The sequence below is a fragment of the Molossus molossus genome, unplaced genomic scaffold (genome assembly GCF_014108415.1).
Source record: "Molossus molossus isolate mMolMol1 unplaced genomic scaffold, mMolMol1.p scaffold_m16_p_1, whole genome shotgun sequence".
Classification (NCBI taxonomy): domain Eukaryota; kingdom Metazoa; phylum Chordata; class Mammalia; order Chiroptera; family Molossidae; genus Molossus; species Molossus molossus.
In genome coordinates this window covers 211,838,416-211,910,504 of record NW_023425344.1, presented here as the reverse complement: position 1 = coordinate 211,910,504, position 72,089 = coordinate 211,838,416, and the positions used below count along the sequence as shown (strand labels likewise).

The 72,089-nt window shown below is 45.6% G+C and overlaps 1 pseudogene; it reads right to left on the bottom strand.

The window, feature by feature from the left end:
• Positions 1 to 35,676: 35,676 nt before the first annotated feature.
• On the bottom strand, positions 35,677 to 53,084 carry LOC118623424 (annotated as a pseudogene).
• Positions 53,085 to 72,089: the final 19,005 nt, after the last annotated feature.

Here is a 72,089-nt window from a genome sequence, read left to right as displayed (position 1 = left end):
CTCACTCATCTTAAATGCTCATCCTCCAGGAACAAGATTTCAGATAATGTTAGATAATGACAACCACACATCAAGCTTCCACCCGTGCTGGGGGGAAACCATTTGCACAGCTATTGGCCACAGGGAGAAACAAGTGAGGAGAAACAATGCAGAAGAATGTCTGATCTGAGTGACATTTTTAGTAGGCTCACTTAATTTCAAAAGTGATCATGGAAGACTGGAAAATTTCCCAGTTCAAGAAAGGAGAAGGAAGACTTACCCCAAGGAGAACGTGTTGGCACATAAATTCTTGTCTGTTTCTTTAAGCTACTATGCTTTCTTTCTCAGGACCATTGCACAAACATCTAAAATCTTAAAGTAACAGTCAAGTGAAATAAAGCATATAGGGGACCTTGTTCGTGTAGTAGACGTATACCTAAAAAAAAAAAAAAAGAAAGAAAGAACTTCAAATAGCTATCATGGTAAAGCATGGCAGATATTAGCCTAAGAATCAAGTCTACTATTTAAGAAACTTTTTGAAGTTTGTATTTAGAAGGGATTATAAGCTATAAGAGAAGAGTCTTATTTATATGATGACACATCTATTTAGATTAGTTATTATATAATCTTAATTATATGTTTGATTTTTTTTTTCCCTAGTAAGGCTTCAGATGTGTGCTTCAGTTAGATTTTCATGATTTTTAAAACATTTCTTATGAGTATTTAAGGGAATCTAAATTATTTTCTGAATCCTTATTTTTTCTCTGTTCTATAGAATCGTGTGCAGAATTGAGCTTTGCAATACAGTGCTAATGTCTTTCTTCCATCCTGGGGCTAATTATTACCATAGGTCATTATAAGATAAGAAGCCACAAAAACATTAGTAATGGAAAAGATCTAAGCAGCTAATATAGTGTACATGCTTGGATGGTGAAATATTCTTGCAAAGATATCTTTACATTTCAGTAATTAAGTGTGTCATATTAATTGCACAGCCCTTTCACAAAACCTTGCCAAAAAAAAAAAAAAAAAAAAAACCACCACCAAGAACTTTCTCTCTTGATATCAGATTAAAACTGATTGCATAATTACATTACCTGGATAATTAAATACAAATTTAGTAGCCTCAGAACTGTACAATATTATGGTTTCATTTTCTAATAGAATTAGCCTGCCTTTGGTGTAGAATTCTTGCTAAGCAATGGAGATCTAATTACTTAGTGACACGATATTAACTCCTCAGGGACCTTTCCTCGGAGAAAAGGCTCAGATTAAAAATGATTCAGGGAACTTCTTTCATGTCATTACTGGCATCCAAATCAGGGGAAGTAGAGACCTGAGAGACCTACTAGCCTGTCTTCTCTCTCACCGAGGGGGCAGGAGAAGTGTCCACCAGACATTGACCTGAATGGGTTAGGTCCAGTTTACATAAGGAGGAACCATTTCTGAATGTAAGATATTGTTTAGATGAGTCCCTGAAAGACACAACATTCCTGTCACCTCACAGGCCCTATAATGATGATCTGAGGACACACTTGTTTGCTAAGGTACAGGGTGGTAACTGGCTGTGTTCCCGACAGAATGATAATTACCTCATGTCGAAAATGATTTTAGGCAGAACTAAAATAGGAATGTCCTCAAGTGAGGGGCATCTTTGAATAACTGAAAAGAACTCTATGTAGGATTTGTGCCCATCATGGTCTGATTTGACAGGCAGACCTTGAAGCCATCTTTGCAGGTCAGAGCCCAGATGTTTCCACAGTTTGCACATCTACCAGCTTCAGCTGTCTGCGAGGTCTTTAATCAGGTGTACAAAGCAACATCATCTGTTGCCTCTACCAATGGGAATGACCAGTCAGAGTGCATAGGTTGCCCATGTTTGTAGTCTGTGGCAGCTCATGTTTGTAGATCACACATCTGTGGCCATCTGGGAGTCAGCTAAGCAGCCCTGGAGTTAGACTGGCTACAGGTTGACCTAGGCTGGCGTGACTGGGTGAGGCGGCCCCTGTCCTGCAGCAGGTGAGCCTCGGCACCTCCCCATGGTGATGGCAGAGCAAACCAATGCACAGGCCCATGTCAGGCCTCTGCTTGCATCCTGTCTACTAACAGCATTGACCAAATCACGTCACATGGCTGAGTTCAGCGTGAAGGTCCAGGGTGTTAACATCCAGGCTATCCTGCCCTTGTGAAGGGCAAACATACTTCACAGGGAGGGATAAAAAATTGGGGTCATTATTGCTGTTTACCACATAGTTCCATCAACAACTCTAAGATTTCTCTCTTAATCTGGAAAAGATCCTTCTCTCTTGTTAAACTGTCCTTTAGACGACGTTCAGTCCTGGAGTCGGTTTAGAGATGACCTATGAAATGGGACATTGCAGAAAAGAGCATGCAGTGTCTTCATTATCGCTGAGTCATTTAGTCATTACTGAAATTGCTAGTTTGACCAGCCTTGAATGCCAATGATATCTTACTTTTTTGTCTGTTAATCAGAAGCAATATGCCTTAGATAAACTGACTTAGTTTGTTCAGACGAACTCTCCTGGTGTCTCCTCTTAGGACAGTAATCCCATCATGAAGGCCCCACCCTCATGGCCTCATCAAACTCGAATCACCTTCCAAAGGTCCCATCTTCAGATACTCTCAGTTGGGGGTTAGGTCTTCAACATTAGGGTTTGAGGGTGAGACAACCCAGCCCACAGCAGTAGCGACTACCAACATAGATTCCTCAGTATGGAGGGAGCTCCATGAGACGGTGTGCCTTCTGCTGAATGTGAGGTGCGGACTGTGATGGAACTGGGGGCAGGAGGGAGCTGGGAGGGGATTGTGAATAATGTCAGAAGGAGGGAGGCTGGGGTGCATTGCTTGTGAGGGCTTATTCTTATGAGCCAGGCTTCAGACTTCACATTACTCTCTCTGTGATACAGCATCCATCCCGAGGGGAGTTGTCTCATCTCTAGGTGATTGCCTAGGGTTTGGCGAGACAAGGCCTCCATTTCTGTGATGACTCCAGTGAGCCCACTCCAGTGGTAGTGACAGTGCAGGGGCCTCGTCTACTTTACTCCTAATAGGCAGCATCTCTACATGTCCACAGCGCCCCCCAGCACTGTTATCTTACAGGTTCATCAGAAAAGTGAGACATATTGCAATTGCAGAGATGACTAAGATAACAAGTATTCATGTGTTTTCATTTGAAATGATATAATAAAAGCATTCTTATTTTATACATAGTGAGTTTCTTGTTGCTTTTGAAAGGTTTTTTGAGTGCAAAAGATAACTTTAGTTTAAACCAATAATATTGGATATGCTAAGGAATTGCAAATTCAAAAACCGAGCTCTTCCATAAACTTCTGGTTTTAGCTTACAATTTTTATTCTACTTATTGGCCTAGTAATTTGAACAATCCCTTTTTAAGGTGGTCTTTGAATACACTTGTTTAATTTATAAACCTAATTATCTTAGAATACCTTCAATTACATTTAAAGTATATACTTGATTTCTTCCTAAAGTCCTTTAATCATCTGATTGACCAACCATCCCAAGTACTCAAATTATTCTTATAAATTCAAAAATGAAACTTATATATGGTGATTCTTAAGCTCTCTTAGACAGTCTAATGTAATCTATAACCTTAGTTAGATTTCAACTTTAAATCAAAAGTCTAAATCAATTACTGAACCACACGTGTTAACACTGGCATTACAAAACTGATCAATTATTCTAATGTGACATTTAAGAGAATTTGTCCTAAGTAGTAATATATATCAAATATGCACAGATTCCTTTCCATTCAAATATATTGAAACTACAAGTTTGAGTCTCTTAACACTTACACATTTCATTCTACTTGACCGCAGTTGAAAGATTTGCGTTATCTCAAACCACGTTGGGAATGAGATTACTTGATGACCAGAAGTCCCAGGCAGGACAGAGACTGCATTCTTGTCAGCAAACTTGCTGCATATGCTGCTCTTGCTACATAATTTAAGCCCCTCCAAATGGGTGCATCCAGATAGGCCATTGCCTTGGGTTCAAGTTGTATATTACCCAGGAAAAATCACTACATTATATTTTACGTAGTTCTGGTTCTTTGTAACTTTTTCTCCCTAATGCTAAAGACCTTTGAACTTACCAGAAGTGTGTAGTCTTTCCCGATAGTTGTCTCTTATGACCACATGACTTTTGTGGATATAAAATAATACCCAATTCAGCTGTGGCAATTTATCATGGTTTTAATGATTTTGATCACAACTCTCAAGATTACTCTAAAGACACAGGTGTATTTTCAGAAAGTCAAAGTCTAAACGTTACCAGCTTTCTTCAGTTTAAACCGTTGTTGGCATCTTCTCCAGGCTGCATTTTTTGCTGCACACAGCTCACAGTGTGATTTGAAGTTTTATGAATTATTCAAATATAAATGACAATGTTTCCAAAACCTAAGTCAAACCTTATGTGTTGATAGAGAAATGTCGATGTTTTGTAAGCAAACTTTGAATACTTTCAAATATAAAAATTGTGTCTTATCTTCTCAAGTAGATTAGAAGCTCCTTAAGGGGAAGCACCTGGTCTTACATTTATTAGCTGGAAAATATGAATTGGCTAGATAAAGAAGACTAGTTATTTGATTAGGACCTGGACTCCTGCCTCATCGTAAAGGAGGAATCTTTGTTATTTAACTCAGATGCTCAATCCTGTGGCAAGAGAATAAATTCTTGGGCCAAAGACACTGCTTAGCCTATAAAATTTATTTAGAATCCTTAAATTGAGGACATATTTTCAGGGGCCATTATACTCTATAAAAAGCTGTTGACTTTACATAGAAGACGGTTTTTAAAAAAAAACCACATAACATAGTCATATTCTGGGTCATCTGGCTGACAACATATAACGGAGTCCTGCCATGCAATTTCAGCTCCAAAACCTGTGGTTATCTGTAGTACTACTGGAGCCCAAGAAATACTTTTCCTATTTTAGGCTAATGAGTCAAGAACATAGGCAAACTCAAGACAAAATCACACATGAGATTTTCACAATGCTATCAGGAAAATGAAACGGAGCATATGTTACAGTTGAGAAGATCATTATGACAATAATTACTCAAGAAATAATAACAATATAAGGGGCAATGATGTCACGGATTTGGTTTGGAAGGTGCTCTCCAGGAGCTGATCATCGGCATGTCCAATTCAAAGGAATGTGGAAGAGCAGGCAGCACCACAATCTTGTTATAAATAAATGATAATTTCAAGAAAACATTGTCAGAGACTTCCGGTCAGGATGGCGGCGTAGGTAAACGCGGTATCGCGTCCTCCCACAACCACATCAAAGTTGCAACTAAACTACAGAACAACCATCATTCAGAACCAACTGAAATCAAGCTGAATGGAAGTCCTACAACTACGGAATTTAAAAAAGCAGCTACATCCAGACTGGTAGGAGGGGCGGTGGCGGCGGTGTCGGCGGCGAGACGGGCTGGTCCCACACCCACGTGTGGCGGATAAAAATCAGGAGGCTCCCACGGCTAGGAAGGTCCTTCCTGAGGACTGAGGGGTCCCCGTCCCACACCAGGTGCCCCGCTCAGGGTTCCAGTGCCAGGAAGAGAATCCCCATAACTTCTGGCTGGAAAAACCAGCGGGAACTGAGGCTCAGGGAGGCTGAGGCGGCTGGAGCCCCAGGCAGCTCCCTAAAGGGCCCGCGCACGGACTTATCGGACTCTCTCCCTCTAAGCTCGGAGGGGAGGCAGCTCGAGGGGCGCCAGAGACATACAGGGAAGAACTGAGCTGTTTGGCACTGGAGTGAGGGCTGGAGAGGGGGCTTCCTCGGGGACAAACGTGGTGTCAGAGGCCTTTGTTCCTTTGGTGAGCCCTTCCCGGGGGCGGCAGACAGTCGCCATATCTGGGACTCCAGCAACCTGGCTCACACTGGTAGCCCCGCCCTGCTGACTCCCTGAGGCCCCGCCCCGCCCCACCCAACTTTCAGGCCCATCCAAGCTGTTGGCACTTGCTTAACCATAGGATTGGCCGGTCTTGGATCCTGCTTCAGGTTTTCCCTAAATTCTTTCAAACGAGCAACATCGGGTCTCAGCGAGCCCCATACCTCTCATTAAGTAATACACAGAAACAAACACAGAGAGGCAGCCAAAATGAGGAGACAAAGAAACAGGTCCCAAATGAAAGAACAGAACAAAACCCCAATAAAAGAACTAAGCGAAAGGGAGATAAGCAACCTAACAGATACTGAGTTCAAAATACTGCTTATAACGATGCTCAATGAACTTAGTGAGAACCTCAGTGAACTTAAGGAGGGCCTCAAGAGCATAAAAAAGGACCAGTTAGAAATCATGGATACACAGTTAGAATTGAAGGAGGCATTAACTGAAATAAAGAATAATTTACACAGCTTCAATAATAGAGTATGTAAATCCAAGGAGCAAACCATCGATTTGTAATATAAGGAAGCAAAAAATGCCCAATCAGAACAGCAAAAAGAAAAAAGAATCCAAAAAAATGAGGATAGTGTAAGGAGCCTCTGGGACAACTTCAAGCGTGCCAACATTCGCATCTTGGGGGTGCCGGAAGGAGAACAGAGAGAACAAGAAATCGAAAACCTGTTTGAAACAATAATGGCAGAAAACTTTCCTAACTTGGTGAAGGAAACAGACATACAAGTCCAAGAAGCACAGAGAGTCCCAAACAAGATGAACCCCAAGAGGCCCACACCAAGACACATCATCATCAAAATGCAGAAGGTTCAAGACAAAGAGAGAATCTTAAAAGCAGCAAGAGAAAGGCAGCTAGTTACCTACAAGGGAGTTCCCATTAGGCTGTCAGCTGATTTCTCAGAAACTTTGCAGGCCAGAAGGGAGTGGCAAGAAATATTCAGAGTGATGAAAACCAAGAACCTACAACCAAAATTACTCTATCCTGCAAAGCTGTCATTTAGAATCGATGGACATATAAAAACTTTCCCAGACAAGAAAAAGTTAAAGGAGTTCATCACTACCAAACCGTTATTATATGAAATGATGAAGGGTCTTTTTGAAGAAAAAGATAAAATGTATGAACAAACAAAATGGCAATGAATACATATCTATCAACAATGGAATCTACAAACAAAATGAACAGGAAGAACAGAAACATTCTCATAGATACAGAGAACATTTTGTTGGTTGCCAGTTGGGAAGGGGGTTGGGGGAATGGGTGAAAAAGGTGAAGGGCTTAAGAAGCACAAATTCATTGCTAGACTGACAAACCTCAAAGGGAAAGGGGTTGGGGGGGTGGGAAGAAATAAACCAAAGAACTTATATGCATAACCAATGGACACAGACAATAGTGTGGGAAAAGGTGGGAGGGGGGCGGGAGTGAGGAGGAAGCGGTCAATGGGGGGAAAATGTGGAACATCTGTAATACATTTTACATCCAACAATAAAGATTTGAAAAAAAAAAAAAAGGAAAACATTGTCACATGAATTTAATATTGTTAATTTGAATTATATTGATTTTGAAATTTGTCATTAATGCACTTTAGTTTTATAATTGAATAAGAACTGTAACATAAGGAGTTCATAACTAATTGTATGTTTACACTTGTTTAATACTATTATAAACATAATTGAAGTCAATATCTGGGCATGAGAGGGAGTGTTTCCATTTTATTTTTGTTTTTGTTTTTTGTTTTTTTTTTTGATATGTGCCCCTAGCAGGAACTGAACCCAGGACTCTCTGGTCCACAGGCCGACACTCCAACCACTGAGCCAAACTGGCCAAGGCAGGAGTGTTTCCCTTTTAAAGGGATTTGTATAGCATTCAAGTTGGAGAAACTGTGATACAACCTTTCCATAGCGCCCTGGCCGGTTTGGCTCAGCGGTTAGAGCGTCCACCTGCGGTCCTGAGAGACCCGGGTTCGGTTCCCGCTAAGGGCATGTACCTCGGTTGCAGTTTGTCCCCGGCCTTGGTTGGTCGTGCGGGTGGCAGCCACTCGATGTGTCCCTTTCACGTCGATGTTTCCCTCTCTCCCTCTTCCTCTCTCTCCCTCCCACTCTGTCTGTACAAAAAATGGAAAAATGTCCTCGAATGAGGATAAAAAAAAACAAAAAAAAAAAACACAACCTTTCCATAGCAACATTTATGTAGTACTATTTCTATGTCCATGCTGGAGAAATTAGATATTTTACAGGTAATTTGAGTACAATAATTGATACACATATTGATTATATATACATATGTATGGAAATATATATGCACGTATTTCTTACCAGAAACTACAAAATACTTTGAACTCCCAGGAGATAAGCTATGTTTACATATGTGCTATTACAATAAGTTATTGTAACATTGCATCAGGGTGTTAAGAATAAAGCACAATGTGGCTGGCTAATCCAGGCACAGGACTGTAAGTCTATGCGCTGAGCTGTGGTAACTCCTCTCCTGGAGTGGAGGTCTCTAACTCCTTAGGATACCCTGCTTCTTGTTTGCATTTCTCTCTGGGATTTTCATGCCAAATGCAAGCAGGAAAACGCAGAGTTCAGGCTGTCTGCTCTGCTGGAAGGACCTGGACAGCACTTCCCTTTCACCTGCCCGTTGTCACTGCTGCATGTCTGAGCAATGGGGAGCTAGGAGGTGCCCGGACACGAGTGTCATTTGATCAGGGCCTGTGCCTGGTCTTTAAAAACAAACAAAATAAAATCATTTTCCATCTGATCCTCTTAACCTGAAGTTCTTACCCCGGGGAGGATTCCAGGAGCCAGGGGGAGAAAAGAGGAGGCTAAAAAAGCTGCCTGTACAGAGGAGAGCAAATTGAAAGTCACAGAGGGGTGTTCCTCAAGGCAGTTTGCAAATCCACTTTCTTTGTCATAACAAGAACAAATCCCACCTTTGAAGTTTTTCCTTCTTGTTACAAGGGGAATGTCTTTTGTTTAATCCATTTAGCCCTTAATACCTGACCTGGATCAATCTTGTTGGTTAGATTACACAGCATTCATGCTGATTTTGAACTGGCCTGGTCAGGGGAGGGTGCCAGGTTCTGCCTCCTTGGTTTGAGAATCTCAAGAGTAATCAACCTCCATACCCAGACCATCTTTCTCTTGAAAAACAAAACAAACAAACAAAAAAAGAGTGCTCGGTCATAGTGAGCGTTGTTCAGCAGATTTTGGTGTGTCTTCAGTGGCCCTTAAAAACTTCCTTATTCACAGTGGCATAAGACTGTGACACTCATCACATAGGACATAATGTCTTCAATTAAAACTCAAGGACCACCTTTTATCCCAGTCCCCACATCAACTGTGGGGTGCAATTTTGAACAGCAGGGGACACAACTTCTCAATCCCTAGCCCAATGTCATCTCCTTTTCCCAGGGATCTGATTATTGAATAAGAAAGAGGGAAGAAGGAAGAACGCCTGTCTATAAAGTGCACCCCAATCTCTTCAATTTCTAAGAGTTTTCAGCTCTGTTCCTTACAAGAGTTCTCAAAGCCAGTGACGAGCAAAGGTGAGGAGCCTCAGAGGAAGCCTCAAAGGGGCCAACTGCTAATTTGGAATTTTTCTAAGCAAGTGGCTCTTAACAATACCTGTTCCCACAGATCCCTTCAAGCTGCCCTGGGGAGTTGAGAAACCTCAAAAAACCAAATGGCTGAGCAGGGGGGAGGACCTGGAGCGGGGAGTGGGGGGGGCCGGAATGGGGGATGAAAATATAATTTGTTTTGTCACCAATAATCACATCAAGTAACAAATGTGGAACATGCCACTTTTTAACAGTCAAGAGAGAAAGAGAGAATTTAAGTTATGGTATTTAAGAATTGAAATTATTTGATGGATGTCATTTTACCCATGGTGTTTTTTTGCCTGTTTTTCGCATCAGCAGGTGGAATGCACCATTGCTTATATAAAATAAATACATGAAATGATCCTTAGAGAGAAAGCAGAACATCTTGAACCACTCCCTTAAGTTATATGAATTAGATTTAAAAGTTACTGATTCATCAATTCATCTTAATATAAAAATGAATGTGGGTACAGAAATCGACAAGCTGATTCTAAAATTCACGTGAAAATGCAGAGAACCCGAATAGCTAAAACAATTTTGAAAAAGAACAAAGAAAACATTTCCCAATTTCAGCACATCACAAAGCTGCACTCAGGACCGCACAGTGCTGACACTGCGACACATGGGCTGTGACAGTCAACTTCATGTGTCAGCTTGGCAGGGCTGCTGTCCCGTTACTCACTGGTCTAGCTGTTGCTGGCTAGGTGTTTTGTAAATGTGACTAAAGTCTATAATCAATTTACTTTGAGAAAGGAAGATAATCCTAGATAATCTGGTGGGCCTGATTCAATCAGTTGAAAGGCCTTAAAAGAACGTAGGCTTCCCTGAAGACATTCTGCCTGTGTGGCAGCTTCAGCTTGTGCCTAAGAGTTTTGGCCTGCGCTTCATGACGTCTGCTTTGTGGATTTCAGACTTGCCACAATTGCATAAGCCAGCTCTTTGCAATAAACCTGTGTGTGTCTGTGTGTGCATGTGCGCACATGTGTGTGTGTCCTACTAGTTCTGTTTTTCTGATGGATACATAGATCAACAGAATAGAATTGAGAGTCTAGGAAATCAACCCTTCCATTCTTATATTTATGGCCAGTTGATTTTTGACAAAGCTACTAAGACAATGAAATGGAAAAAGAATAGTCATCAACAAATGGTGCTGGGATAGCCGTATTCAAAAGAATGAAATTGCACTCCTACCTTATACCATATAGAAATGTTAACTCAAAATGAATCGAAGACCTATATGTAAGAGCTAAAACTATAAAACTTGTAGGAAAAAAATAGGTGTAAATTTGGTGACTTTAAATTAGGCAATGGTTTCTTAGATCTGACATCAAGAACATAAGCAACAAAATAAAAAAATAAATTGACCTTTATCAAAATTAAAAACTTTTGTATTTCAAAGAACACTATGAAGAAATTTAAAAGACAACCCATAGAATGAGAGAAAATACATACACATCATATATCTAATGAGGGTCTAGTACCCAGAATATATAAAGAACAATTACAACTCAACAATGAAAAAAATTACCCAATTTAAAAATGGGAAAAAGATTTGAAGAGATATTTCTCCAACAATGATATTCAAATGGATAATAAGCACATAAAAAGATGCTCAACATTTTTAGTCATTAGGGAAATGCAAGTCAAAACCTCAATGAAATACCATTTTACACTGACTAGAGTGGCTTAAGTTAAAAACAACAAAAACAGACAAGAAGTTTTGGTGAGGATGTGGAGAAACTGAAGTCCTTAGACATTGTTAGTGAAAATGTAAAATGTAGCATCACTTGGAAACCAGTCTGGCAGTTGCTGAAAGGTTAAACAGAGTTAGCACAGGACCCAGAAATTCCACTCCTAGGGACATACCCAAGAGAAGTAGAAAATATATGTCCACACAAAAACTTGTACACAAATGTTTGTAGTAGTAGTATTCATAATCACCAAGTAGAAACAACACAAATATTTATCAGATGTCAGACAAATGAATAAACAAAATGTGGCACATCTGTGCAATGGACCATTATTCAGCCATTAGAAGAAATGAAATATTGAAACATGCTACAACATGAATGAACTTTGAAACAATTATGCTAAGTGAAACAAGCCAGACACAAAAGGCCCCTGTTGTATGATTCGATGTATATGAAATGTCTGAGATGGGCAAATCCACAGAAACAGAGAGAAGATGAGTGGGTTCCACAGACTTGGGAGAGAGGAGTATGAAGAGGGATAGCTAATGGCTATAGGGGTTTCTTTTGGGGGTGATGACGATAGTCTGCAGTTTGTGATAATGGTTGCACAACTCAAAATATAAAATCCACTGAATTGTGTACTTTAAAGGCTGAATTTTATGGTATGCAAGTTATATCTCAATGAAAGAATGAATGAGGGATAATTATAAATTCTTTTACATACATTTAGAATATACATGACTTTATATTACCTTTTGCGACAGCCTGGTTGGACCTGGAGATTGTTATGCTAAGTGAAATAAGCCAGTCAGAGAAAGACAAATACCATATGATCTCACTGAAATGTAGACTCTAATGAACAAACTGGAAACATACGTAGCAGACTGCAGTCAGCATGGATGCGGTCAGAGGGGAGGCGGGAGGGGGAGCCTGGATGAAAGAAGGTGAAGGGATTAGCCGAATAACACATATGCATAACCTGTAGACACAGACAGAGGGAAGGGGGAGCATGGGCTGGGTGGAGGCGAGCAAAGGCGGAGAAAATGGGGAAATCTGTGATAGGGTCAACAACAAAAATAAAGTAAAAAGAAATTGACATGTAAAATACACAGTGGTCCCTATGAGGATATCCTATGACCTTTCCTTTAACCTAGGGGTATAATTATCATCAGGTTTTGTTTTTAATAGACCTTACCAGATATGTACATGATACAGAGTTAAGAAATTTCCGAACTTCATTGTGTGATAGAGAACTTTTTGACTCGGGGGCAGTGAAAATATCTGCAAATGAGAAAACTTACCATTGAAGATCCAAGATGCATCCCCTAATACTTTCTTGAGCGTCTACCATGTGCTGTGCACCTTACATATGTAGTGTCATTTAACACTCAAAATAACCCTCTGAAGCTGTTAGCATTACGTTCTACCAATGAGCAACCTGAAGATCAGCGAGGTCGGTGAACAGGCTGACTCGTGATGCTCTTTAGTCCAATGTGACCATGGTTGAGCCAAGATTCAACCCTCCAAAGCTCAGGCTGTTTGCAGTGAAGCTCGGCCTTCCTGAGATGGCCCATGAGGGGGCGCTCTCCTTCCGCACATACATCTGGGGAGCTGGGATTGGCAAAGGCACGGAGGATGCCTGCTGGTGCTGGAAGCCAGTAGACAAAGGCAGAGGAGCCAGACTGGATCCTCTTCTCTTTGAGATAGAGCACGTCTCCCAGTGCTCTCTTACAACGCCACATAATGACATTTCCTGTGTGCTTCATCCAGAAACACCATGTATTAAGGTATTATGACATGTCACAACTTTTTTTTTTTTTTGGAATTTTCATTGATTCAGCTAGCCTGTGTCAGGCTCTGGGCTCAGTCTTGGGGATATGGATGTGACATACAGTACACGCATAAGACTTTTCAAGGAACCCAATCTGGTGGTGAAGAAAGGCAAGAAAAGAGACAGCTGCGATTCAGTGTGATACACGCCAGGACAGAGTTTGTTGGGGGAGCAGGCATAGATATGTCTAACAGCGGGATCGGGTCCAGGAAAGGTCTCATGAAGAGGATTTCAGTAGAATCTGAAGGATGAGTAGGAATCTCTAGGAATCTACTTGTGCACAGGAGAGGTTAGTTCAGAAGAGGGAGGGAAGGAGAGGAAGGCATTCAAGGCTGCAGGAATGCAGCAAAGGGTGATAGGGCCCATTGTATTTCTATCCCACCCTAGTTAAAAACCACATCTACAGGCCATTGAGTCTGTCACAGCAAGGGGTTCTGATGGATGCTGTTAGTTGTCTATGCAATAATTCCCCTCCTTTCTTACTAATGGAACCCCGTTTTTGTTTGTGATAACAAACAACCCCGCTCTAGGAGATGGCATCATGGCTGGTCTAAAGTAGTCATGACAGTGGTCTTCTTCTCTGATAGACATTCCCTTTCCCAGCCTCCCTTAGAGGTTGGAGTGACCACATGACCCAGTTCTGGCCCAAGATGTGTAATGAGGCAAGTTCCTTTCCTGATAGAAGAGGCAGAAGTAGCTAACAACACATGAAGCAACAAGCAAAAATGAAAAAGGTAACATGCTAAGAACGAGGGACAGAAACTATAGAGATATACTGTGTCTTTGATACATCTCAGAAGTTGTAATCACAAAATCTACCCAGGTAGAACTTTGTGTCATGGAATAAAATAATACACCTTCATCATTGGGCCTGCTGTAAGTAGCAATCAAAATACACTTCTAGATGATACAGAACACTTCTAAATGAAACAGAAAAGCAAAGTTTTCTCATTCCTTTAAAAAAAAAATCCTCCCATCGACAACTTTTCCTAATTTGGTGCATGAAATTCATCTCTGATTGACCACTACTTAGAAAGGCTGAGCTCTGGGTATTCTTCTTCATGTCCATTCATTCCCAATCCCTTTTGTTCTGGGAAGTTACAAGAAGAACATGGCCAGTCTGCCTTGACAAATTCATGCTAATGCAGCACCCATGGTAACCATCATATAGTATGAGGTCCCTGGAGTCCTTACAGATAGATAGTAAATGACAGTGATGAAGATGGCCCACGGTCCTGGGGTCCATGCACATACCAGTTTGTAATTACCAGAAAGATAGCATTTGCTCCTGGCAGAGGACCTTGTTTATCTTTGTCATTGGCACCATTGCTTCATCTCTGGGCCAAAAGCTTATTAGCCACTGGAAGTTGGCAGAGGCACACAGCCCGAGCAGCTGACTGTGACATGAAGAACTGACATCCTTGCAGCCTTCACAGGGTCCCCACTGCAGCCTCCCACTGGCCGTGTTTGTGATGACCCACCTCTAACAAGGGGCAGCTGACTAGGTCTAGTCATCTGTGTCAAAGCCTTCACCAGCCTAAAGACAGAAATAATGATACCAGACTTGGATGGTTCTGTTATGTGTTTCTTTCAAGCTCAAGGTAGGAAAAACCCACAAGAAAAGCAGACCAAGGTTACGTCTAACCCTGAGCTGAAGCCACCAAGTTTTTATTGATCAGTGCAAGTTCTGAGAAGTGGCAGTCTCAGGAAAATACATATACTTTCTCTTGTGAATAACAGAGACTTGGTTATGTGTACTCTTTTTTAGGAAAGTGGAAGCTCATCAGGGGCAGAAGCAAGGTTTCTATTTCAGTACGTGCCCATAATTCAGTATCTCCTTACAACTTCAACTTGTGCTGATTTCGTCCTTCCACCCTTACTCTGCTCTCTGGCCTCCCTCATCTCCGCCTCTTGGGTCGTTTCTTCTCCTGGGAGTTTCATGTCCTTATAGAGAGAGCTTCATTGAAGTGTATCTAGGTTTCTCCAGTTCCCCGTGTTCCCATGTACACTGTAGTACAACACAGGCTGGCTAGCCAAGGAGAGCAAACAGGGGTTCTCTTTCAAAGTTGAGGTGGGGGGGTGTGGAGTCTGTGAACATTCTTCTCCATGTAACTCCTGTATATCATAACTGATAAATGTATCCCCCCACTTAAAAACCTTCTGCATCTCTCTCAGCCTGCCAAGTAAGATCCATCCCTTCACCTGAAATTTCCTTCCATAGAAACGGGGTTTCCCAACACTGGCAATTATTGGCCTTTGGGGCTGGATACGTGTTGTTGTGACAAGTTGTCCTGCGCATTGTAGAATGTTTAGCAGTATCTCTGGCTTCCACCCACCAGATGCTAGTGAATCCTCCCATTTAGTTGTGAAAACCAAAAACTTTCTCCAGATGTCACCAAATGTCCCCTGAATGGCAAAATCTCCCTGGGTTAAGAAACACTGCTTTTAAAACCTTATCACCGACTACTTCCCCTGCTCTGCCTGTGCTCTCTCTGTCCTACACTCTGAGTTATCCCACCTTCATACCTTTGCGTACTCCGTCCTTTTGGTCTGGGATGCCTTCTCTTTTATCACCCAACTCCATCAACCTAAAATTCCTATTCATCTTTTAAGGTCAAAAATGTTTCTCCCTGAAATAGCACTTGATTTCCTCTTACTGGGAGCTCTAAGTGTTTTTCCTTCGAATTCTCCATAAAATTCTGTTGATACCTCTCAAAACTCCATTCCCATTGGACTCCTTGAAGGTTGTAACTGTTTTATGGATGCTCAACAAGGGAGTCTGCTAAATGAATATATGAATGTATCTTTTCGATGGAAAAATGAGAACATGGGGGGAGAAGATAATGTTCTCTCCCTTCATGAAGGAGGTTACAGGGAGCTCATTCTCATGTTATCTGCATCCTTCGCACTGAGCTGCTGACAATGTACTATAATAGGTCTGATGATTCAATAGATCCTGCCCTACTCAAAAAAATTTAAAGAAGCAAACAAGCGGATCCTCACAACGCACCTGGTGGGTGGGCTAGACCACTCTGTGTTACTGACTGACTAGAAAAGCTTAGGCTACTCCCCCTCCAGTGAATCCCTGGAAACCCACAGGTCCCAGCCTTAGCTGACCCACCCCCGCTCCCACAGACATTAGCTCACACTTGGGAAGCCTTTCTGCCACACTGGGTCACATCAGCAACAGGATAAAAAAAAAAAAAATTAAGTTTTACCTATCTAGGCTTGAATTTTCCCTCAAAGTCATTTCTCCCCTCTAGAGATTGGGCAACTAGAAACTCATGGATTCTAGTACAGCCTTCCAGGTGTCATGGTGACAGACTCCATGTGGTTTGGGGGACTGTCCTTACAACCCACCCCCAAAGGAGTCCTTCACTGAACAGTTGGCCTCAGAGTGAAATCTGTTTTAAGTCTTTCTACACTGCCACCTTGAGTTCACTGAGAACAGTGTGTCCTCCTTCCTCATGTCACTCAACGGACAAGCTAGCAGTGTGACCGGCCATTTGCTGCGCCTTGAATAATGGCAGCTGCAGCAGGCTCAAGGAACACGAACCTTGTTTGTGTCACAGAACCTGAATCTCTCAGGCTGTTCTGGCCACGAAGTGGACCTGTCAGCAGAAACATTTGGTGTCACATTGCTTCATGGCATATCCTGGACATAGCACTTTGCTTTCTTTGTTTTTTATTTCCTGTTAATTCTCACCCAAGGATATTTTTCCATTGATTTTTAGATAGAGTGGAAGGGAGAGAAGGAAAGAGAGAGAGAAACATCGATGTGAGAGAAAGACATTGATTGGATGCCTCCCACATGATCCTGACTGGGCCAGGGATTGAACCTGCAACCCAGGTGTGTTCCCTTGATCAGAACTCAAACTCATGACCCTTCGGTCTGTGGGCCAACGAACGCTCTGGCTGCTGAGCCACACTGGCCAGGACCATACTGCTTTCTTTGAAAGAAAAGCTTAGAACTAAAAGCTCAGAATATTACAAAAATATAGAAAAAATAAAATTCTTTTTAGAATCTCTACTCCTATGAGATTGACTAGGATTCAAACGTTCATGAGTAAAAATAAGAATAGTGACCAAGGAGTATATGTGTGTGGGTGTGTGTGTTTATAAAAGATGGAGACGCCCTGGCCAGTGTGGCTCAGTTGGTTGAGTGCCCTTCCATGCACCGAAAGGTCGCTGGTTTGATTCCTGGTCAGGGCACACGCCGGGTTGCGGGCTTGATCCCCAGTAGTGGGCAGGCAGGAGGCTGCTGATCAATGTTTCTCTTTCAACGATGTTTCTCTCTCTCCCTCTCCCTCCCTCTTTCTTCCTCTCTCTCAAATCATTAAAACCATATTTTAAAAAAAGGAAAACAAAGATGGAGAAAATATGATATTGCTCAATTTCTCTCTGCCTTCCAAAACAATTTCATATCACTGAAGTGAATACTTCGTCATATCACACAATGAGATTTTATTTAAATCTGAATAGCATCCTTAAACAGGAAACCTGCTTAAATCTTTTTCACTGTAATCCTGGAATAAATTTTTCCCTCTGGGCTTGCACCTGGTGGCTGATTTGAAAAATCTAGACTTCCCTCCCCCATGTCCGTCCTCTTTTTTTTTTTTTTTTGAGAGGGGTAGTATTTTTCTCAAATGTTAAACTTAATTGATTATCTTGGAAAGTGGTATAAAAGGCTCTGATTTCCTCATTCCAAGTAGGCGATCTATTGCCCTCTAGTGGTGTGATGTGCTAAATATTGATGCAAAGCAAAGCAGAAAGAATTTTAATTCATTCACTCAATAAGTTATTTACTATGTGCCAGGCATAGTTCTAGGTTCTCCAGTTACAGCAAAGAAGATGTCAGATCCTACCCTCAAGGAGCATACACTGAAATGGGGAAGACAGAAAACTAAATTTTAAGTAAGAAACATCTTAGTGATGCGTACTTGGCAGAAAATGAAAATAGGGCGACGGGTCAGGAGTGATTGAGTGGACACTTGAGATCAGGGTGTCTAGAATGGCCTCCCTAAGAAGGTGATATTTGCCTCTTGATCTGAATGTGGACATAGCCAGCCACGTGAAGATCAGGAGACAGCATCCCGGCGGAGGAAACAGCTAGAGCCGGAATCTTAGGACAGAAATAAACTTAGGTATTTAAGGAACAGAAAGATGGTCAGAGTGGCTGGAGCATGGTAGATGGAGAGGATGGTATGAGACAGAGGTGGAAATATAGGTCATGGCCAGATCATAGAGGGCCTGAGAACACGGAAGGAAAGAAAGTAGAAGGACACCAAGCATTCGATTCACATTCTTGAAAACTCACCCTGGCTCCTACGTGGAGCATGAACTGTAGGTGAGCCAAGGAGCAGGTAGAAGGCGGTTCGTCAGCCCCGTCGGAAGGGCGGTGCTGGCCGCAGTGTGGCCGTGGTGGAAATGCTGGGAGCTGGCATGTTTGCATAGGTTCAAAGGTAGAATCAGCAGGATGTGTTGGTTGGCTTGGATGTAGGTGGCAGGGGAAAGAGAGAACTTGAGAAGGACACCTCGATTTTTTTCCTTTATTGATTTTAGAGAGAGAGGAAGGGAGAGATAGAAGCATCGATGAGAGAGAACATTGATCGGCTGCCTCCTGCATGACCCCCACCGGCGAGCAGGCCCACAACCTGGGCATGTGCCCTGACCGGGACTCAAACTGGGGACCTCTTGGTGCAAGAGTCGACACTCAAACACTGAGCCACACCGGCCAGACAAGACAGCTCAATTGTAATGCACTGACTGAGCGGGAGGACACAGTACGCACCAAGGCAGGGAAAGTGGCCTGAGGGTTAGGTTTGGGAAGCACATCAGGTCACGGCCTTCATGGCTTGGATACAAAACACAGTGCAACTTTTTGAAGAATGTGTTATGCAATGTTGCCAGTGCAATACATATAAATATCTAGGTTTCAAGAGGTGCAGGAGAGCGACAGAGTTTATGGAAGGAAATTCGGAAGAAGAGCCCTCAGACTGCGGGGGCGGCCATGCCGATAGGCAGAGAAGAGAGTCGGCGCCGGGGGCCGAGCGCCACGCTCCAACACCTTCAGGAGTTTCCCTCCCAGATCCCCCTGTGTTTTGGGGACTGACATTATGTACCATGAGAGAGTGCTGCAGGACTCACCGGACACGAGAGGTGAAAGAACTGGAAGGAAAACTAGTCCTCCAACTCCCCCACCGTTTTATTTTTTATTTATTTATTTTATCTTCACCCAAAGACATTTTTTGCATTTATCCTCAGATAGAGCGGGAGGGAGAGAGGGAGAAAGAGAGAGAGAGAAACATCTACCTGAGGGAGACACATCGAGTGGTCGCCACCCACATGACCCGACAGGGGCTGGGGACAAACTGCAACTGAGGTACGTGCCCTTAGTGGGAACCAAACCCGGGACTCTGGTCCGCGGGCCGACGCTCTAACTGCTGAGCCAAACTGGTCCCCCACCTTTTAAACAAACACACAAATAAAGGTGTTGAGGCCTAGAGGCAGGGTGGAGGCACACCCGTGTTTGCGGTCCTCCTGCACCATACCAGACAGTACGTGAAGAACTTCATGTACCTCCCCTCATCAACTTTCTGAACAACTCTTACGTGAGTACCCATTTTCCAGCTAAGAAAGCTGAGGCCTTGGGAAGCAGAAGGCCCGGTACATGGCCACTGGCAGAGAGGAGCTGACACTCCTGAGTCCTGATGCTCTAGAACCCATGATGCTGCTGTGAAGATAAGTTTGGAAAAGGCGAAGAAGAAAATGCAAGTAAGTTGGGTAACTTTTCTCAGAGTTTAACATTCCATCCTGCCACCCAGACACATGCAGGCAGACACACTCCATGTTTCCGTGACGCCACCAAACAAATGTTCCTGGCTGGGCCAGAACCAGACTTGGGAGCAGCCATGCTGGTGGTGACGTAGCTGCCATTCTCTGACTGCTGCCTGTGTCCCCGTGTCTCAAACACACCCTTCTGCGCAGTCCTCACAAACATGTACAATCTGTTACTGTCTCCATTTGACTAACGAAACGAAGACAGAGAAGTTCAGTACCGTGCCCGCGGTCACCTCCCTGCTGCCTGGGGAGAGTGGGTGTGAACACACATCGCCTTCCCTCCTAGCTCACATGGCTCATCTCCCGGTCCCTGGGCCCTGCACACACAGGCCTGCCTGCCCCTGCAGCGCTGGGGACACGGGAGACGGGACCACTTCTGGGGCAATCTTTGACCACCATTGAGCACCACACAGGGTATAAATTCTTACCTATCTTTGTACTCTGACCCCACAGGGAAAAGGAGGGAGTGACTGAGCCAGCACGGGGTCTGTCTGGGGAGCTGCGAGCTCTGTGGGTCCCCTCTGGGGGATAGTGGGTGTCGCTACCGGCTCAGAGAGGAGACTCGGGGTTGTCCTGGAGAGCCGGTTATCCCCGATTCAGGGGAGGTGAAGACTGGGAGCCGAGAACAGAAAGCAGATGCAGGTGTGGGCCTTCCCCGAGGGAAGTCTCTACAGACTGTAAGGTAGTCCGTGGCTCACCTCAGAGCCTGTTGATATGACTCTGACATTTGAGTAAGTGACTCTGGTTGTAGTTCTGTAGTTTAATGATGAAACTAGACAGCACCAGCCTGAGAGGCCGAGAACCGAGTTCAAGCCCGAGTGTGGCACCCGCTGGGCTCTGCAGTCCTATCGTTTGTTACCGGACACTGAGGTTACTGGGACACATCAGACCCCACTGAGTGGCTGGTGGCCATGATCCAGACGAGTTCATGTGCAGAACTCTCCGATCTCATCAAATTGGAGGTGGACACTTCATCCTCCGCTGATGCTCAATCACAGGAATATTTTGGCCCAACGATGCATGTCTGCGTGAAGATTTGCAGACGTGAAAACTATACCTCTGCTCGCCCTAGACGCCTCCACAGTTGATCGTGACGGCCACAGTGTTCACCCAGATGGTGTCCGAGTCTGGTCTCCATCGATCCAAGTTTGCTGTGACATCTGTTCAGTCACCTTGCAGATGAGAGGCAGAGGGGGAGTAATTAGGAAGGGAGGGACCCTAACAGAGACGAAGGGGCCAAGACGATACCAGCATTGGGTTGATCAGGTGAGCATCTGCCATTTGAGCTAGCTAAGGGACCGAGCTACGTGCAGAAAGGGACGTGTGTGAAGCATGTCCCTCCATCCCCGTGGGCCTGGTCCACTCATTTAAAAAAGAGCAATGTATTTTCCCCACACGAGTGTGAAACTAGACGTGCCCTGTGATTGTCTATGGCCCTGGGGACAAGCATGGAGCCCACAGAGGGAGCTAGTGCAGCATTAGGGGACTTCTGGGTAGAGACTCTGCGAAGAAATTCCCAACTTCTTGAAGAAGGGCTTAAAGCTCCAGAAAAACATTGCTAACAAGATTCTGTTGATAAGTGGTGATTACTCCCATCTTTAAAAGCTTAATCAAAGTGAATATCATGAATGACAAAACTTCTTGGCTAGCACCCAGGTGACTAGGGCACCAAAGAAAAGTGTCCCTTACCCTGTTTTAATTGGCCATACTAAATGCGAATCTCTGGGAGAGAGGGAGAGAAGGGAGGACGAGGAGGTTGTTTGCGGGGTCTACTTACAAGGGCAGGGCATTTCCCTGGAGCAGGACAGATCCTGCTGTCTATCTTGGGGACCTGTTACAGTATCAGCAGAGAGAGTTGCCTTTGAGTAAAATGCAGGTGGAGCCACTCAAAATACCCATAGGGTTGCTCCTTGACCTCGACCGCCTTCCTCTGAAGACACGACGGGAGAGTGCGAGCACAGGCACATCAGGAGCACCCCACACAGGGGTGAGATGCCTCCCATGCTCCAGAGAGGGCAGGAGAAACTGCAGGGTGCCCCGGGAGGTCAGAGCAGGCTCCTGTAGAGAAAGGGCCCGAGATTTCAGTTTTAAACGAAATAGTAAGCAAAAATAAACAAACAGATAGGAATGGAAGCAAATGCTCCCAAAGTCCAAACAAACGCCATATACCTATTCAATCATCAACAGTTTTAGACTGTAGGTCATTTACTGAGAATTTGTATGAGTCCATATTAGAAGGTGTGCAGAACCCATCGAACCCAAGAAATTATATCAGGATCTCTGAGGCTGAGACCTCAACATCAGTATTTTCACCTTTATTTGGACATAGGGAGAGGCTTGGTTGGGTTAATAGGTGCAGTCTATTAACTGAAGCAGACAGATGTTTATTCAAGACACAGGGACACCAGAGGTTCACCAGGCTTTCCACTCCAGGAGCCGTTATTTTCCATCGGAAACACATTTGCCTTCATCAGTCATTTCATGTCTCTTTCACCAAAGTCACCAAAAGGATAGAGTGCTCTCAACAGCGAGGGCCCCTCTACTTTGAGGGCTCTTCTGAAAAGTTAAACCTTAGAGACATGAATAGTGCCTTGTCCTCTGCATAGAACTCCCATTTACCTTACTGAACCGCACAAAGGTTTTTTTTTTTTAAGTGACCAGGTGATGCCTACGGCAGGTATCTCGTAGCCAACATTAGTCTTCCCGAATGACTGGCCTGATCCAGCCCGTTCTCCCGTTTCCCCTCATCTCAGAGGCTTGTGCCTAATCTGTCAGCACCGGAAATTGCTGGCAGGTATCTTCTTTCAAGCAAGAGGAGGGAGAACAAAGAGCCCTACTGCTCAGGGGCTTGAAAGTGCACAGTTCAGTTGGAACTGGAAGCCATTCCATGCCTCGTGACCACCCCACCCTAAGGACCCAAGACACCATCCAATTCTCAGCATGTTTCTGTGCAAAAATGAAAGCAAGTGACTGTTTTTTCACTAAGATCAGTAAAAAGCAGATGTGATGTAGCTTTTCTATATAAAGTTACTCAAACTTCTGTCCCCTGACTTCATTTGGTTTTCTCAGTTGTAGGGCAGACTACACTTGACAAAGTCATTTTCTTGACATCCCATATTCAGATCCAATTGTTTAAGACCGGAAATTTAGCCCTGGCCAGTTTCGCTCAGTGGTTAGCGTGTCGGGCCGCAGACCAGAGAGTCCAGGTTCTGTTCCTGTTAAAGGCATGTACCTCAGTTGCAGTTTGTCCCTGGCCCTGGCCGGGGTTGTGTGGGTGGCAACCAGTCGATGTGTCTTTCTCACATCGATGTTTCTCTCTCTCTCTTCCCCCTTCTCTCCCTCCCGCTCTATCTGAAGATAAATGCAAAAAATGTCCTCGGGTGAGGATAAAAAAAAAACTGGAAATTTTAAGCTGGGTGCTTAGAATGACCATGAGCTGAACTAGAATGAAAAGAAAGGGAGAATTTGGCTAATCGAGACCCTCTTGAACTCAATAGGTGTCTGCTGACGATCTGATGTGTGTGAGGCCTGTGCAAATGAAACGGGTCCTCCTTCCGCCACAGCGCTTCCCAGTCACGCTCAGAGGGCTCTCAGCCCTCCTCCTCTTGTGGTTGTTTTCTTGGATTATCCAATAACGTCCCTGATACCAGTTCTGCTACAGACGTTCTTCAGAGACTCCAAGGAATAGCTGTTCTTTTAACTAGTCTATACGTTGCTTAAACATGTATGCATAAAATCCTTCCAGACTTTTCCTCTGAGAAAAATCCAAATCTTCCACCTCTCTGGCTCTTTTTGTGTAAAGAAGTTAACTTTGCCAGGATTCTTACTTAGTTCTTATTTTCTTTTCTCTAGCTTCAAATATACAAAGACTCCCTGGCATTACAGTGATTTCAAAGAGGACAGATTTTTAAATTTATGAATTTTCCAAAATAACATAATTTTTATTTATTTATTTTTTATGCATATAACTTCTTTGGTTTATTTCTTCCCACCCCCCAGTCCCCTTCTCTTTGAGGTTTGTCAGTCTAGCAACCAATTTGTTCTTCTTAATCCCTTCACCTTTTTCACCCATTCCCCCAACCCCCCTCCCATCTGGCAACCAACAAAATGTTCTCTGTATCTATGAGAATGTTTCTGTTCTGCCTGTTCATTTTGTTTGTAGATTCCATTGCCCATAGATATGTATTCATTGCCATTTTGTTTGTTCATATATTTTATCTTTTTCTTCAAAAAGACACTTCATAATTTCATATAATAACGGTTTGGTGGTGATGAACTCCTTTAACTTTTTCTTGTTTGGGAAACTCTTTATATGTCCATTGATTCTAAATGACAGCTTTGCAGGATAGAGTAATCTTGGTTGTAGGTTCTTGCTTTTCATCACTCTAAATATTTCTTGCCACTCTCTTCTGGCCTGCAAAGTTTTTTTGAGAAATCAGCTGACAGTCTTATGGGAATTCCCTTATAAGTGACTAACTGCTTTTCTCTTGCTGCTTTTAAGATTCTCTCTTTGTCTTGAACCTTTTGCATTTTGATGATGATGATGTGTCTCTTGGTGTGGGCTTCTTGGGGTTCATCTTGTTTGGAACTCTCTGTGCTTCCTGGACTTGTATGTCTGTTTCCTTCACCAAGTTAGGGAAGTTTTCTGCCATTATTGTTTCAAATAGGTTTTCGACTCCTTGTTCTCTCTCTTCTCCTTCTGGCACCCCCAAGATTCAAATGTTAGCATGCTTGAAGTTGTCCCAGAGGCTCCTTACACTATCCTCATTTTTTTGGATTCTGTTTTCATTTTGCTGTTCTGATTGATTCCTTGTATTCCAAATCAATGGTTTGCTTCTTGGCTTTACCTACTCTACTATTTAATCTGTGTAAATTATTCTCTTTTTTTAATATTTTTTTTCATCCTCACCTGAGGACATTTTTCCATTTTTTGTACAGATAGAGTGGGAGGGAGAGAGAGGAAGAGAGAGAGAGAGAAACATCGACGTGAAAGGGACACATCAAGTGGCTGCCACCCGCACGACCAACCAGGGCCGGGGACAAACTGCAACCAAGGTACATGCCCTTAACGGGAACCGAACCCGGGTCTCTCCGGACCGCAGGCCAACGCTCTAACTGCTGAGCCAAACCGGCCAGGGCTGTGTAAATTATTCTTTATTTCAGTTAGTGACTCCTTTATTTGTGACTGTGCCTCCTTCATTTCTGACTGGTCTTTTTTAATGCTCTTGAGGCCCTCACTAAGTTTATTGAGCATCCTTATAAGCAGTATTTTAAACTCAGCATCTGTTAGGTTGCTTATCTCCATTTTGCTTAGTTCTTTTTCTGGAGTTTTGTTCTGTTCTTTCATTTGGGACCTGTTTCTTTGTCTTCTCATTATGGCTGCCTCTCTGTGTTTGTTTCTGTGTATTACTTAACAAGAGGTATGGGGCTATCTGAGACCAGATGCTGCTTGTTTGAAAGAATTTAGGAAAACCTGAAGCAGGATCCAAGACAGGCCAATCCTATGGTTAAGCAAGTGCCAACAGCTTGGGTGGGCCTGAAAGTTGTGTGGGGCGGGGCCTCAGGGAGTCAGCAGGGCGGGGCTACCAGTGTGAGCCCGGTTGCTGGGTCGCAGATATGGCGGCTGTCTGCCGCCCCAGGGAAGGGCTCACCAAAGGAACAAAGGCCTCTGACACCACGTTTGCCCCGGAGAAAGCCCTTCTTCAGCCCTTGCTCCAGTGCCAAACAGCTCAGTTCTTCCCTGTATGTCTCTGGCGCCCCTCAAGTTGCCTCACCTCTGAGCTTAGAGGGAGAGAGTCCGATAAGTCCGTGCGCGGGCCCTTTAAGGAGCTGCCTGGGGCTCCAGCCGCCTCAGCCTCCCTGAACCTCAGTTCCCGCTGGTTTTTCCAGCCAGAAGTTATGGGGATTCTCTTCCTGGCACTGGAACCCTGCGTGGGGCACCTGGTGTGGGACGGGGACCCCTCAGTCCTCAGGAAGGACCCTCCCAGCCGAGGTGTCCTCCTGATTTTTATCCGCCACACGTGGGTGTGGGACCAGCCCGTCCGCCTCCGCCCCTCCTACCAGTCTCGATGCGGCTGCTGCTTTAATCCTGTAGTTGTAGGACCTCCATTCAGCTTGATTTCAGGCGGTTCTGAATGATGGTTGTTCTGTAGTCTAGTTGTAACTTTGATGTGGTTGTGGGAGGACGCGATACTGCGTTTACCTACGCCGCCATCTTGACCGGAAGTGCTTCCAAAATAACATAATTTTTAAATATTTATGTTAACATGTGGTGACTAGCTTTCTGAGAATTTGACATAATTTTATTAGCACAGTCCTCACACAGAACATGTTAGAGCAGAATAAAACATTTCTTCCCACCCTTCATTCCAGGAAAGAGCCTTTAACACAGCCCTGAAGAGTTTGTTGAGTATTGTGGGAGACCCTAGGTTTGAAACACAATCTATCTGTAACCGGGGTTTATCATTTTATTGGAGAGACAAAATATAAAGCACTTACTTATATATACACACACACACATATAGTTATATAAATATACTTTAAGTTTAAAGGGTTTGATATAGTAACAAAAATAGTTTTATTAACATTTTAATAGGCTTTCTAGGAAGGGAGGCAGGGAGAGAGCGAGAGAGGGAGTCCTAGAGGAAAAGGGAGACTCCGACACTGAGTTTGGGTGGGTTCCCCCCGTCCTCTTGCACTGCAGAGTGATACTAGCCTTTTGTAGCTCATCTGCTTTGCAGGGGGAAGCTCTTTATATTACTGATAATGATAATAATAATAATAATAGCTGATACCTGTATGTCTGTGCCCCACCAATTTGGATATAAAACTGTTATTCATTCACTGCTAACATAAATAAAACACATTTATTAAATATTTACCATGGTTTTAGGATGTGGAAGAAGGAGAGGGTGGGAGATAGCTAGGCAAACAAATAAACAAAGCTACAATACGGTAGGCGCTGGGTGTGGCCATACATTTTCTCTTAACCGGCAACGTGTTCTTGGATCTTTAGGCAAAGATAGAACTCAGTGGTGGGACTTTTCACTGATACACAGAACCTGGAATATGGCGGGGTGTGGCTTTCATCTGTGTGGTATTAACTTTGGTCAAAAGATGGCAGCAAAGTTCAGCTAGTTCTTCAGATGCCTCCTAAGAGCTGGGGGTGAAGCGACCATGAGTGGGAGACAGCTGGCCTTGGCGATTACACGTGGCCTTTTCTTTCTGCTCATGTATCACAATATTTATTAAATATTAAAATACCATAAGTTCAGGGAAAGCCAAGTTACAATATTAAAATGACATTAATTCATTCATTTGCTAATTTGCAAAAGTAAATATCTATCAATTTCCAAATGTTTGAGAACCTTCCAGGAACTAGCATTGTGCTGAGAGCTGATGATACTTGTCAGCAAAAGCAGTCACAATTCCAGCTTTCATTGAACACAGAGCCCTGTTTGAGGCAGACATTAAAAAGATAAGCAGAAAGAATTTATAATTATTTATATACTTACCCATAGAATGTGAGCTCCATGAGATCAGGGAGTTTTGTCTGGTTAGTTCCCTGATGGATCTCAAGTGCCTAGAGCAGCACCTGGCAGAGGACAGGAGCTCAGTAGAGGGTTGCTCACTAAAGGAAGGAGAGTAATTACAAATCTGAGACACATGTACCTGGAGCACGTGTCTGTGTGAGTATCTATTAAAGGAACGTGACCTGCGTTTGAGGAAATGATGCTTGAGATGAGGCGTGAAGGATAAGTAGGAGGTAACTAGGTAGTAGTGTGTGTGTATTGGGGTAAGAAGTCCCCAGAGACCAGGAGTAAAGGCCTTGCAATGGTGGTGGTTGTGGGGGGGTAGGGAGCAAAAAGAGGCATGGGGAGCTTGGCTTATTGCAAGGAGCTACAAGACAGCCAGTGTGGTACAACATAGAGAGTGAGGGGTGGTACTGTGAAGGTGAGGGTGAGGATGAGGATGAGGGGGAGGGGGAGACAGGGAGGGAAGGGTGGGTGGGGATGAGGGGGGGTGACAGTGAGGGGTGGTGAGGCACAGTGGAATCGGATGAGTGGAAGGGCCTCTGGTGTAAAGAATGAATGGTAAGAGGAACAAGAGTAGATTTGAGAAGAACAGGTGGGAGGCCATTTATCACAAGTCTAAAGGACAGATGGCAGCAGCTTAGGCCGGGGAGATGCTGATGGAGTGGGGGGAAGCTGTCAAAGCCACCAGGTACTTGGCAGACAAAACAGGAGAATCTGCTGATGTACAAGCTCTAGAGCAGTGGTTCTCAACCTTCCTAATGCCGCGACCCTTTCATACAGTTCCTCATGTTGCATGTGGGTGTATCTGCATGTGGGCAAACCCACCGGGAGACGGACTGTGTCTCGGTTTCTAAGACCATCGGAAATATGTGTTTTCCGATGGTCTTAGGTGACCCCTGTGAAAGGGTTACTCGACCCCCAGGTTGAGAACCGCTGCTCTAGGGGATGGTGAAGAGGGCTGTCCCAGGGGTGATTGATAGATTCCTGACTTGGGCTGACAGGATGCTGGAGGAACAAGGGAAGATCTTGCATTCTGTCTGCGCACATTGAGATTTTGACACATCCTAGTAGAAATGAGAAGTACATAGTTGGATTTAAGGGTCGGAGCTCAGAGAGGGTAGAAATGGATTCGAAGGTATTGGCATGTAGATGACATCTGAAGGAGAGGGCATGATTGAACTCACTTGAACCTACTTAGGGAAAGAATGTAGGGGGAATGGGGGCCTAAGTCTCGCCTTGAGGAGTTCCCACCCCAGGTGGAGAAGGATGGATTTGGCAACAAGACAGAAGGAATAGCCAGAAAAGAAAGGAGAAAAACCAGAAAAGAGTGTGTGGGTATAGTGAACAGAGCTCTGTGTCCTGAGAAAGACAGGTCAGCATCTTCACCACCATCATAGTCCTTCCCTTCAGTATGTCCATCCGTCCGTCCATCCATCCATCCATCCATCCACCCACTTAGCAGTGGCTGCTACTAGGCCCAACACAAATGTCCTTGGCTCCTGGTAGAGCCAGGCCCTAGAATATAATAATTTTAGAGCTACCAGAATTCATAGGTCAGGGCAAACAGGAATAAGGAATAATGGCATAAACAGCAACTCCAGTTACTTGTGAAAGAAGTTAATGGGAGAGTTTATTTATTTACAGATACCAGAGGAAAGACCACTGGACCAGGGGTCCGGAAACCTGAGATCCAGTCCCAGTTCCCCCACTGGCTGCTGTGCCAGCTTGGGGACTTCTGTCACCAGGCTTGATTTCCGTGTTAGCATCATTACACTGCGGGGGGAGGAGGGGGACTGTGGGTGGGTGGGTCGGGGGGAGGTGTTAGAAATGAGAGGGAAGATGATCCTCACCGTGTGTACTTCATGGGACTCTTGTGAGGATTTTATGAAATCAACTGTCTAAACGTGCTTTGGAAAACATATAGCATCAGATATGTTTCTCTATGGCATAAGGAATGTTTATTAGTCACATAAAAATAGAACCATATAATTTCTGAACCTGGAGCGTTTCCAGGCATTTATTCCTAAAAAGCTGTGCGAATCCTCTCTAGCCTGCTGCCTGCACCTTATTCTTTTCTAACTAAAGATAAAAAGCAAAACAAACAACAACAACAACAAAACCTCTAAAATCTATTACTGATACAAGGAAAGGATAAAAACAGGATTTTAATGGATTCCAGACCACCCATGCTAATGGATTCCAGGCCAGACAGGGAAAACAGAAGGATGACCACTAAATCCTCCAATCTGTCTGAAGCGGAGGAAGAGAGAGGCCTCATCCTGCCACTGTCTGGAAACCCTGCCTGGTGTGACAGCTACCAGTGCTCTTTCTTCGGGAGGGCCCCCCCGCGGCTTCTTAATCAGCCCTCTTGGGAGCAGCGGCGTGGCGGTTGTGGCGTGGTCCAGGGTGGCGAAGACCTTTCTCATTCACGGGGTTTATCCCCAGGGCTCCACTCAGCCAGGACAGCCCCTGCCCGGAACCGGAGCCGGGCTCCCGCGCTTCTCCCAGAAACCGTGCGTCAACTGCGTTCAAACCCTGCGGTTAGGGGTTCAGGCTCTCCTCTCCTAAGTGTGATCTTGATGTGAGAGGTTAGACAGCTCATTCATTTCCTTAGATTCTGCTTTAAAAGTACCTGGAGCCCAGAGACTAACACATCACGAAGCAAATAAAGCTTCAGCTTCAGGGCTTTTCAATTGGACGGCCCTTCGCAGGCCCTGTGCCTTGTTTTATCTTAGTAATTTGGTTGTCGTCTTTTTAAAAATTTTTTATCCTCACCTGAGGACACTTTTGCATTTTAGCTTCAGATAGAGCGGGAGGGAGAGAGGAGGGAAGAGAGAGAGAAATATTGATGTGAGAGAGACACATCGACTGGCTGCCTCCTGCACGACCCCAACCAGGGCTGGGGACAAACTGCAACCGAGGTATGTGCCCTTAGCGGGAACCGAACCCGGGCCTCTCCGGTCCGCAGGTCGATGCTCCAACTGCTGAGCCAGACTGGTCAGGGCTGGTCTTCTTCTTAAAGAGCCCAAACCTGCTGCGGCCCTGCTCTGAACTAGCAAGAACATGCTGTATGTGAGAATTACTGAGACTAACTGGGTTGTGTTTGATGCCTTCAATCCACTCTCTCATTTTACTCCAAGTTTGTTTTTTTTTAATCCTCACCCGAGGACATTTTTTTCATTTTTTGTTCAGGTAGAGTGGGAGGGAGAGAGAGGAACAGAGAGAGAGAGAGAAACATCGATGCGAAAGGAACACACCGAGTGGCTGCCACCCGTACGACCCAACCAGGGCTGAGGACAAACTGCAACCAAGGTACGTGCCCTTAGCGGGAACCGAACCCGGGTCTCTCAGGACCGCAGGCCGACGCTCTAACCGTTGAGCCAAACCGGCCAGGGCTTTACTCCAAGTTTTAAAGGTATATTTATATAAAGTGGATTCCTAAGTTCTCTAGAATTCTGGGATCCCTCTTCTAATGAAGAAAATTGAAGTGAGCCCCCTTTCATAGTAATGTAGGGAATCCGGCATGCTTCCCAATTCTAACATTTCTTGGGAGCTGGGTGGAGAGGAGAGGGTGACTGCCTTCTGTTACCTCTCAGGCCGAGTTTCTCCTCCTGCCCGGCTCAGCTTCTGTCCCCTCCTCTCAGCACTTCTGTGGGAACGCGGCCCCCCTCCGTCCCAGCACGCCTCACCCAGCCTGCTGCTTACGGTAACGGATTTCTACTGAAAGGCGGAGGGCGGTTATAGAGCAGCAGGAAAGTGTAAGTCAAACACTGGACGTGAGTTTTCCTCAAGATCACCCTCCGTGGGAGGATCTGCCTCTGCAGCCTCAGGGTTTGTTCCCTCCTGGAAACTGATCTCCACTTCTCACGTCTCCTCCCCCACACCCCTTCTGCTCTGTCCACACAACCATCTTCCCCTCTGACTGTCAACTTAGAATGTCTCGGTTCAATGCTAAGGCAAATTGTTGGCAATTTTAAGCCCATCTGGACTTTGGACATGGGGAAAAACAAGCAACATCGCTGTTTCATGGAAACTCATTTTTTGGTCTCTGATGTTCACCGAGAGAAAGGTGGCTTCTAACCGGCACTTAGTGGACCCTTGGTTACCTGCTCTTTAGGCTTTGAGAGGCAGATCAGTGTGAAGCCTTCACAAGGTTACATCCGTGACTGTCACAGAAAAGTAAAGTGAACTCCCTGGCCGGTGTGGCTCAGTTGGTAGGAGCATCGTCTCCTATACCAAAAAGGCTGTGGGTTCGATTCCCAGGCAGAGCACATACCTAGATTTCAGGTTCAGTCTGCAGTTGGGGCAAGTATAGGAGGCAAGTGATCAGTGTTCTCTCTCACATCGATGTCTGTCTTTCTCTCCCTCCCTCTCTCTAAAATCAATAAACATATCCTCAGTAAGGATAAAATAATAATAATAAAGTGAGCACACACTAGAGACGTACTTATCTCATTAAGGAAAGACCAAATCTGGTTCAAAGGAATATAGGAGAAACAGATGTATTTGTAGTTGCTGAAAGAAACCACACTGGAATAAATGACATCAGTTATACACACAGTTGGTTAATGTCACACAGGGCAATAAAACTTTGACCTTTAGGCTATAATCTTTTTTACCAGGCAAAAATAACATCTTTGTGGGAAAAATCTATTTGTACTGTTATTATATATGAGTCATTGATATTGCTTTAAGGTTACACAATTCAACATTCACAAATCACTGGAAAGTAAGTCATGCAAAGGCACATGTCACACCCCTAGAATTCAGTAATTCTCCTAGGTGGGCCCACTGCATGTAACCAGGGCAGACAGTTAGCCTTTTCCATATTTTCAAGTTTGGGATTTATTTTTTTCCTCTAACATTAGAAAACAATTGTATTTTCCTCTCAACTTTTCTAGGTATACAAGCATTTAAAAATTCTTAGCTCAACAATGGTGTCGATGATAGACTATTTTAGAGAATAATATGCTCAACACAGTTCTGAGTTTTAAGCCTTCCCTGACCCCACAAAATGCTCTTATTTAGAATAATCTATGAATGGGTTAAGTGCAAGGAAGTTATATACATGGAGGAAATGGAAGGGACTGGCCATGACCCCTAGTGTGACTGGATGCTGGACTAAAGATATTATAATTATGTTTTCATCAGAGACACAAAGACATAGTAACTTATTTCCTCTCCATTAACTTTGACATATTAAACTAAAGTTATAAAACCTTAAGAGAAGTTGAAACCATAGATTCTTCTGGCTGATAGGCATGATTTTAAAGATATTAAAGGGAAGACAGTGTAAAACATATGTCTTCTGACTGCTCACCTTCCGACGGTCAGTAGTTCACTCTAGAGCAGTGCCCCGTCCCGAAAGGGCGAATGGGAACCGGGCTCACGTCCATGACCGCCCAGGGACGTCCAGCCGACCTCCTGGGATGCTGCCCTGTGGGGGGGGGAGACGGACAGCTCCTACTTGTTAGCACTACAAGAAGAAGGCTATTCACAGATGAGGAAACATAGGCAGGAGTTAGTGGAAGCATTCACATAACAAATAGTCCATGTGTCCATCTGCAGCATCCCCACCTCTGCACTGGAGTTCGATTCCAGCTGAGTCCCACAGGATCCCAGCACGCTCCCTTGGGGGGCTATCACGGACATTCTGCAGCCTTTGGGGAGGCCGGTTGCAACCAGGGGAGAGTAACAGTGACAGCACTGAGCTACCGCACATCCCAAACCTAATGTCACAGTCACTGAGGATAAGTAGGATGAGATAATCGTGGAATCTACCAATGATCCCCAAACTTAAATATTAATTAGGCTGTAATTAACCCCAGGTCCCAAGAAGGCCATGGATGAGGCCAACAATAACAGTATTTATAAGGTTAAATTTATTCTCCATTTCCCTCGCTTATTCTTGTTGCGGAACAAACATGATGGGAAAAAAGGTCAAAGGGTTTGACTGGTGGCTGGGGGTGGCGGAGTAAACCTCTCTGAGTTTTACAAAATTGCATAATGTGTCTATTTATGTAATTTGGAATGTGCTGCCATCAAACATGAAACACTGCTTTTTGAATTTTTTTTTATTGTGGTAAAACACATATAACATAAAATTTACCATTGAACTATGTCTAGGTTCAGTGGCATTAGGTACATTCACAATGATGGGTAGCAGTCTCCACCATCCACTTGCAGAACTGTTCATCCTCCCAACAGAAACCCCAACCCAATAAGCAAGAGCTCCCGTTCCCCCCCTCAGCCCCTGTCAGTCACCGTCCACCTCTGTCTCTATGAACTTGACTGTTCCAGGTCCCCCATGCATGGTGGAGTTATGCAATATTTGTCCTCTCGTGGCCGGTTTATTTCATGAAGCATCATGTTTTCAAGGTCCAACTGTGCTTTGTTTTTAAACAATGTTGCTTTCAATACTTCATCTGTGAGTCTCAGAATAACTTAGTAGTATCTTGTGATATGATAGAATATGTCTGAAACTCAACATCTCCAGTTTTGCCTCACAAAACAGCAGGCAGCTGGGTTCTGTTACTTTTTAAACTTTGTTTTATTTTTAAAAATTGTTAATAGCCTTCGATTTTTAATTTTTATTATCTGTCACCTTTCTATAAAAGCCTATTTGCTTCTGTAGAATAAGAACAGGGAAAACACAGTAAAGAATCTTCACCAAGTGATTAATCTTAGCTGCAAGTATGACTTGCAATTCAGTAATGAAATGAAATCTCCTTGTACCTGGACTGAAAAAAATCAACAATATATTCTGTTCATCGCTCCTCCCGGTGAGCCCAAGAGATGGGACCATGACTGATGCCACTTGTTAGGCGATAATGAAATGCAATCGGTGTCCAGCAGACCCAGCAGAAATACTCCAAGGCACAAGAAAAATATGCCTGGATGATATTCTCCATTTTTCAAACTAAAAGAGCCAATTGCCTCCACTTTGTGCCCAGAATGCTGCCTTTTCTAGACCGAGGCTCACGCATGGATTTCATGCCCGGTGAACCAGTCACCAGGCGCTCAGAGCTTCTCCCAGCCCTCCTCACATGCACACGGTGAGGGGGAGGGGATGAACTAAGAGAGCAATATAGTAGGAAAATAAGATCAAATATGATCAGGTAGTGATCCCAACCTAGTTCATCCCAGCCGTACTCCAATTACAGTCAGTAGCTCCTAGGTGTACCGCAAAACAACCGTTACAAGGAAGGAAACGCTTCTTTAGGATAAGCCTCTCGTGCTCGCTTCGGCAGCACATATAGGATATGCACTAAAATAGGATAAGCTTCTCATGAGCAGTTCCAGTTGTCCCCAAATTCATGCCATTAAATGCAAGCCTCAAGTCGAGCGACACTTAAAACACAAACATGCAAACACACACACAAGACCAAAAGGAGACAGTGAAGAGAATAAATTAGCACCAGCTGCAGCCCAATTAAGCAAAGGCTTCCACAAGGGAAAGCTTACTTACAATTTACCTAAACAAACCCTCTTCCTTTTTGTTGCAATTTGCTGCTTATTAATTTTTCTTATGAAAATGACGGCAAAGGGTAACCAAGAGCATTGCTGCCACTTCAGAAGAACAGAAAACCCCAGCTCTTCCAGTCCAAAGAATGTTTTACAAATATATTTTTAGCCAAATATTTACACTTGTAACATTTAAAAAATATTTAAAATGAAAAAATCAGTTACACATGCATGTAGTTAAGAGTCAAAGTTGATGGTGAAAAACAGTCATTTCCAGCTCTCCTTACCTCCTTGGAGACCACAGCTTCCCCATCTTTTAGCTATTTCTTCTGATATTCGTGTGTGTTTCTAGATAATACGCTTCTCCTGTGATTTCTGGATTTATGAATTTTTACCTTATCTATTGACTTCCTGTATGATGATTTTCCCGTCTTTCATCATGAGTCCTAACACTACCAGCCCCCCTCCCTCCCCACAACTCCCAACATGGTTATAGTATACTGAGGGGGAGGAAGGAGCGGAGTAAAGAAAGCCTGAGGTCTAGTCTGCTGTGCATTGCGAAGTGCATAAAAATAAGCAGAGGAAAACTAAGAGCCAGCTCTCACATACATAACTGCTCGCCAGGCACAATCCAGAGCCAGCCCATTGCATATGTTAACTCATTTAACCCTCAACAAGCCAATAAAGTGGGTCCTGGGATTATCCCCACTGTACAGAGGAGGAAACTAAGGCACACAGAGTTTAAGTGCCTAAGAGATGCTACAAGTCACCTTGGATCACTAAACTAGATCCAAGACTAGAGGTGCGACAGCTCTTTGCAGCGGCAGAAGCAATAGACAGTGGCAAAGGAGACGGTGATGGTGCTGGTGACGACGATGTGGACAATGCCCGGCCAGCACGGCACACACGTGCAGCTGGGAACCACAGCAAGAAGGGAGTGCAAAAGTGATCCAGGTTTTGTGGGGAGATGATGGATATGCAATTTAGGGGGAGATGCCTCTCTAAGTAAAAGAGCACGAATTTAGGTAGCAAAATGAATACTTACTTAATTTGCTTTGATTTTTTTTTTCATTCTAAATATCTACAATAGTGGCAAATAGCAAACAGTACAATACCCAGGAAAACAACACAATGTATTCATTAACAGCCTGGCATCCTCTCCAGTTCCTTTCTTCCTATTTTAGCTGCGTGATCTTTGATCTCCTCAACATATGTCAACAATTTTGTAACAGTGTTTGCTCAAGAGATTCTAGAAAGCTAATTTATTTTTTCCTCTACTGTGATTGATAAAAATGTGTTTTTAATATTTACGGTTTAGCACTTCCTTTCAGCATTACAACTTGTTACTGGAAATATGTGAACCTTAGGACGTCGTGCGTTTGAGAAAACCCTAGTCTACAGATCTTTCATTATGAGCTGACAATCGCAGGCCTTTTCAGTGTTCGTGTTGTGACTACCTTACCTACTCTTGGAATTGATGACATTCACAAACCAACGACCAGAAAGGGACCCAAGGTGTGGAGACTCCGCTCACTGCTTCTGAGGGGGAGACCCAGGGCTCTCACCCGGACCTCGACTGCACAGGCCCTCACTCAGCTCTGATATGGCGCAGTTCCCCGTGACAGAGCCTGTTGTTTCTCCAGGAAGTTGGCATCCTGCCCCCAAGAGCTGTTGGTTTCCTTCCCGGCTGAAGGCTGGAGGGCACTGGGAGGACGGCCCTGTGATCCTGGCCAATGCCGTGCCACTGGCAGCAGCATCTTGGGGGTGGGAGGCTCAGGCAGCCCCTGGAGGGAAGCCCGGCCTTATTCCAGGAGGGGGGCTAGGGCTCAGTGGGCAGAAACCGTGCCGAACATGATCACGGGAAGATGTGCTGAACTGGGCCTGAGATGAAGGGGAAATACGCATTTCATCATTCAGATCAAATACCTGAGTCATTCCACCCGAGTAAAGACATCCGCCTTCCCTTGAACAGCTTTCGTCACGGAGCCACGGAAAGAACAAGGTGGGGCAGCTACCTAGGTCAGCAGTCCAGAGACCTGGGTTTGAGCCCGTCCTGGGTTGTAGTGAACAAGCTGTTTCCTCCCAGCCTACAGCTCCTCACTGTCAGGGGAAGCTGGAATGCATCATCAGCTTGGTCCCTCTCGGGACCCTGACTAACACGGGAGTGTGAATGGGAATCCCCACCTCTGATCCCAAACCAACCGGGCAGTTAGCACAGTGGGAACCCAGCTCTGGCCACGCTTTTGGGGCAGCTCGGAGCAGCCAGCCAGGCGCCAGCCTGGAACTGAGAAGCACATCCAAGAGAGGGCACCATAAACCACCCTATCAGAACAGAACAGTCCCACTGTCACCCAGGAGTTGTAGAAGTTTGTACGAATTCATGAAACCTTGGTGTCTGAAAAGTTCAATAGAAAAGAAAGAGTATGAAAGAATCTATAAGCACCTTCTTCTAGGTAAAGGCTTGGCAGAGTGTATTTTCAACAATGGAGATAAAAAAGAATATCATTTCCTGACTAGAGCATCTGAATGCTTTTCTCCTCCCCTTTCCCTTCCTTCTTCCCCATCCCCCTCCTCCTAATGGATGTAAAATATAGTGAGGCTTATCACATTCTACATTCTGTTCATGTCAGCATCTCAACTGTGGGCGTTTCCAGTTAAAACCTTAGGAAATGAGCTATTAGGCCACTGCTTCTCCAATCAATGGAAAAATTACACTTTAATGATGCCTGGTGACCCTGTGCAGGTTAGAATATGCATACCCCAAGCAGTAAAGGACCTTCTCTTCCCCAAATTTAGACACTGGTGTGCAAATCTGTTTGGAGAAACACCCTGAATTTCAAGAGCCCAATCATAAGATCTCTGGTGTCAGTTGTTTTTAAAAAATGAGTACGCAGCCCTTTTTCTTTGTTCAATATTTTTTTTTATTTTAAAAATCACTATTGTTATCTCTGGTAATAAAAGTAACACATTTCTGTAATAAAAGTTACAAAGTGCGTGCCATGAAACGGTAAAGGCCCCCATGACCCCCGAGATAAACACTGCTTAGTTTATACTCACCCAGATATTTTTCCGGTGGATGCTATTACAGATCTTTATAGTGCGTATAAATTGAAAAAAGGACAAGCCCATGGCTCCTTTCCCTTTGCCTTTTCTCTTGGTGGGGCTTGGCTCCCAGCAGTGGACATCAGTCAGCACACACGGAGCTGCTCTCTCTCGTGACACCACCGCAGTATCCCCTTGGACGGAAGCACCATGGTTGTCGAATCTGCTAGTGATATGCATTTGGGTTGTTTCCAGTATCCCCGAATAGGAACCGTAATGAATAAAATCCTCGTATGACAATCTTAGTGCACATCTGCGAGTGTTTCTGGGAGAGAAATTCCCGGGAGGGGAATTGCTGGGTCAGGGACGATGCCTGTCTTCATCTGGACAGAGACTCCACAACTGTCTTCTACCACAACCGAGCCGATTTGTACCCATCATCGCTACTCCGTGAAGGAGCCTGCCTTTTCCACTCATACTTTGCTAACGCTGTGCTCTCAAACTGTTCAAGCTTTACTGATCTGATAAACAAAGGAAGACATCCTCTTGTTTGAATTTTTCTCATTGGGATTGATTTATACAATACAAAGATATTATATGAGGAATCACTAATAATAAGCCACTCAACAATAAGCAAATAAATGAGTAAAGCTGCCCAGCTGGTGTGGCTCAGTGGTTGAGCGACGACCCATGCACCAGGAGGTCACTGGTTCGATTCCTGGTCCGGGCACATGCCCAGGTTGTGGGCCCAGTCCCCAGTGGGGGGCATGCAGGAGGCGGCCAATCGATGTACTCTCTCATCAATGTTTCTCTCTCTCTCCCTCTCCCTTCCTCTCTCTCTAAAATCAATGAAGAAAAAAAATATTTTAAAAAAAGAGTAAAGCAGTAATGAAAAACATTAGTACTTCAAGCTTTCTCTAATTATCTTAAACTTTCTCTAAGTTTCGGCAAATGAAAGTGAGATGACTGCAGGGAGCAGCTTGGGCCCACTTCCGTCCTCCAGGTCAGGAGGGTCCAGAAGGGACGGTGTGCTCTAGGTCTGCCACCTTCCTGGTCCTGTGCACCTTCTCTCCTTCCCTGCTCCCTGCCCAGCTCCCGAATGCCGTGTCCCTCAGCTCTCTTCCTCCCCGTCACCCAGGCATCCCGACTGTGGGGGAATGCTGGAGCACTGCCCGACTAATTCCCAGGAGCCCACCCGGGAATCAAGCCAGAACCACACACAGGCAGGCTGGGCAGAGCGGCCGGCAGGCCTCACCTAGAGCACGAAGGAACGCTGCCTCCATGACTCCTTCCTTCGAATTTACACCAAACCCCAAGTCCGATATCTGTTCCCTCCATTAGGGGACACAGCTGGTCCTTAAGATGTGCTCAGCTAGAAGGGCGAATGGTCTCCCCTCCACAGAACCGGAGCGGCCCATCCCCGGTGGCGGCAGCACTGGCCTTGGAATGGGGGTTCCCTTTTGAAAGAAGGCTGTTGTTTCCTAGTGTTTTCCCCTAGTTCAAAGAGAAATGCATGGACGGGATAAAAAGAATTCAAAAAGTATGAGAAGACCGAATGAAAAGTAGGCTTCTCCCTCAGTCCAGAGCTCCAGTCTGGCGACACCTGTTAATACTTTCTGGTCTGTGCTTCCAGTAATTTTCTATGCGTGCTCACATGTCAATTTTTTTTTTTTTTTTTTTTTACATAAGTGGAAGCAGCCATGTACGCTGTTGTGTACCTTGTCATTTCATCTAAGGCATGATAAGGGTTTTTCCAAACCTTCACATCTGGATGGACCTCCTCCCCCTCGCTGCTCCGCACCCTGCAGCAGCTCCGCCCCCAGGGGCTTCCCGGCGCTCACTGCCGCTCGTGGGGTGAGACGCAGCCCCTGGGCACTAGCGGGGCATGTGCAGGACCCGCCCCTACAATGCAATTGCTGGGTCACAGAAGTTTTGCTTTTTCAGTTGGGTTAGATATTATAACATTGCTTTCCAAAGAAGCTGCCCCGTTTCACACTCCACCAGCAGTGTAGAGGGGCTTCCTTCTCCTCGCCAGAGAAGCCCGTCAAGGATCTGCAGTTCCCATGCACTGCACGTGATAGAACTGTCCCGAGGAAACGGATCTCTAAATGCAAGACCTGAATGGCATGAATTGGAATCCGTCTGGACCCCTCAAAGCGGTCAAACCATGCCCATTGATGTGAGTCTCTGTGACGTGTCTCCAGGGTGTTAACGTTGGCTCTTCTAGGCATTTTCCGAGGTAATTACATCGTGATGCCTAACGAATCCTAAGTCAGTTCACGTAGGGAGTGGTCGTTAGGGTAGGACACCCCGCAGGTCTGCGAGAAGATGTGTCCTGGCCCGGCCTCGTTTGTGCAGGAGGGGGTGTGGCAGTGGAGGTTGGTTGGGATCCCAGCGAGTGCCAGGAGAGCTGGCTGCACCCAGTGCCCTGTCCAGGAACTGCAGACGTGGCGGGCTCTCCGGGAGGCTCTGCCAGCTCCCCTGGACGCCCCAGGGCTGAGTCCAACCATGAACTCTAAGCCTCACTCTGCCACCGAGGTTGCCATTCCCAGGAGAAACAATCCCTGGGAGAGGACCCCCACTGAGCAGTTCTCCTCCTGTCCGAGGCTCCCTAGCCTAAAACAACACGACATCTTCAATACCATCCAAATCCCCCGAACCTCCCCCAGGCCTCCAGGAGAGGACCAGGGCAGGAAGGGACGAAGGGAGAGCCTAACAGTTGCTACACCTCCGTCTGTGCCTTGCGCTATGCTAGGAGCACGCTTAGCATCCCTTCCTCCTTTTTAAGTCACAGCATCATCTTTGCACTGACCTCACAACCTTCCACCCAGGGGTGTACATGGGACTCAGAACAGGCCCATCAGCAACCTCACCAAGGTTTTTGTTGTGTTTCTCGGCAAAGACCCTCTGCTTCCTCCGCCCGTCCTCAGTGCTGAGGGTCACGCGAGACTCGGAGTGTGGAGGGAGGCCTCTCCCAGTGAGCCGGTGGAGGAGGAGTGGACAGAGAACACGGATTCCCAATGACATCTTTGGGGTGGCTGGGTGTTGCTGTACCTGAAAGCGAACAGCTCCCTGGATTTTTCAGCCGCACGAGCTGATGGAGCCCTTGCTTACACTATTTTGGTTAACGCAGTAAAGAGCTGGAATTTAACCCAACTTTGTGTGACTCCAAAGCCAATGCCCTTTCCACTGCACGCAGCAGCTTCTCCAGAACACCGCCAGCATTTTCCTGACGCCCACACTCTCAACCCCAGTTGCGTGATTCAGGGTGAAGAACAAGTCCAACGCAGCCAGCCGTGGGCTGAGGACACTTCTAGTACCTGGCCCTTTGCAAAAGTCACCCCTCCCCAACAGACACACACACTCACGCCTACTTATCCCTCTGAGGGCTCCTGGCTGGGAAAAGCTTTCTTTGGTGTCTGGTCCCCAATCATACTTCGGGGTTTGGGGGCAGACTTCGTTGCAACCTACCCAACCTGTGTGGTGGTAGGGACCCTCAGAGGACCAGCTGAGATCTTGCTGGAACTCTGTGCCCTCCTGGGGCTGGGGGAGGAGCACCAGCAATTGATTGTCGCAGTGTCCCTGGGAAAACATTGCCGGGAGATGGTCTTAGTCTCTTTGGGATGCCAAATAAAATACCTTAGACTAGACGACTTAAACAACAGAAATTTGTTTTTTTTTCCACAGTTCTGGAGGTTGGGAATCCCAAATCAAGGTGCTGGCAAAGTAGGTTTTATTCTGAGGTCTCTCTTCTTGGCTTGTAGGTGGCCATCATCTCTGTGTGCTCCTGTGACCTTTTCTTGTGTGCGTGATGAGAGAGAGAGAAGAGGGGGGAAGGGAGAAAGAGAGAGAGAGAGAGAGCTCTCTGATGGTATCTCTTTTATATATATTTTTTCTTCCGTCCTCATCAGAGGATATTTTTCTATTTATCTTCAGACAGAATGGCAGGGAGGGAGAGAGAGAGAAACATCTACCTGAGAGAGACATATGCACTGGCTGCCTTCCGCACGACTCCGACCAGGGCCGGGGACCAAACTGCAACTGAGGTACGTGCCCTTGACCGGAATGGAACCCTCGACTCATTGGCCTGTGGACTGACGCTCTAACCGCTGAGCCAAACTGGCCAGGGCTCTGATGGTAAGTCTTATAAAAATAATGATCCCATTGGATCAGGGACCCACCCTCATTTACTGAATTACTTCCCCAAAGGCCCTATTTCCAAATATGGTCGCATTGGGGTTAGAGCTATAACCTATGAAGTTGGGGGTGGGGCACAGTCCATAACAGAGGCACTGGAAACTTCTGGTCAGAGGACATGTGGAGGAAACACAGAACTGGACACTTGGGAGAACTTGCAGGCAGTTGGTGCTGCTTCCCAGAGCCCAGGCAGAGGCCCTCGCAAGCCCGGGTCGGGCATCTTCGGACCGCGCAGCCTCCACGCAGGACAGAACGCGTCCTCCTCCTTTGTTTTGGCAGCGATGTATGTCAGACTTCCTGATTTCAAGATAAATCCACATGTTATGATTGTGGTGTCCCAGCTGGGAAAACTAAATTAGTTAACTGAAAATGAAAAATGGGAAAATTAAACCAGCAAATTCTCCAAACATATTGGGCTAATTTAAAACCCAGGTTAACACTGATTTATTGTTTTAATAAGATTCCTGTGTAAGAAAAAAAAATACTGGTCTGCAACATAAATAAGTATGGGGAATGTGTCTGTTTGGCTGCAATATACAGGAGTAACAGGGCAAATGATCACGTTTTCTGCATTTTTTACTAAAATCATTGGACCTTAAAGCATTACTTTTTTTTACCCCAGGCTAATGTCCAAAGAGTATCATGACAATTTACATGAGTTCTCCCTCACTGAAAATGACCCATGGGGGCACTGGCTCCCAGCTCTGAGCCAGGACCGGCCCACGGCCGAAGGGGACGCCCTGCTCAGAAGAGGCCGAGCGGAGGGACAGACAAATTTGCCCTCAACCCCAGCCCCAGGCCAGGCCAGGTCCACATGCAGCACACAGTTGTCCCTGTAGGGCTGAGGCTTCAGGAGAGTCACCCTTCTCCTCAATGAGTCAAGTGCACTTCAAGTTCAGGAGCTTGGCCAGCTCCCCTTGGCGTCTCTGGCCACTCATGCAGAACCGTGGTCAAGGGCTTTGGGCCTCTCGTTGAATACCCCGGAAGAGGCAGTCATGTGCACTCCCATCGGACAACAAGGTGCAGACGTTGCATGGCTCACCCACAGCCTCAAGATCACATGGTCATCTCTGACTCCGACACAGAGGCCAGACATGTAAGGGCCACTTCTAAGTCCTTGCAAAGATGAGCAGAGCCAAGCACCCAGGTCTCTGATTTCTCAGGAAATAACCTCTTGGGAAGGTACAGGCTCTATTAAGCAGGCAATGAGCATAAAGTGGATTTAACTGTGTCCCCAGTGTTTTATTTTGTGAGCTCAGTGTTGGATACATGGGTATCTCTGAAATTTTTCCTCATCCTTTTTCAAATGTCTTAAATATTGTATAACACATTTTGTAAAAGTTACATTAAGAAGGCATTGAGGCAGAAAGTAGAGGTATCTTTTGAAACCCAACATGCTTGCTCAGTTTGAGGGGGGAACTGAAGAGTTCATATATGTTCATAAGAAGTCCATATAAGATACTTTAATCCAGGGCCTACAATGATTTAAAGCTTTGCCCAGGCTACAAGAAATAGAATCCATCAGCTATTGAGTCGAATCCTAAAATATTAGCAATGGACCATTCTGCTTTTTCTTTGGACTCAATAGAATAGAAACGTTACTCTTTTGCTTTCTCGCATGCAGAGTGCATTTAACCCCTACAAAACTCATTTTCATTCATATGGTTCGCACACACAGCCCTAGAAAGGAGATGATGGTCTTTTGCCTCTTCGTTATGAAGGGTAACATTTGGACACATCACAGGAGGAGGCCGAGAGGGAGCAGGAGGGCAGAGTCAGCTCCACAAACCTCACTCGCCACCACAAAGGCTTTGCTCATTGCCCCACCATTTGGCGTTCTGCTGTGTATCAGATGTTAGATAAATGTCCACTCCCAGTTAATGTTATCATTATTGATTTGTATTTGATGGATATTTATAACACCACATTATCAACAAACAGAAGATAAAAAGGCTGAGGATTAATGGGAGCTGGAAAGGTTTCATGAAGGACCCGACGTCTCTGGGGAGGTGCCTGCTCACATTAGCCAGCCCCCGACATTGATTTCCATGGAAAATGCTTTCGAGGAAAACCCAAGGAAACCTTTCAGAATGACGGCAACTCTTATCTTTGGGGAAATGTTTAAGTGTATGTAAATATGTGTGTGTTTTTAATTGAACTGTCTTCCTGTTGATAGTAAGGAACCCTAAGTAAAAGAGTTAAAGCCAAAAGACTTTGCCAAATACAGTAAGTACATATTTCAAAGAAGTTAAATGTGGTGCTATTTACTGCTCCCTGAACATTGACAACTTCAGTGTGATTAGGTTGATGAGAGAGTTGCTAGTTGAGTTAGTAAATAAAAATAAAATGAACATTGCTGATCATTTTATTTATTTGCCCAGGCTACAAGAAATAGCTATTGAGTCGAATCCTAAAATATAAGAACAGTTGATGGGGGGAGGCGGGGCTTAAAAAGAATACAATGGACCCATTGGGAAAAATAGAGAGCGCTCGTGCCTAGCTGGAGAGCTGCATCCCCACCGGCTGGCACGCAGCCTTCAACACCGTGTGATGTGGAGGGAAGGGCAGCGGCTCAGGAGTCGGGGAGGTCTGGGTGGGACGTGGACCCCCCTTACTAGATGTGTGACCTTGGGCATCTGGCTCCTCGTCTGTGAAATGGGAATAGTACATGGCCCCCGGACAGTGGTTGGGAGGGAATTTCACGGATGTCAAACTTGGAACCCAGGGGCTGGCACATAACAGTGTAATTTCCCTTTTCACCTCAGGAAAAGATGCTTCTATCTAGAAGTCTCATTCTCTCAGAAAAAGAGTTTAGGTTTGCATTTTCTATAGCAACAGGGAGAGAAAAATGGAGAAAGGGATTCTGTCAATAGTGTCTTTCTGGGGCTCCAAAACTGGTCAGAGTTCTTAATTATGGACTTTATCAGCCAACATGCAGAGGTATCGCTTTTGTAGTTAAATCCTGAAGTTCTTTCTCACCAGTTGCTAAGTGGCCTCTGCCTCGAGTCCCTGCCTGGCCACCCTCGCCGCCTTGGAGCCCTCAGGGTTCACCCCGACGCCTTAGGGTGGGGCCGGAGGGGTGTGCCTCAGGACATCAAGAGCTCTGGCTACTTGTCCATTCTGACGCCCTGGAATGGATCCCATACCCTGTGGGCTTCCAGCCATTTTATCACTGGTTTCTAACCTGTTCTCTCTTTAGACACCTCCTCTTTGGTCCATGACCTAGTTGCAGGACAGCAGAGAACTTGAAAACATTCTCCCCGGGGCGTGGGGGGCGGGGGGAGTGTCCCTCGTGTGGGCCAGAGTTGGCTGTCCTGGCTGGTGTCATGTCTACTTGGATGGTCGCCCTCTTAGCTTCCCCTGCAGTGGAGTCGCTTTTCCTTCTAAGGTTTGTAATTTAACCCGAAGGGGTGTGACAAGTCCCAACCCACAGGCTAGCTTTGTTTGTTTTGAAGGATTCTGAGCCTGAAAAGAGGGATCTCAACACTGCGTTCCTGCGGGTGGGCCTGCTCTTTCCTCTTTCCCTTTCCCCTCGGGCACATGCGTTCTCTCTGAGAGCTGACAGAGGGCTCCCAGCCCACACAGAATGCGGTGAGGTGGCTCCCCATTCCCTCTAGTGGTGCTTGTCCTGAGCCACCCTCTCTCTAGGTGGGCAAGTGATTGGAGAGGCCCAGGAATCCCTCCTCACACCAGCGCTGGGCTGTCCCGCCATTCACGCCACAGGGCACAGATGTCCCAGGGGCCACCTGTCTCCGTCTTCACTGGGCTTGACTGTTATTAGATACTGTTGTGATTAGTAAAGCCCAAATCTATCCAAAACCTTACAGAACTCAGATGCCTTTGGTCACGCATTTTAAAAGTCAACTAACAGGAAAAGTGCAACAACTATCATGTAGGAAGGCTGTAAAATTGGACATTAATAAGAGGTCCTCACCCTAGAAAAGTTGGACAGTATCACAATGCGCTATGGAAATGAGAAAAACGCACACAATTCAATGGTTAGCACATTAGTGGAGACAGAAGAACACCGGCTCCTGGGAAGCCACCATTCCCCGGCGGGTTGTTCCTAGTTCTCCACAACTGCGAAATAAACAGGAGAGTCAGGGCAGGTCTAGAGACTCAGACCTCAGGAGGGCGAGCCCACATCTCAATGGGTCTTTTCCAAGCAGCTCACTGAAGGCGGCTGCATTCAAGTATGTCACCACCTCTGGGAGCATGGAGATCTAAGGGGCTGCAGGCCAATGCAATTAGATTGGCATCTTCCCTTCCTCCTCAGTCCCCTGCCCTCCTGTCCTTCCCTCCTCTGGCGGGTCTTCAGAAAAGTGTTGGCAGGTAGCAGCCAGCCGGGAAGGCTGCCAGGTTTCTCGACGGAGGAGCTGTGCTGCAGCTGTGTTGGCAGAGCAAGGCACGGAGCAGCCAGGGTAAATGAATTAAGCCCTGATTCTCTATGGTAAGCCACGGGACATCTGTAACACACGGGGCAGCTGCTGGCTGCCCTGCATCAGCTGGTGTGGTGCTGCAATAGATACGGCCCTGCAGTGGTGACCACAGTGAAGAGAATCACCGTGCTAGAACAATGCCGAGGGATACACCTTGTTTTAAACAAAACCTCAACACAAAGCCTTTTTTTAAAAAAAATATATAAAATCTCCATTTTCTTATTATTTGCTGATGATGCTGTAATACATCTTCAGTCAAGCTGCACTATTTTGAGCAACCATCTCATAATCTTTCTCATCTAATCCCAAATTGGCAGTATTTTAGGGAGTGGCCAGTTTCCAAGGGCAATGTGCCAAGTCTCTACAGAATTAAATAAAATGGGGAATTGGCAAAGTGAAGGTGACAAATGTATGTAGTCATCTCTGTGTCTCAGATCCAAAAAGCATTACTCTTTCCTCAAGAAATTGAATGAGTCGTGACTAAGCAATGGCGTGGTAGACGGTCCTCCAGGATAACCTTAATGAATCTCTAAAACTTCCTTAGGAGTTCACTTCTGACTTATAAAATGAATGAAGCCCTGGCTGGGTGGCTCAGTTGGTAGGAGTGTCATCTCATATACCAAAAGGTTGTGGGTTCGATCCCCAGCCTGGGCACATACAGGAGAAAACCAATCAATGTTTCTCTCTCTCCTCACCCCCCCCCCCAACACTTCCCTCTCTCTAAAATCAATAAACGTATCCTCGGGTAAGGATAAAAGAAAATGAAGATATTTAACAAAGGATATGTAGAGTTGTTTATGCTTCAATACCATTGCAGTAGGCAGAATAATGCTCTACCGCCACCAAAATGTCCACCTCCTGCTCATCAGAACCTGTGCACATGGCCGTATGTGGCAAAGGGACTTTGCAGATGTGATTAGGGATCTTGAGATGGGAGATAATCCCGGATTATCCGGGGCCCCAATGCAATCACAAGGGTACTCATAAATGAAAGAGGGAGAGAAGATAATCAGTGTCAGTGACAGGATGTGAGAAAGACCGGACGGGTCAGTGCTGGCTTTGAAGATGGAAGAGGGTCACGAGCCAAGGAATGCAGGCCACGTCTGGATGCTGGAAAAGGCAAGAAGACAGGTTCTCTCCTAGAGCCTCCAGAAGGAATGCAGCCCTACTCCCCGTACTTGAGCCCAGTGAGACCGGAAGATAAAAATGTGTGTTCTTTGAAGCCTAAGTTTGTGGTCGTGTGTTACAGCAGCAATAGGAAGCTAATACAGTCACAATCAAATAATGTGGGAGAGCAGCTTAGAAGTTCTGTATTTCATTTAGGATTAAAAACGGTCTATTTCATTCAGACTAGATCCTCTGACACTATTTAGTTATTAAGCAAATATATGTGAAATATCTCAACTGTTAAAAAAATGTTATTTTCTTAGTTTCTTTTCTCAACAGGGACGTGAGTATCGAACCCTAATTACATTCTGTAGTTGGCTAGGTATGGAACAAGGGGTTTTCACAAAACCTAAGGCACACAAAAGTAGGTAACAGACAGAAATGGGCCCTTAGGCCTCCCATGGGTCACCACAGTGAGAACTTAACTCCTACATCTTGCTGGGCTTAGAAATAAGCAAATATTTAGATAAAACTCTAATTTTTCAATCCCAGGATTCTGAAATACATTAGAGTCAGCGTTCAGAAGTGGTTAGTATATCAGTCAAATGAATACCTCCAAGAACTTTAAGATTCAGAATTTTACTGGCAGAAAATGAAGGCATGAAACTTCTCTGAGAGTACAGCTTTCACAAGAAGAAAAAAGAATAAAGACACCTTTTACTTGAATTGTTCAGGTTAAGCTACTATTTCCCAAGGTGCATTTCAATGGCGCTTTCGAGGCCAAGTGTGCATTTTGTGTGATATGATCTCTCATTTCAAAAGGTTCTGGGGTGGGAAATATATATATATACATAAGAATCACTGTAGTCATTTATTAACATAACAACCCATCTGGCATGTAACTGAAAAATACAAGCCTGGGTAAGATTTGCATGGGAGCATGTTTTCCAAGTTCTATCCCTTTTGAAGTCTCTGTGCAAGTCAACGGGATCAGCTGCAAGTAATCCCAGGCCCCCCATGGTGCATTGTTGGGGAAATAAAAATAAACTGGAATTGTCAGGGTTAGGACCAGAGAAAATGATCTGCTATAGCATTGGCTTCTCAGGAAGAGGACCAGCCTCCAAAGAGAATGAACCAGGAACATAGAAAGTGTGGGTATCACCCAGGATCCTATTACTATTCAAATAGTCGAATTGGTAAATGATGTCTCTGGATGGAGAGAATATTTCCTAGCACATGGATCACCACAGAGCCTTCTAAGAAGGGATGGAGTTCATGTTGATTGAAGCAGAGCAGCTTCATGCTGGGGAAGCAGGGATGGGGGTGTGGGTAAAAACAGTATGCAGCTCTGCGGGAGAAAGGCTTAAGCAGATGGTCGTGGTGTTGACTAGAGGATTGGGGTCCACGGCAGCTCCGAGCCAAGAAGAAAAGTTCATGAAGCAACGCAAAAGCTCTCTGCTGTACAGAGCACACACAGGAAGTTACGCAAGAAAAACTGCAGCTCCTCGAGCAGCAACCATCAAGCATAAGAACCGAATTCTAAATCTCAGGCATGCTGGGGGTGGCGCTCTGGATACACTTCTCAGCTTGTTCAAATTGGGTAGGGAACCAGCTCTCCTTGGACCTTCCTGTTGAAGAGAATCAGTCCTTGTGGCTGGACTGGGGGGTGGCACTCCCAGTTGTGTTGGCTTTGTCTGAGTGGATAATTACATTGTTTTAATCCTCACCCGAGGACATTTTTGCATTTTTCCTCAGACAGAGCGGGAGGGAGAGAGGGGGAAAGAGAGAGAGAAACATTGACATGAGAGAGACACATCGAGTGGCTGCCATCCACACAATCCCAACCAGGGCCGGGGACAAACTGCAACCAAGGTACGTGCCCTTAGTCGGAACCAAACCCGGGTCTCTCTGGTCCGCGGGCCAACACTCCAACCACTGAGCCAAACCGGCCAGGGAGATAATTACATTTTTTTAGTAAGAAGCTGCAAGGATTTGAGTTTCGCATCCCTTCTCCAACCTTAGAGCTGCTGAGTTCCCGTTGCATGTACATTTCACTTTGCAATTCAATTAAGCCAGCCTGAAATTTAAAATGGAAAAAGTTAAAACAAGTCATCGCAACATTTAATCCCCGGGTTTGGTCCTGCATTTACCTCCCCCAAAGCAGAGTCAGGCAGCTAAACAGAAACGGATCTGAAGAGGTGGGAACAAGGAAGAGAGGGAACAAAGTGAACTCTGAACCGAATCAGAGCAAATGAGTCAAAGCACAAGAGCAAGAAAGGTCCAACAAAGACGACGAACCATCGCTGTTCAGGGCCCTCTGAAGATGCTCAGGCAACCCCAGCACCGCGGAGAAGGCCAGTAGAGACCGGACCACGAGGTCATTTAATATCCCAGCTCTTCTGAGACATCACGCAGCCGGGTTCCCTACGAACAGCACTTGCTCCTGCAGACAGGGAGCAGGAGAGCATGCTGAGTGAGGCAATCGACTCTTGGTGTTATTAGGGTAGAGAGAAGAGGTTTTCGTCCCGGGAGAGGCCTTTTAGGTTTCAGACCTGATATATTCCTAAACACAAGGGTGGCTAATTGTACATTTTAATTTATGGAGGTTGAATGCACTGGAGCAGAAGAAATCTGTGCAAAGATTTCCTCAGGAGTCCCATTCTACGTGGGCTGGTGGAAGGAAGGGGGTAGAGACACATCTGCACACAGCCTGGACTTCTTAGCTGGAACAGCTGGGTGGCAGTCTTTTTGTTAACCTCTGATGGCTGCTGTTTCTTAAATTCTCATTTCTGTTCCTTCTTACTACTTCTTAATACACCCCTAACATGCCAGGGGGTGGGAGTGGGGTAGGAAAAAGGGCAGGTGTGTGCAGAGAAGAACTGGTGTCAGAATGAGGCCCACTTGGGCAAACACTGGCCTTCACTGACAGACAGGGCCTGCGGTTCATTATGCAAGACTTGGCCACTGAATTATTAGGTGACGGGCCGAATGTCGGCTCCTGTCTTTCTTCAGGTTCCCTATTGGCTTAGCTTACACCAGCCTGCCTGTCAGACTAAAAGTGGTGTGAAGCTCTGTAAATAGAAATGCCAGTTATGAAAACCCATGTGGCAATTGTCTTAGGCGGGGTCTCCAGGACACGGAATCGGAGATGAGCATTGAATGCGGTGGTCTCTTGGTGAGTGCTGTCTGGGGAGGGGTGGAGGAGGCAGGGCTGGGCAGAGGAAGAAGTTCAGCGATGATGCAGTGACTTTAAAATGCCTTAGCTAGTCTCAGGGGCTTTTGAGGCCGGATGGCCCTTCAGAGTTGTCCGAACTGGAGTGCGCAGGCCCGAACTTGATACGTCTGTATTGCCATTTAATGGCTGTTGATGTAGGAAACGCGCTGTCCTGGAGGGTGGTGCCCCATGCTCACTAGACATCACTCCTCCAGCTGGCCCTCTTCCTCAGAACCCCTTGTCCTCAGTTTTCTCATCTGTCTCTTTTCAGGCCCCTGAGCAACCAGCCAGCATCCACCACTGTCTATGAGTCCATAGATATGCTAACCTCAGACACCTCTCTTTCTATCCAAAATGGATGGGCAGGTGACTCATCCAAAGCTCTGCCCACCGTGAGGATTTCCAGCTTGTACCTACCTACTGACATAGGCATCATGACCCAGACTTGACCCTCACTCTCCATTGTCAGGTGGTCCCGTAGCTGAGGGAGAGGTACCTCCTATCACTGGAGGGAACGTAGATCTGAGCCACCTGCTCCTGCAGCTTCCTCGTGCCCCGAGGCCTTGTTTGTGCCCATTCCCAGATGCCCGGCTTTCACTTTGTCTGTGACAGAGTGGGGCAGTCAGCAGGGTGCCGGGGAAAGACCACACACGCGCTCACTATTGTGTCTCTCTGAAGTGACAGCGGCTGTTTCTTATCTGCCATTCTGATCGAAATGAACGCTCCTGTTCCCACGTTTCATCTGGGCCTTCAGTTCCTCTTCCCGCTCAGGGAGCGGTTTTTGGAGCCTGGCTCGTTGCTTTTCCTGCGTTAGAAGATTTCTTCCCTGTAAATCAGCATGAATCTCACGCCTCCCTCTCGTACTCCAGCTTTCTCCCACTTCCGCTTGCGTTCCACGAGTTCTTTGTGAACTTCATAGTAGTTTTATTTTTAAGTGATTCACTTTTTATTTTGATTATTTTATTGTTTTCTTTTTTCTCTTTTTAAAATTATCTTTAACTGTTGTATTACAGATTTCCTCCTTTTCTCGCCCACTGACGCCCTCCTCCCGCTCCCGTGGCCCCTGCCTTCACCACGCTCTGGCGTGGCAGGTTTAACTGCACACTCCCGGCACCACGGGGCTGGAGCTGACTCTGCGGCGTCTTCACAGGAGGTGGCAAGAGCCTGCCTCTGCTCCTGGCTGGGGAAACCCTGGTCCCAGCACTTACTGGCTCCACTCACCTCGCTTCAACCATTTTCTTCATGTTGTGTATTTTCAGTTCTTCCAAACGGTCCACTTCTCACTGCAGCGCTTTCTTGACCGTGGCTTTCGACCCATCATGACCATGGCCACGGCTTCTCTCACTCCTGCTCTTGCACCCTGTCCCAGAGCCGCGGGATCTGAGCACACGGCCCCTTACATGCTGCTTCGTGTTGCGATTTTCGCATTTCCAGCTGCCGTAGCAACGTTGACGGTGCTGCAATGTTCTCCAAAGATACACAAAAGGCACCTTCACCCTCGCTCACCACATCTCTTTTGAAACTTATGTCTGGGGTGTGATCTAAGTCTTCCATACACAGCACGCTGTCTCTTTATGCTGACACATTCCTCGCACCCAGATGCCTTTGTTTTCCTCAAAGTTGCTGCGTGTGTCTGAACGGGTTCAGCTCTTCTAAGCTGGGAACGGAGTCCCTGTCAGTGTCAGAGTGTGGCATGCAATGAACTTCACATAGCCCTTGATCTTGTCCTTGAAGCAGTTTCGGTGCACGTGTTCTGTTCTGTTTTGCATAGGTTCTACCTGAGTATGCAGATTCTTTTCTTGTTTTTGCAGCAGTTCGACCTGAGTAGGAGAATCCTCTTTTACTTACAAGGAGGTTGTCTTTTCTTCTTCCCAAAATGGCTCAACGGGTAACTCGCTGCACAGGGTAGTCGGCTCTTTCTGACAGCTGGATATGCTTTTAATGGCGTTGCCTCTTCGGCAGTCATACCCAGGAGGTCCTTGATGTGCTTCTTTACAGACTATTATTTGTAAACGCTGGTCTATGGGGAGCCCAATTAACTACCTTATTTCCTGGAGGTGTCAGGGATGTCTGGAGACACAGTATGAACTTCTCTCCAAGCACCTCGCTTCTCCTCACGGTGGACGTTCCCAGTGACCGGATGTGGAGGTTTGACCCAGCACTCTCAGCATCCAGTCCCATCAGCAGTGTCCTGGCTCTTGCCATCAGTGAGGTCGAGCCTGCAGCTCCTCCGAGTCTAGTCCTTCTTCTCTTTTAGCACTTCTGCGGCTAGGTGATGCTGATTCAGCCCTCGTCATTTGTCTGTGGGCAGGAGAGCCGGGCATGGATTTGGGGAAGGAATGTGACATCTTGCAAAGCAGAGACCTCTGCACCATCTTTAGGCAAGGGAGGAGCACTAGCCTTTAACAGGAAGGCCTGGCCATGTGGTAGGTCCAGAGAGCTCAGAAGAATTTGGCAGATCATGTCTTTCTGGCACATAAACCTATGTATACCTGTCCCATGTCTCCAGGTCCCACTCCTAGCCATGCTACAGCAACCTGTCGGAGCTGAGAACCCCATCTTCTCCAGAGCCCTGCTGCTTCCAGAAAGGCTGTTCTCCAGCTCTCCTGCCCTCCCACTGAGAGGAGTCTCTTTGCGTGAAGGCCCTCTGGCTTTCCCACCTAGCCTTTATCACTCTTAGTACTAACTGTTGCAGGTCTGGTTCCCAGGGGAGTAAAGTCGGTGACAGATTTGTCCACAGAAAGCTTATGAGGAAGGGGATGTGCTCTCAGGATCAAGCCTTGAAGGAGAGTAAAGGACGCAGAGGGAGGAGATGAACGGTGATGAGGTCACAACAAAGGTTCAGCTGATCCCAGGGGCAGCTCTGGATCCGGGATGCCCTTGCAGGATGGTCCCAAGTTAGGATAAGGGGGCCAGGCCTTTATACCCTGCACCAAACAGTCACCCCGTAAAGGCTGCCCCTGGGAAGGAAGTGTGACCTTGAGCTAGGTGGCTGGCTCCCTTCACTCAGAGCAAGGCCCAGAAAGTCTTTCAGCTGAGAGCTGTCAGCCTCTGGCACGGAGTGGGGGAGGGGAGTGAGTGCCTGAGTTCCCAGGGCGATCTGGACAGAGCATCCTGACACCCACTACGCTGACCTACCGACTCCCACGTTCGGATTTTCAGAAACCTTTACAATAAGCAATTACTTTAGGATCTTCGGGTAAAACTTAATGATGAAATATGCCTTTGTGAGCCTCAATTTACACAGCATATTAGATTTACTAGGGTCTCTCAAGTTTCAAAACAAACCAAAATTTATATATATATAAATAATGGACATATATATATAAATATATATATATATATATAATGGACATAGACAACCGACAGGGTCCATTAGACACTGGGGTACGCAGCTCCTCTGATGATTCTGGAAATGGCCCTGAATTTCAGCCCTCTTGTCTACTCTCCCTTTCTCTGCTGCTTGGAGCTAAAAGCCACGCCAGCTTTCCAAGCAGCTCAACTGTTCACAGCCCGGCGGCGAGCACGTGCGTTCTCGGGCCGCCCTGGGCCGCGCCTGCGTCCCGGCAGCCCAGGGCCCTCCATTCCCTCCCCTGGGCCTGCAGACCGCGGGCTGCCTGCCCACCGTGCGGAGCGGCCCTGGAGCAAGCACGGCCCTCTCTCAGCCAGGAAAAGCCCTGGAATTCTGTGCACTGAAGACAAATGGGCCATAGACTCTGCAAGCCACGGAGGTTACTGCAGTTACTAAGTGATTGAGCTTCTAATCTCTGGGGCGGAGATGAAGACGCCGAGAGGGGAGGAGGGGCTGGGGTTCGCTGGGCGGGGAGGTGCGGACCGTCCCTCCGAGACCACACCAGAGGAAGCCCACCCATAAACGTACCACACCCAAGTAAGACATCATTAATAAATCAATGAAAATGAAAACGGAAGCAGATGAATCTGCCAGCGGATCAGGCTGTAGATGAAAAACAGCGCATCTGTGGCTGCGTCGGGACCTTCGCAAACAAGGCTGCCCGGTGGGTGAGGGGCCTTTCGTACTCCACTCGGAATAATGAAGCTTCGAGAGCGATTAGGCATAAATCAGTGTTTAAATGTAGCTTGCACCTCCCCAAACACCAGGAGGCACATTTTTCACTGCTTTGGGTTCCTTTTGGCAGGCGACAGGAGGTGCCGGGCTGAAGAAAGCGCGGCCTGGTGGTGGCTGGGCCGAGGCGGAGGCGCAGCGCTGCGTTTGGCCGGCGCTTGGATTCCTCCCGCTGGAGGCACGGAGCGTGTCTGACCGATTTGCTGAATCCAGGCCCGTGCATCTGGGCTCCGGCACATCCACCAGCCTCCTGCTCCAGGTCAGCTCCGTTCTAGCTCCCTCTCCACGTCCTAAGACACTGATTTACGTTTCATTCTGTTTTTATCGAAGACTTCAGCAAAATTAACTATTGAGGTGGTGAAGCCTTTTTCTCTTTTGAAGAATAATTTCTCCTTGATATACAACGAAAGAAATCGCTTCTTCCCCGATGACAAAGTGGCCAGGTTTTAGGACATTAATGATGGACAGGAGCAATTAATTTGGCAGATTGTACACCCATGTGTAAAGGGGGGAAACTGGTCTCCCCGTGCTCGGATGCAGGGATGTTGGGACGGTCCGGTGAAGCAGGAGGGGGCTCAGGTTGGAAAGAGGGAAAAGGGCCAGAAAGGACACAGGGCAATGCCATTAGGAGAGGAAATTAAACTTACACCTGAAATTTCTCTAGGAAGCAGAAAATCCTGCGGGCTGGCTAACAAATGAGTTCTTACTAAATAAGACAGAAGGGGAGGGCACAGGAAGAAAAAAGGACACAGGAAAGGTCAGTAGTAAGATGAATAGAAATGATTGGAGGAAACCCCAAGAACATTCTAAAAGTGATTATAATATTGGCTGAACGACTTTGTGAATGTGCTAAATGCCTCTGAATTGTACACTATAAATGGGTGACTTGCGTGGTATGTTAATTGTATTTCAGCAAAGTTGTTACTTAAAAAAAACAGAAAACAAAAACTCCCTTATAGGATGAAGGGGAAAAAGCGAGGACGGGCAGTGTAGTGTCCAGCCACACTGCCATATTCCCAGCTCTGTCACTAAAAGGAAGAAAGCAGGATGGATGCTTGTGCACAGTGATCAGACTAGGCCACCAATCCAACCCCCACCATGCTGTGTTCTCTACAGCCTTCGTGTGCCCTGTGCCGCACAGGGCAGAAGTCCCCCGGGACATCCTTCCTCAGGATCAGGGGACTATGCGAACCTGTGAGCCTATATGACCATTTCCCAGCAGACCTTGCTCCACTCTACTGGGACTCACATACCACTGAGTTTACCTACTTTTTCAAGATAGGATTCTTTTTTTAAAAAAAAAATTTTTTTTCTTTATTGATTTTAGAGAGAGGAAGGGAGAGGGAGAAAGAGATAGAAACATTGATGAGAGAGAACATTGATTGGCCGCCTCCTGCATGCCCCCCACTGGGGATTTGGCTGGCAATCTGGGCATGTGCCCTGACTGGGAATCGAACCGGCGACCTCTTGGTGCATGGGTCAGTGCTCAACCACTGAGCCACACTGGCCAGACTCCAAGATAGAATTCTTTCTATTCAAAACAGAAGGACATGGCCAAATCTAGTGAGACATCTCCTTTAGTCTGTACCCAGTGTCCTGGCCTGTGCAAAGTAGGTCCTGTTTGGCACGTTGTTAATACTTCTTTGATAGAAAAATGACTCCAAGTTTCTGAGGGCTTCAGCCAGATGCCCTATGGATAACTGTCTGGTGTCAAACTCTCCATTTCTCATCATCCCTCACCCCACATCTTCAGTGACTTTCCACTAAGTTCTTTAGTGCCTGTGGGAGTTGGGAGGGCCTCCAGTTTAATCACTACATCGAGGGCCTTCACCATCACGTTGCATCTAAGTCATGAGTGTTCTCATTTCAGAAAGACTGGAAGTCTCTTCTTTCCAATGGCAGGTCCTTCAGTAACCCTCGCTACCCTTGGAAAAGGAAATTTATTAATATCAAATAAATGCTTGTCAATCTATTGATTCATCCTCAGCATAGAACTGATGAAAATGTAGTTTAAGGAGTGAAATAGTGCTGAAGGTCTACAGTAAAGGATAGTGTGGGGGTGTCACCAGGGTGCCTCAGCTTTCCCATTTGTTAAGTGAAGATGTTATTTCTGACATGTTTGAGCATCTTCGGATAAATGTGACACATTGGGAAAATGGATGCAGCATCTGAGTATCTGAAAGTGGCCAGAGTTGCAGAAAAGCATCTCCTCCTCAGCAGCCCTCTCTCCAACACAGGGGAGAGTTCTTCAGCTAGTTCAAGGGAAACTAAGAGAGAGACAGCAGACATCCTTCCTTCCTTCCTCTCTCCTCTTACTTAAGCAAAGTTGAAATTAAGTGTCCTTGCTGAGTAGGTTTTCCCAAAGTATTAGCTAATGTGGTCAGTAATTGGGATATATTTCTCCATGTTAAAACCCCCAGTTTCAAGAAGCAGCTGAGTTCAAACTAAAATAAGTATGATATATAAAGGTCTTTAGTGATCTTTAACTCAGACCATAATTAGACTCCTGGAATATGGAAAAACCAGAACAATTCAATAAACTCACATTAGGGGGTCAGTCCATTCCCATTCCATATTCCAGCAGCTCATGCCCGGGTGAGCTTTTCTTTGCTCTGCTTCTTGAATTCTTTATTTTGCTAATAACCTCTGTACTCATTAAGAGCTGTTAGCACATTACAATGGCATTTATGAAGCATCAAAGGGTATACACGTGTCCCTATTTACTCTTCCATTCCTGAGGCTAATTATCAGGGTTTTGTTTCATGTTGGTTCTCTTTCCAGCACAAAATCCCACTGGTGTTTTGGAAACAACACAGTCAAGGCCAGCCTCGCAGGAGTTCAACTTGTGGAGTCACACAGGGCCCTGTGCCTAGAAGGACCCCACACTTAGAAGGACCCCACACTTAGAAGGACCCCAACTGAGAAAAGCCCCACACTTAGAAAAGCCCCACCTTTAGGAAAGCCCCACACTTGGTTTACTGTTTAGCTGTCATCATCTTGAAATTCTTAAATTTTGAACAAGGGGCCACATTTTCATTTCGCACTTGGCCCCACAAGTTATGCAGTGGAACCGAATGCAGTACTTTGGGTTTCCAGTCTTAGCGTTGGTTCCTGATAGCTTTGTGACCTCGGACAAGTTTCTCAACCTCTCTCAACCTCATTTCCCGCAACTGTTCTACACAGAGAGAACAACATCTGTCCCACAGAATTGCCGTGAGAATGACATGAGAGAGAAAACCATCAGTGCCTGGGACAGAGTTCTAATAACTAACGCTCATTAACTGCGTATTCTGTGCCAGAAACGGGGCCAAGCAGTTCGCAAAGATTAGCTCATTTACTCCTCACAGCCACACTGAGCATCAGCCCGCACACCCTGGTGTGCACGTACACGTTTTTCATAGCCAGTGTCTGTTCCCGTTGGTCAGCATTTACTCTGGTTGGTCAGTGCCCGTGATTGAACTTGTATCGCCCCTGCTCTCAATGCTCTGTGTGGCCGGTAGTGTTCCATAAATTGGAGAACTGAGGCACCGACATTAATCTGCCCAAGTCCACAAAGCTTGTAAATAGACATGTAACTATAAAGGTCATAACTTCTAGTAAAGAGCAGAGACTCTGGTAGGAGAGAGGTCTTTTAACTTGAAGTTTAATGTTCTCTTCTTCTGTCCCCCCAAGTTCCTTTACCCCCAAGGGGTTAATAATCAAGTGAAGGTGATAAGGCGCATGTGAACTTGGCTAGTGCACCAGGCCGTGTGCTCCTAGCTGCCCAAACTCACCTGCAAACACGTGCACTCTGAGCTGCTCGCAGTTGCCCTTCCAGGTCTGCAAGCCTTTGATTACGTTTTTCCATCACTGGAAGGCTCTTCTCCACTTTCCAGTCCTCGTCACTTCCTACCTCATTCCTCACCTTCCTTTACAATGTGGCCGAGGCGCTTCATCCGCCTGTGGACCGGCGTCCTGTGCCTGGCTCCATCACAGCACTCCCCAAGTCAATTCTACTTGCTGCTTTTCTTTCTTTCTTTCTTTTTTTTTATCCTCACCCGAGGACATTTTTCTATTTTTTGTTCAGATAGAGTGGGAGGGAGAGAGAGGAAGAGAGAAAGAGAGACAGAGAGAGACAGAGAGAAACATTGACGTGAAAGGGACACATCGAGTGGCTACCTCCCGCACGACCAACCAGGGCCGGCGGTGAATCGCAACCAAGGTACATGCCCTTAGCGGGAACCGAACCCAGGACTCTCTGGTCTGCAGGCCAACGCTCTAACCGCTGAGCCAAATGGGCCAGGGCTAATTGCTGCTTTTCTTATCTGACTTCCTTCAGGCCTGAAATATATATATTTTTAATATTTTACTTTATTGATTTTAGAGAGAGGAAAGGAGAGAGAGATATAGAAATATTGATGAGAGAGAACATCAATTGGCTGCCTCCTGCGTGGCCCCCACTGGGGATTGGGCCCACAACCTGGGCATGTGCCCTGACTGGGAATCAAACCTGTGACCTCTTGGTGCATGGGTCAATGCTCAACCATGGAGCCACACTGGTCGGGCAAAAAATCTTTTTTTTTTTTTAACTTAAACAATTTTTAATTTTTCAATTACAGATGATATATAATATTATAATAGTTTCAGGTGTATACCCCAGTTCTTAGACATTATATAACTTACCAAGTGATCATCCTGATAAATCTTGTACCATCTGACACCATACATAGTTATTACAGTATTATTAACTATATCCCCTATGCTGTTCTTTTACATTCCTGTGACTATTCTGTAACTACCAATTTGTACTTCTTGATCCCTTCACCTTTTTCACTCATCCCCCTAACCCTCCATCTGGCAACTGTCAATGTTCTCTGTATCTGTGAATTTGTTTCTGTTATGCTTGTTTATTTTGTTTTTTAAATTCAATTATTGATAGATATGTGTTTATTGCCATTTTATTATTCATATTTTTTATCTTTTCTTCTTAAAGAAGATTCTTAAACATTTCATGTAATACCAGTTTGGTAGTAGTAAAGTCATTTTGCTTTTTCTTATCCTTTGATTCTAAATGACAGCTTTGCAGGATAGAGTAATCTTGGTTGTAGATCCTTGCTTTTCATCACTTTGAATATTTCTTGCCACTCACCTTCTGGCCTGCAAAGTTTTTGTTGAAAAATAAGCTGACAGTCTTATGGGAGATCCCTTGTAGGTAACTAACTGCTTTTTTCTTGCTGCTTTTAAGATTCTCTCTTTGTCTTTAACCTTTTGCTTTTTAATCATGATGTGTCTTGGTGTGGGCCTATTGGGTTCATCTTGTTTAGTATTCTCTGTGCTTCCTGGACTTGTATGTCTATTTCCTTCACCAGGTGAGGAAAAATTTTCATCATTTTTTTTATCTTCACCTGAGGACCTTTTTGCATTTATCTTCAGATAGAGTGGGAGGGAGGGAGAGAGAAATATCGATGTGAGAGAAACACATCAAGTGCAACCGAAGTACGTGCCCTTAGCAGGAACTGAACCTGGGACTTTCTGGTCCGGGAGCCGACACTCTAACCACTGAGAAAAACTGGCCAAGGCTTTATATAGGTTTTCAATTCCTTGCTCTCTCTTCTCCTTCCAGTATCTCCATGAGGTGAATGAATATTCGTACACTTGAAGTTGCCCCAGAAGCTCCTTATACTATCCTCATTTTTAAACTTTTTGCTATCTGATTAGGTGTTTTCTACTTTCTTATCTTTTTTTTTTCATCCTCACCCGAGGACATTTTTCAATTTTTTGTTCAGGTAGAGTGGGAGGGAGAGAGAGGAACAGAGAGAGAGAGAGAGAAACATCACCCTGCACAACCAACCAGGGCCGGGAACAAACTGCAACTGAGGTACATGCCCTTAGTGGGAACTGAACCTGGGTCTCTCCGTACTGCAGGCTGATGCTCTAACCGCTGAGCTAAACCGGCCAGGGCTACTTTCTTATCTTTTAAATCTCTGATTTGATCCTCTGTTTCATCTACTCCACTGCTGATTTCCTATAAAGTATTCTTCATTTCTGACTGGCTCTTTTTTAGGTTTTCTATCTCTGTTTCTGTTTCCTACTTCTCTGTTGAAGTTCTCATTAAGTTAATCTACTCTTCCCCTAAGTTCATTGAGCATTCTTATAACCAGTGTTTTGAACTCTGCATCTAGTAGATTGTTTGTCTCCATTTTGTTTAGTTTTTATTTTTTCCTGGAGTTTTCTTCTGTTCCTTCACTGGGGACATATTTCTTTGTCTCATCATTTTGGCAGCCTTCCTGTGTTTGTCTGTGTTTTAGGTAGAGCTGTTATGTTTCCTGAGCTTGGTAAAGTGGCCTTATATAGTAGGTGTCCTGTGGGGTCCAGTAGCACAACCTCCCCATTCACCTGAGCTGGGCATTCCACGTGCAACCCCCCAAATGAACTGTGTACACTCTCCTATTGAGTTGAGTCTTGATTGCTGTTGGCATGCCAATGGGAGGGATTTATCCCCAGGCCAAACAGCAGCAAGGACTTGCTGCAATCACCATGGACTTGCAGCAGCACCGGGGTCCACCCCACAAGCAGGACTTACATTAGCAGAGCTCTGGTGCCCGCTGAGTCTGCCTCTTGAGTGTGTCACTTGTGGAAGCGGTTGGGTGGTGCTCTGATGTGGTCTGAAGTTGTCCACTGGTTATACTGGCTCTGGGGCCTCCCAGGAGGTACAAGTCAAGTTTCGCCACCACCTGTGTTCTGCCTGGGGCCACCCAGCACGAGCTACAAAGCAATCTGCAGATGGCTGTTACTTGTACTGGGCTTGGAGGTGCCCAGGAGAAGCCAAGCTGTGAACCAAGGCCAGCTGCCACTAGTACTTGGCCTGGGCCACTTAGCCAGAGGTACAGGGAACCCTGAGGTCAGATGTGGCTTGTTTGAGAAATTTTAGGAAAGTCTGAAATGTGAGCCAATATGGGCCATTTGTACGGGGAAAAAACACTGGAAGTAGCTTGTGTGGGCCCACTAGTTGGGTGGGATGGGGTCTCAGGAAATCACTGGGGGAGGGGGAATCAGTGTGAGCCAGGTTGATGGAGACTCAGACATGGTGTCCACCCGCTGGCTCTGTTGGGAGAGGGCTCAGAAAAGAAACAATGGCCTCTGTGAGCACTTCTATTTGGGGAAGAGCTGCCCCTCCAGCTATTGCCTTAAGGCCAGACCGTTCAGGTCCTGTGCATTTGTTCCTGCTGCCTTTTGAACTGCTGCCCCAGCGCTGGAGCTCAGAGCGAGCTAGTGAGTGAGTTCAGGTAAGTCTGTATGCAGGCCCTTTAAGAGGACATGCCTGGGACTCTAGAAACACTCTGTTTTACTCAGCCTCAATCCCTGCTGGTTTTTACAGCCAGAAGTTACAGGGACTTCTCTTCTGGCACTGGAACCCTGGGCTGAGGGGTCTAGTATGGAATGGGGATCCCTCACTTTTCGGGGGGACCTCTGCAGCTGAAATATACCTCCCAATTTTTTTCTGCCACATGTGGGTGTGGGACCAGTCTAATCTGAGTCTTCACCCTTCCTACCAGTCTTGAGGTGGCTTCTTTATATCCTTAGTTATAGGACTTATGTTCAGTTATGTTTCAGGTGGTTCTGAATGATGGCTGTTCTGTAGTTTAGTTGTAAGTCTGATGGTTTGATGCAGTTGTGGGAGGAGGCAAATACTGCATTTACCTACTCTGCCATCTTGACTGGAAGCCCAGGTTTGAAAGATCTTTGATGCTTGAAGATGACATATTTCTCATCCAGGTGTCCCCAGCACTTAGGAGAATATGCCTGACACACAGCTACTGTCCAAGAAGTGACTGACACAATAAAGGGTGTTGTTTTCCATGGTACACCCACTGCTCTAATTGTTTGAGAGAAAGAGGAACTCCACTGAAGGACAGAGCCTTCATGGAGGAGGTGATCTCCATGCTAGCTCTTAACGGATGGGGAAGATTAAAATAATTAGGACTGGGGATAGAGCGAGGAAATCAGTTCGGACAGAGGAACAGCTTAAACAAAAGTGGAATATGGAAAAGATTAATATAAAGCTTATATAGAGAACAGCAGGTAGACCATTTGGCCAGAAACTTGGGATATTTATTAAGCAATGAATTTGAAACTCAAATGCTTCTTGGAACTAGATCTATAGCACAATAAATAAATAAATAAAATATGGCCCCATGTTGCACAATAGGAAGAGGAAGGGACTGTGGCAAACTGAAAAACGCACAGTCCACTTAAAGGGAGGCAGCCGCTGCTCCACGGCAAAGGTTATATGTGGGCCTTTCACTCCCCAGATAACATGGAAATCCAAATTGTGTGTGTATGAAACAACTTGACTTTTAAAACATTTTATTTATAATTTTACACTTACATAAAAGCTGAAAACATAGTATAGAGAGTTCATGTATAACTTTTACTCAATTTTCCCTAAAATGAGTAACTTACATTCTCAGACTATAATGATAAAAACTACAAAATTAGCATTGCTACGAGAGAAACTGTAGTGTTTATTCACATTTTTACTAGTTCCTTTTCCCTAATGTCCTTTTCTGTTCCAGGATCCAGTCCAGGATCCCGCATTGCTCAGTGATTGTTTCTTTGGTCTTCTCTAATCCGTGACCGTCTTTCCTCGTCTTGTATGATCTTGATGGTTTGGGTGATAGCTGGTCCGTTACTTTGTAGCATATCTTTCAATTTATGTTTGACATTTTCTCATGGTTGAGATTATGCATTTTTTGGCCAAAACAGCATGTAAGTGATGTTGTGCCCTTCTCAGGGCGTCATATCACCATGTTGGTATGTCTTATTTACTGGTGATGTCCACTTAGATCACTGGGTCGAGGTGGTATCTGTTGTGTTTTTCACTGTAAAGTTGTCATTTATACCTCTGTAAGTGATAAATATTTGGGGGGAGATACTTTGAGGCTACCCAAACATCCTGTTTCTTTTTAAACTTTTGTCCACTGATTTTTACCATCCATCGGTTAGTTCATCTTGCCCACAAAAATTATTACTGTGATGTTACCTAATGATGATGTATTTCCCTCATTCATTTTATTTTTATTAGAGTTCTTCCATTTCCCCCCATTTACTTATTTACTCAATTATTATGTTAGTATGAACTAATGGATATTTATTTTGTAGGTTATAATCCACTATCATTGTTATGTTGTAGTTATAATTGCCCACATTTGGCCATGGAGTTTCTTCAGGTTGGCTTCTGTGTCCCTTTGACTCGCCCCATCCTTTTTTTTTTTTTTTATCCTCACCCAAGGACACTTTTCCATATTTTGTTCAGATAGAGTGGGAGGGAGAGAGAGAGAAACATCAACGTGAAAGGGACACATTGAGTGGTTGCCACCCACATGACCCAACCAGGGCCGGGGACAGACTGTAACCAAGGTACGTGCCCTTAGCGAGAACCGAACCCGGGTCTCTCTGGTCCGCAGGCCGATGCTCTAACTGCTGAGCCAAACCGGCCAGGGCTCACCCCATCTTTTTTGAGCACTCCTTTACTTTCGGGCACTGTACGATGTTCCAGGCTCATTGACCACTTCTCCAGGAAGCCTTGGTTCTTCTCATTGGAGAATAAGCACCTTGACTATGAAGTCATAGAGAATGAATTCAAGCATCTACACAACATTGTGGATGCATATTTGGTCCACTGTCTTTCACTTAAGTGGCATCTGATGTTAGAGATAAGTTAGCTCAAAGCAGGAGAGATGGGTTGGGGTTAGGGCGAGAAAAGTCTTAAATGTCCAGAGTTTGGAATAATATATGCAACCAACAATGGGACATAGGGCACTCTGAATGAGTTTTGAGTAGAAGTGTACATACTATGCTTATAGCCATATTTGAGGAGATAAGCAGGAAGACAGGAAGTTGATTCAATGAAACATCTAGAAGTAAAGTAATAAAAGTCTAAATTAGGGACTGCTCTCTACTGTCCTCTCATGCAGAGCCTTTGTCCTGTTCTCCTCCAGCTCAAATCCTCCTGACCTCTCAAGGCCTCCTTCTTCATAAAGTCTTTCCTGACTCCCTCCCAGAATGTACCCTTCTTCCTCTGTGATCCCTGGCCCAAGGTGATTGGCACCTCCCCTCTACACGCATTTCATTCTGCACAGTGTGCTGGTGCTTTGTTTCAATGCCTGTTTCGCCCACTTGATTACCAGCTTCTTGTGACAGGCGTGGCCTTAGTCATCATTGTCTCCTCCCAGGGCCTAACCCAGTTCCTCTCATAGGAGAGGTGCTTGACTCAGAGCTGGTTATAGAAACTGTTTCTATCACTTTGAGATACTGGAGAAATGGGAACAAAATGCAACTATATGCAAATTTCTCTGAAGACACAATTTTTCAGTTAAAATTGCATTTTCTGACAAGTTGCTCCAGTTTAATGTGTGAAGCAGCACAAGTGTTTGAGAGCACAACAGTAAGAGCATTAAACACACACACACACACACTTTCCAAGCCCACAGAGTAAGTCTGTTCTTAAGATAGATACTAGTCGGCTCTATATTTAACACTGAGAGAGTTTCATAATAAAACGATTTTCCTTATGGTGGAAACAAGAGCTGTCTTGAAAAGTCCATTTGGAAGGTGCTTCCTAACCACACTGAGCCTTTTGAAAGCGCAGTGCCTACCCCTTCCCTTCTGAACGACAGCGTTCCTGAAGCTCTCAACAGAAATGAACTGTGGTTATCATGGATCCTCTTTTGATTTGTGCTTTTAAATAGCTTTCCCCTCAAGTATGATTCAAAGTGATGCTTCAAGCACAGAAAATATTTTAAAATCAAATTTTATCCCCAACGTTTTAAAGAAGAGAATGATAGTCAATAAGGTAATTACTCAGAGAAAATAGAATTCTATGGTATTTGTCAAGGAGATGGCTTGCAGGCTATAGCCTCTGCCAGCCCCTCTCCTGGGCTCCTGGCTGGACTCGGCAGCGCCCCTCCCGGAAGCAGCTCTTTCTGTGACAGTTGACACCTTGAGTCAGGAAGAAAGGGAAGGAAAGAAAACAAAGGAGGGAGAAGGGAGAGAGGAAGCAAGGGCCCACAGATAGTAGCCATTGACTGTTTCCTTTTGCACCAAGCAGCACCCCCTGGCCAGCACAGAATCATGTGGAGAGGCGGGGCTAGAGAGGAAGGGCAGAAATACAGAGCAAGGAAACGCCAATAGGATAGAGTCCAGCCCTGGCCAGTTTGGCTCAGCAGTGAGAGCGTTGGCCCGAGGACCAGATGGTCGTGGGTTCCATTCCCAGTCAAGGGCGTGCACCTGGGTTATAGGTTTGATCTCCACCCTGGTCGAGGTTATGCAGGAGACAACCAATGGATATCTCTCTCACATGGATGTTTCTCTCCCTCTCCCTTCCATTCTACCTAAAAAAACTAATGGAAAAGAATCCTTGGCTGAGGATTCAAAAACAAGAAAAGACAAGAGTACAGAATTAAGGCCTGCGAACAAAGGGGACCTCTGCGGAATGAGGGACAGTGCAGATGACTCAAGTGAGCATAATGAAGGATCTCCCCCAAGAGACTGGGATGGGGTAACATTTGGTCAAACGAATCAAAGTTCCTTCATCCTGCTCCTTGTTGCAATGACTTCCCTGCCTCTGAAGTCAGCTGCATTCGTTTGGTTCAGACGCACCTTTGCTACGGATGAGGTGTGCCGTTCATTGGCCCCAGAGAAGGAAAAGAATTGGAAAGAACAAGAAAGTCCACTTTCTGCTTTTGAACTTCTAAGTCATGTTCTAAACTCAAAGCACTGACAACAGCTTTGAGGAAAGACTCTCTTTCATTACCTAGAGCCAAGGTCCTGGCACCAACAATTGATTTTTTTTTTTAATCCTCACACTAGGACATTTTTCCATTTTTTTGTTCAGGTAGAGTGGGAGGGAGAGAGGGAGGAAGAGAGAGAGAGAGAAACATTGACGTGAAAGAGACACATCGAGTGGCTGCCATCCGCACGACCAACCAGGGCTGGGGACAAACTGCAACCGAGGTACATGCCCTTAGCAGGAACCGAACCCGGGTCTCTCTGTACCGCAGGCCTACGCTCTAACAGCTGAGCCAAACCGGCCAGGGCCCTACAATTGATTTTTAAGTATATGCTACTCAAAGACAGTCCAGGCAGCGTGGTGCACGAACAATACAGAAGAAAAGATGGAAACAGAAGAGAACCGTTTCAGTCCTTGGACTCTCCTGCACGCACAGGAGGAAGTGGGCCTTGCTCCTGGGAGTGTCCAAGGAGGGACTAAGGGAGGTCGGGGGACACTGGATCCAAAGAGGCTTTCAGTTGTGCATACGGAGTGTGTGGGCAGGATAATCTGATGCCAGAGAGGGACTGAAGACCCTGGGCTATGCCCGGAGGCCATGAGGAACAGTGTTCGAAGACCAGACGGTACAAGCTGCATCTCGGTGAACCCCAAGTCATACTGAATCTCAGTTCACAAACTCAATTGTGGACAAAGTAAATGAACTTTTCTGTACATGAAGTTAATACTATTGCAGCCCTTTTCTTCCAAGCAGTAGAAACTTGGAAGTTATCCCTTGTATGTGCCATATCACAGTGTCTTTGGCTCTGGCTCTGGGTCAGCTAACTCTCAGGACCCTCTTGGGCGTACAGGATAACCCTGATGCTTCCATTCCATTCTGGGGCCAGAGGGAACTTGGCAGGGCCGTCATAGCCATTCGCCATGTCTTTGGCACTCTTGGGTGCAGAAGAATCATTCCATGCCCTCAGCATACTCTTCCACTCATCCCATTCATAGGTCTACTCTGAGAGTTTTCCAAACTCATTGGCCAGGACAGAGTAGACAGCCATACTTGCTCGAGGGTCTTGCCTCCTTCCTAGAGTCTATCTGGGAAAGCAAAACCAGCGCTGTCTGTAGTGCTATTCCCAACTGTATCTGGAGTTTCTATGGGGAACCTTCTCCTTGCTTCATCCTAAGAAGAGAGCATGGTACAGACCTTCTCCATCGTTCTCGCCGCCATCTAAGCTCTCCTCTCTTCTCCTCGTTTCCTGTTTTCCAGGGTGGTGGAAGGGGGTGTGGGGCACTTCAGCCTAGAGGAGGGGGAGCAGTGTGGATTGGGGAAGCTTCTTTATTACTCATCACGTCTCCCACTTTTATTATATACACTCCAGCTCTTTCTGTTCTCTTGAACCCAACACGTTAAAAACCAAAATGCTAATAATTGAGTTTAATTGAGTTCTTTTGTGTTATTTGCTATTGTGGAGTCACCCCTTCCCTGAGGCAGTGATGCTGACTAAGTTGCTGGGAAAAGGATTACAGGGTTAAAGGAGAGGTGAAAATTAGCTACATATTCCAGCCACATATACTACTGCTCCCCAGCCCAGACCTTGCTAAGATTAGTCACAACCTGTAACGCACCCTGGGGAGAAATCAAACGCTGTGGTGTAGGGATTTAGCAGCCGGATTGCTGTGGGGTCAGCTCCAGTGACTTACTCTAGATGCTTTTGTTCATTCTCAGGTCTTATTCTTCATGCAGAGGCCCAATTAGTGTGTTTTAGAGACCATGCCTTTATCAATTAAAGTCATAATAAAGTAAGTTTAGTCCTCTCTTATCTCCTCCACTTTGCCTCTTCTCCTTTCCCTTTCTGTCTTCCCACTTCTCCATTTTTCTTAGTCCATTCTGCTCTGACTGTCCCCTTCCCCAGCGGCAGGTGCGAAGGACAGGCTCCCAGGGCCCTGCAGGGGACTACTGTTTGCCACGCCAGTGAAATGACCGCAGGTCCTGCTCAAATCCTGCATCCAGTTAGCACCTCCTTCCACCTTCAACAGTGTGCAGATTTGAAGGAAGAATTATAAGGCCGGTCCAGTCATTAGAGACCAGCTCACTCTCAAAAGGATTTGACCTCAGCTAAGAACTGTTTAAATACAGTGAGGATTTAAACAAATAAAATATACTCTTTAGGGTATGCCAAATACTTTGGGCTTCCCGACAGAGCTGACCATCCACAGTGAGATGGTGGACAGAAACCTGGGTGAAGGCCCACTGCAGTCCACGGGGTTAAGTCAGAGCTGAGAAACCTTGGTTATGGCACCGAGGCGGGAGGCGCAGGTGCTGACCCACTGGGCCTTGGAGTCCTGCTCGGAGGCACTGAATCCAGCTGGGAGTGTTGGGCGTTGGAGCTGGGTGGGGGCAGGAGAAGAAGAGAATGTTGGAGTGTCTTCCAGCCTGGAGCCTTGACAAATGTCAGGTCATCCAGGGATGAAGCTGGAACAGAAACAAAGAGATGAATAGAGATGCTGGCCAAGGAGCTGTGTCCTCCCAGCTGACAGTGTGGACAGATTCAAATCAGACTGCCCTGCTCCTTCAGGACTCTCTCTTCTGTGTTGGGTCAACTTCAAGAAGTAAAGTTGGATGTTTCGTCTTCTCCCAAAGAGAGAACCTTTATGTTGCTTAAATAATTCCTGGAGTAAGAACCACTTTCTAGCCCTGGTTGGTGGTGGGGGGGGGGGTGGTGGTCAGTTGGTTGGAGCATTATCCCTTAAACCAGAAGGTTTATGGTTTGATTCACATGGTCAAGGCACATACCTAGGTTGTGGGTTTGATCCCTGGTCAGGGCTCATATGGGAGACAACCAATTAGGCAGCAATCGATCGATGTTTCTCTTTCTTCCTCTCAAATCAATAAACATATTCTCAGGCGAGGATAAAAAAACACACACACACCATTTGTAATCATCTTAAGTTATTATCTTCATGAAAGAGGGAGAACAACATAAATGTGCTTGCTTCCGAAGCTCACACACTAAATTTGGAACAAAACAGAAATACGTATCAAAACCTGTATCTCATCCAGCACCGTGAACAATGATGACAGTCAATAGCCCTTAATTGAAAGCCATTGATTTGAACCCAAATTATAGCAAAACGTGGACCCCTTAATGTAGCAGAGATACCTATTCAGTCATGTTTAGCTTAAAATAATTGGGAGGGGGCGGCAATCTGGCAGTAATCTGAGCACTGGCGACTTTGAGCTTGAAATAAAAAATTTAGAAAATCCACAGTCAATATCAACAATTTGCTATATATTAAGTTCATTATCCTTCAGGTTTAGGACTATACATAGAGTACACAAAAGAAATTAGTAATATAAAAGTCATTGAGGAAAGTTTCATAGTTATATTAAAAGCAGACTCGATTAGAATACGGGGAGTTTGTTTGGTCTTGTGACACCATCTCCTCTTGCCCCGGTAACACACATTTTGAAGAATAGAATAGCGAGTACTCAGTACACACAGCCCACTACCAGCCGTCACTGTGGCAGTGTCCAGTGTGGCTCTCTTGGGGACAGTCAGTTTGGATCACCAAGACCCAAACTGAGGCAGAGTCCAATGGCCAAGTGGAGCCCACACTTCATCCAAATAATCCGTTCTTCTAAAACCTGGTCAAAATACTCTTCTTTTCTATTAAATTTAAACACACACACACACAAAGAAATAAAAAAGGAAAAGAAACTATGAGATGGTAATTCTTAAACTTGAGCTTTAAAAATCTGGGTGAGGCCCTGGCTGGTTTTGTTCAGTGGTTAGAGCGTTGGCCTGCGGTCCAGAGACACCCGGGTTCTGTTCCCGCTAAGGACACGTACCTCAGTTGCAGTTTGTCCCTGGCCCTGGTTGGGGCGTGTGGGTGGCAACCACTCGATGTGTCCCTTTCACATCGATCTCTCTCTCTCTCTCTCTCTTTCTCGGTCTCCTACTCTATCTGAAAAAGAATGAAAAAATGTCCTCAGGTAAGGATAAAAAAAAAATCTGGGTGAGCATAAGCATCACCAGGGTCCCTGTCAGAATGCACATCCTGGCTCTGCCTGCAGGGATGCTGATTCCCAGGAACGCGGGCCTGAAGCAGGTGCTATCCTGATTGCGGGGATTGAGTGCCCAATGCAAGCTTCTGTGCTTTGGGGCTGAGAGAGAAGAAGGTGTTGAAAACTGGGCCTTGTGGGCCAACACTGCCCTGGCTCCGCCCTAGCAGCTCGCGGGCACGGTCAGGGCCCGGGCAGCACTCACCGTTGTCTTAAAGAATGAACTGCCTCTTAGCTGAGTGGGTGGCAGCGGTTGTATTGCCCACCCACAGCTCTATCAAGGAAGGAAAAGAAAAGCTCAGACCACACGTGTGGCACCTGCACTTCCAGACATTCAGCCCAGACACTGAGACATTACCCTCCCCTGACAAACAGCAACAGGGTCAGTCAAACCCGAGCCCGTTATTAAAGTTAGTCTTGCCTACTCCTCCTCCTCCTCCCCTGGGAGCCTAGTTCATTCTCTAGTTCCTTTAAACCAGAGACTTTTACAATTCAGGGCTGAGTGGACCATCCCTTTGGGTGAGCAAAAAGGTACTATTTTTGGATCCTGCTTATTTTATAGTTTTGCATATAAAAAGCAGGTAGCCAGAAACACAGATGATCTATTCTTTCCCTGTTCCCTTCTTTCCAATATAATTCACATTAAAGCTAAGCAATCTTATTTTTTAAATCACTAAGTAGTGGGCACAACTATCAGGCAATGTGGGTGGCATAAACCCCATCGCCAACATGTACACGGCCGCATGGCACCCTCAAAGTGCCCTGTATTTCTTTTAAAAATATGCTTTCCCCCCCCTTTTACACATGCTCTTATAATCGCCCACTCTCAGCTTGGGTAGAAAGTCCACGTTTTATTTGGTCAGGACCTTAAGGATCTTACCAAGGGTAATCAGACCTGTTCCCATGAGACGCCACTAATAAAGGAACTTGAGTAATAAAAGGTCTCAACACAAACAGGAGAAGCAAGCAGCGGATTAGTGAGCCACGCTCTGCAGATGGTCTCTGTAGGCTTAACGAAAGGAGGTTCAGGCTGAGGACTTTGGGGTCTACAAATTGGCCAAACAAACATCAATTTGTGTACCAAAGCGCCTTCGGATTACAAATGAGTAAAATCGAGTTGTCTTGGGATCTGAGTTATTTGGCTTTAAACTTGGCTACCCTAACCATTAACTATTGATCTGTTGATTTATGATGGTTTAGAACCAGACTTTGATGGAAGCTACTAGAGCCTTGACCAGAAAGTCAGTCTCTTTTATAAAACAATCTTAACCATGTATTATCCACGTGCTCATTGGCAAGATTTCA